The sequence below is a fragment of the Wolffia australiana genome, chromosome 6, assembly GCF_029677425.1.
Source record: "Wolffia australiana isolate 7733 chromosome 6, ASM2967742v1".
NCBI classification, from domain to species: domain Eukaryota; kingdom Viridiplantae; phylum Streptophyta; class Magnoliopsida; order Alismatales; family Araceae; genus Wolffia; species Wolffia australiana.
The window spans coordinates 12,777,505-12,838,682 of NC_135840.1; the positions used below are offsets into that span (position 1 = coordinate 12,777,505).

Sequence of the window (61,178 nt, forward strand, 5' to 3'; positions counted from 1 at the left end):
TATATGTCTGTGTCACGTGTACCGCCGCAACTTTTGACTTTGCTTTTCTTAATTTTTATCTTTTTATTTTCTTTATTCTTGGTAGCATTTATCGCAATAAAAACATCTCCTTCCTTTTCATCGGTCCATGCTGCCCCCCTTTGAAAAGAATGTCAGTGTGTTAGATAATGATTGACGCATTATAACATCACGATCCGCGATGCCATAATTGTGCTTTTTTGCAATGATTGATTGACGCATTGCAAAAGTGCGTGATTGGTCATCGAATGGCAACACGTGGCAGACGCATTCAAATATGAAAAAGGTCATAATAAATTAATTTAAAATAAAGTCTAACGCATTAAAATATAATAAATATATATTTCAGCTTAGAAAATTCATATATCTTTGAATATGTGTCCAAAAGATTTTTAAAATATATTCTGCATTGTAAAGTTAAATATTTGATAATATAATGTCGCAAAAATCAAAATATGAGACTGAAATTAGATTTAAGTCTCTTAATCTTGATAACACTTATATTTAATTATTTTAATGCATAAAACATGTACATATCTTAAAATTTAAATCCATAATTTGTGTGTTATCATGTACCTAAAAGTTGAGTCATATTGTTGCGACTTATAAGTCACTTTGGACCTTAACAGCCCAACCTTCTGATATATGATCGGAAGGGTGGTGTTTTATCTAACATCTTTTCTGTTTCATCATTTTTACAGGCCTATGATTCATCGGCAGCCACCAGAGAGGACATGGGGTCTTCCTGATGAACCAACCAGAGGTTCAGCTGTAGACGAGACAACTGATGGGGAAGCTTATCTAGCGATGGAGGGGTGCACCACAAGGAATAAGTCCAGGGGTGCAACTTAATCATAGTCGTGCTATCGTCTCATCGTATAAAGTGAATGAGCTTAAAAAATTTCTTTATCAAATGCAGGAACTTGCAGACAAGGAAACAATTCAACTTCATCAAAGACGAAGAAATATTTGCACCCAACAAAAGAAGCCCATGCAGAAGAAGGCTTTCCAACATGCTCCAATGAACTGGTCCTCCAACAAGAAAAAAGCTTGAAAAAGATGAAGTTGAAGCGAGAAAACAAGCCTCAAAATCTTACAGAAAATCTTGACAGCCACAACCATCCCAAGTATAGAAAAAACAGAGTGGCCAAGTTCAACAGTCATTAACACAATGACAACAAACAAAACCTTCAATCCAAAGAAGCCATGAAAATCTTTATTTTATTTGTTGTTGTTGTCCCCAAATCTCCTAAAACAATGTATTTTCACGCTCATATCAATGAAAATTAAAGTTTTTTTTTAAAAAGTTAATCATAGTCGTTGGGCCATTCTAATGGAGATCAGATGGCTAGGGGGTAAGCCCATCCTTCTCCACCATCATTTATCATTCCTATCAGCTGTGTAGAGGGGGCTGGTGACAAGAGGACATAAATAGATCTAACAACCCTCAAAGATCCCTTGAGTTGGGGTCCATCAGATTCAGGGTTGAGAGATGTTCTCTCTTGACCCTTTGAAGGCAATTTTATGTCCCAAAGTGAGCCATCTCTTGTTCTATGAGTGAAGACATGACAAAGATGCTTTTAGAGCGTGGAGAAAGTGTTCCCGAGGGGTGGAAATGATGGATATTATGTGGCCGTCAAGCCAATCACACTACCATCTTATTTAAGTTCATTGAATAAAATATTTACGTTCACTATTATTTTGTGGGATATTTATACTGAAGTCCATGAATACATGCAATGACTTAGTGAATTATGATGAGATCATAATACAGTGATCACTAGTCTTTAAATATGTATTCCAAATATTCCTATTCGATGGATAGTGGAGACGGACATCAAATTATCCAAATAGAATAGCACTAGCTGATCCTACTTATATGATAAGTATAACTGATCATGTGCTTATTAGTGTGGTGACACTAAGGACAGATAGTGGGTGCTCTTTGGAGAAAGAGTTCACTGAATTTATCCGTATGAATCCGTAAATGGTATTATACCTAAATGTCAATCCGGTTGATTCATGTCACGGTTGTATAAGTGTTCCACTCACCTGAGACACCAAGGACATCTCGTGAATGGACGACTACATTTTGACTACGGCTTACGAGCCTCTAACCATGGGATTCAAACAAGTCATAGCTCGGATGCAGTAAGAAGCTTTCGGTGATGATTGAGTGATCAAGATGGGATCATCCACCCTCGGTATAAGATGAGATCGACTCAAGGAGGATGATGCATAAAAAACCCTGGCTAGGGTAGTGAGGATATTGGAGAAGGAGTTGTCCAATGATCCCCATTACGCATTAGTACTAATCGAATAATAGATTAGGGTTTGATGATAAATCTTACACTAAGTCGATCGAGAGTCTTGCACGGATGATGGATTATACATATAGAGTAACTGATGATGGTAAAGGTTCCATGAGAGAGTTTGATACTACTTGGTATCTTCTAGAGTACGAGGTGTAGCTTGGCACCCCACGGGCTGAAAACTTAACCTATCGATTGGGTTCAATCGATCCTTATTTAATTAATATATATGTTGATATAATTAATTAATAAGGTTGGCCAATAAATATTATTGGGCCACTAAAATTATTACCTAGAATGATACAAGGGCCTAGAGGGTCACACACACAAGATCATAAGGGCATCGGTGGATATATTTTACTTTTTAGGGTTTTTGAGAAAAATCTTAAATGAAATATAAAGAGGGACATGTCTCTCATTTTAAGCACCCATGCAACCTAGATTTGAGAGCCCCTCCCTTTCTTCATTCTCTACATCACAACTCAACTAAAGAGAGTTGAACAAGAAGAGATGGAGATCCAATCTCCGAGTGATCGCATGGATACTTCTAGAGGCCGGACGCATGAACGGCATCAGAATGATCTCAAAGTAAGCATGTTAAGGGTGGAATAAGTTCCCCCAAAAGGTACATTTGATGTTGATTTAAAGATCGATTATGAATTGATCAACACACTTCCGCATTCATGGAAATGTGTGACGGCTCCACAATAACTCAACAAACTGGGGAAGGCATGATGGGAGTTTTGGATCACCAGGATTCAGGCCACCATAAAGGACACGATCAAGAGAAGCATACCGACATTAGGGGCTGATGATCGATGCTTCTTTCTCTTGTAATCATGAAATCAGGGTGATTCTAGTATCTTGATCTTCCTCGTGATGATATTGATATGGGAAAATAGGGAATGAACAGAGTATTGTGGTTGATTTTTGATATTTGAAATCAGAATTTTAGGATTATCTCGTTGAGGCATTTCATCAGACACTTATGGGGAATCAAGTATTTAGCACAAAATTCTCATAGTTACCTCCTGATTTTATTGTATAAAAATATTAAGAATAATAATTAAATATATTCATATGAAAGCTGCATTTTATCTCTTCTCTCTTATATATAATCTAAGTATAAATTAAAATAAATAATACTACTAGAAATACCTTATGCTAAGAATAGCACCTTAACTATTATCTCTCTTACTATCCTCCTTTATCATAATATTATAAATCAACTCCAATATTACTAATAATAAAAATAATACAAATAATAGATTTTCAAATAAAATACATTACCTCTCCCTTTTCTAGTAAAATATAGGATTACTCATTATCACTTATACATAAACGCATTTTCTCCATTACCTTAACCAAGAAATCATTGATCCAAAAAATTCACATTTTATTTGATCAATAGATTTCCAATGCTGTTGTGTTTCCATTTAATGTCTTCCACTGCAGGAATCACTTTAGCTTCTTCCAAGTCAGGGTCATAGAAACCAACAGTTTGATATTGAAGCTACCCGTTTCCGAGGTGCTGTTGTCCCCAAGCTGTCGACCATCCTAGAGATATTTTGAAAACAAATAATTACTCAATATTCAAGAACCAGTGGAGAAGTGTATGGTCATCGGTGGGGGGATATATGCCACGTCTCTCCTTTCTGGGCGCCGACGCCAGAGAAGAATCTCTCTTCCCACTTGTCCCCTCACTTAGTACCAGTTTCTATTTTCGTTCCTTTGTAATCAGGGAGCTCGATCTTTGTTTCTGTTTGACAGGGGGGCCCGCTCGCAACGCTCACTTGACTGTCTCACTCTCTTGTCAGCCAATCAGCCAATCATCTGTTGGGTTCTGTGCTTTGGTTCATCCATGGAAAAATGTGTTCCATGGGTGCGAAAGTGTGGTCGATTGATTCTCAATCGATCTATAAAATAAAATATTTGTAGTACCTTTTGGGGAACTCATTCCACCCTTGACTTTGCCGCTCCAAGATCGTTCGGAGGCCGTTCATGCGTCTGGCCTCCAGAAGTGTTCACGCGATCACTCGGCCCTTGGATCTCCACGTCCTCTTCTTCACTTCTTCTTGAGAATCTTGAAGATCTCCTCACCATGAAGACACTCTTCCTTGGATGAGTGTAGAAGAGTGTGGAGAGGGGACGGGCTCTCAAATGAGGTTTGCATGGGTGCTTAAAATGAGACACCTTTCTCTCTTTATATTTCACTTAAGGTTTTTCTCAAAAAACCCTCCAAAGAAAAATATATCTACCAATGCCCTTATGACCTTGTGCGTGTGACCCTCTAGGCCCATGTATCGTTCTAGTTAATAACTTAAATGGCCCAATAACATTTATTGACCAACCTTATTAATTAACTATATCAACTTATAGATTAATTAACTAAGGATCAATTTAACCCAATCGACATGTTAAGTTTCCAACCTGTGGGGTGCCAAGCTACACCTCGTGCTCTAGAAGATACCGAGTATTCTCGAACTCTCTCATGGAACCTTTACCGTCATTGGTTACCGTATATGTATAATGCATCATCTGCCCGAGACTCTCGAACGACTTAGAGCATGCTTTATCGTCAAACCCTAATCCATCATTCGATTAGTATTGATGCGTAACGGGGATCATTGGAGAACGCCTTCTCCAATATCCTCACTACATCGTCTTCCTCGAGTCAATCTCCTCTTATACTGAGGGCAGATGATCCCATCTTGGCCACTCAATCATCTCCGTAAGCTTCTTACTATATCCAATCCATAACTTATTTGAATTACATGATTAGAGGCTCGTATGTCATAGTCAAAATGTAGTCGTCCACTCACGAGATGTCCTTGGTGTCTCAGGTCAGTGGATCACTTATACAACCGTGACTTGAATCAACATGATTGACGTTTAGGTATAATACCATTTAGGGATTCATACGGATCAATTCAGTGAACTCTTAATCTAAAGATCACCCACTATGTGTCCTTAGTGTCGCCACAATAACAGCCACATGAACAGTTATACTTATCGAATAAGTAGGATCAACTAGTGCTATTGTATTTGGATAATTCGATGTCCGTCTCGACTATCCTCGAATAGGAATATTTAGAATACATGTTTAAAGACTGGTGATCACTTATTATGATCTCATCATAATTTACTAAGTCATTGCACGTATTCTTGGACTTCATTATAAACATCACACGAAATAATAATAAATGTAAATATTTTATTCAATGAACTTAAATATACATGGTAGTGTGATTAGCTTGACGGCCACATAATATCCATCATCAGCCTCACTCTCTTATCTGTGTACCGCGGCATGGGGTGAATAGACATCAGCTGGCTCGAGTTCCCCACCGCATCCCCCCACAGGTAGTGAGGCTTAGCCCTTCCATACAAACATATTGAAAGAGAAAATAAAGAAAAAGTCAATGACACAAGCCCGAGATCTTGACTTATTGGTAGTGGGTCTCCTCATCGACGATAATGTTCCAGCTCTCATCCATCTTGCTCTTCTCATTTTGGAGTCCCTCACGTAGTAGACTCCACTTCTTCCACTGTTCATCTCCACCGAGGAATCTGATAGATTCGAGGAAGGATCACGGGTATTTCCTCTCGGCCCTTTTTCTTTTAGTTGCATCGACAATGGCAGAGTTTGCAGAAGGAAAGGTGTCCGTCATATCTACGGAGATCTCATAGGAAGCGGTGTAGATTACTGGTTCTCCACTGTTCTCCATCTCAAATTAGGATTTCGTTCCTACAGTTTGGGCTAGGCAACTGGAAACTGTGGATTTGCCACCTTCTACCTGCCATCTCCTGCTGGAAAACATTTGTGTAAACAACGTTAGTCATAGTGGGTCGGTTCGCGCCGCCATCGCAAAACACAATTCCTACCGGACGAAGCTGCGTCCTTGAGAGAGCGACGAGAGTTGGCCGTGAGTAAAAAGTGGGTTCGGTAGATATAACCCCACTATGTCGAGAGTCTGACCTTGGGACTTGCTAATCGTCATGGAGAAGGTGAGTCGAATTGGAAACTAGAGGCGCTTGAATCGAAACAGAAGCCTCGATTGAGACGAGTATAGCGCAATCCATGGTAGGAGATGAACTTCACCTTAGAAATTTCCTTGGCTGACAATTGTGGCTTGGGGCATTGTCGAAGAAAAGTCATCCACTCGAAGCCTGGTCCTGTTGCATAGACCTTGCACGGTGTTCAAGTTTTGGAGAAGGATATCGATGATCCTGATCTTGAGTCGTAGCTTGTGGAGCGGCACTATTGCATCATCAATCGTGTTGAGGAACTTGGTTGGGTAGAGGGATTCGTTGTCGACTTTGCCAGGAGGGATTGCATCGAAGCTGAAGAACGCCATCACTTCACCTGGGAAGATGTCGAGCACCATGTTGTTGACCTTGACCACATCATCATTCAAAGGCGTCAAAATCGTCTTCGCTATCAATTGAGTTGCACCATTTTGAAAGGTACCATACAACTGGGCAATCAGCTTTGAAAGAGAGGAGACGCGCTAAATCTCAGCTAGAAGATCGACATCAGGGCCAACGCGTCCTTCTCTGATAACAAGTCAGAACTCGCTCCACGCTTGTTGGTCGAGTGAAATGCAGACGTTGGTTTGGTGGTGAAAAACAGAGCAATGGCGCCATACATCGCTTTGGTTGAAGGATGAACTGATGATCATTGAGTGTGAGCCTTTCGCTATGACTAGAAGCATTGTCTAAAGTCGCCTCCCATCACAACAACCCTGTCGCCGAAAAAAACCATTTCCAAACTGGCATCGATGCTCTTCATTACATCTCGAAATAATTGATCCAGCATCTCGTACATGAGGTGATACATCATTGGAGTTTCGTCCACAATTATCATGCTTGCTGACTCAATTTAACGGCCGATCTTGGAGTCAGTTGAGATTCCACACGTTAAGATGTGAGTGACGTGAATAAGAATCTTGAATGTCGAGTGCAGCATTCACCCTTCGTCCATAAGAAGCATCGCGATACCGCTTGTTGCAGTCGAGATGGCATTACGGCGAGAGGCCTTGATATGCGCGAGAATAGCTGAGTAGAGAAACGTCTTCCCAATGATGGAGGACCATCTCGACACCAACAACAAGGGACGTCACCAACCACACCGAGCAGCCCGAGCCAACGTCCGCAACCACGACTTCAGGTACTCGGCCTAGCAATGGTCGACAGGTTCGATATCATTTCCGTATGTTTGAATTACTTCTGAAACATTTTGGACTGGGCCAGCATGTTTGGGCCTCGTCCGTGTTATTTTCATTATGCTTGTAATGTTCGTTAAGGGGGAGTCTCGTCAAGTGACAATCTTCCCCTCGTTTCGGCCCACTTTGGCATCCTCCCTACCCTATATAAAGGGACGGTATACCCAAGGAGTCACTTGGAGTTTATTAAAGTTGAAAATGGGTTTTCCTCAATCGGCTCTCGCCACCTCCTGTTGGGAGTTATCTTTACCATTTTCTATTGTAGATCATGGGGAGAGTCTCGCCGTAACATCGCTTCCCTCCACGACATCAACATTCCGTGGAGGCCAACCGTCGTCACCGCCACTCTCTCCCACATTCAGATCCTTCAACGTGCCTAGCCTTCTTGAATCCCATCTCAAGAACGGCCGCACCATCCACGCTGACCTACAAGATCGAATTCCCCCCGGGTCCTTCTCGACACGCCAGCGCCCTTCTACCTTCGATAGATCCTGGTACACTTCGTCGTCCAATCAAGAAGCCATTTCTTAAAAGGTTCACTCCAAGAAACCCTCTTCTTGGTGTACCCACCGTCGCCACTGTTGTGCCGCCGCTACCGCCGACATTGCTGTCGTGGCCCTTGCCGCCTCGCGCGCCTGCCTGCCAGTGCGATTCAGGCGCCGCTTGCCCATGCGTTCATGCGCCCGGCTATCCGCGTGCACCGCGCACCCATGCGCGCGTGCACATGCGGGTGCACACACCCCATGCGTGCACACCCTTGCACGGGCACACCCCCCGCACGCACACCCCTTGCTCAAGCCAGCGCGCCCAGTTGTTGCTGTCCTTGCGCCACCCGCGCCCGTTTGCCCTCGCATCCCAAGTGCTTGCTTGCCGCCCTTCCGCGTGCTCGTCTGCTGTGCGCGCCTGAGCGACCATGCGCGCTCGCGCGACCACGCGCGGCCCACATCTGGTGCCCGTACATGACCGCTTTCCATGTGCACGTGCCTGAGTCTTGTTCGCTCTTGCATCCTCATGCACACACTCCGCACGACCCGTCACTGCTCAACTTGCCCGCTCGGCCCCGCTCGTCACCTTTAGGTCATTTGCCCTTGCGACGGTTAAGCCACGACACAGACTTCGGCTACGACCTCTCTAGGTTCCAATTGTCCCCTTTCACTAGCCGTCAAATTACCTCTTTCAGTGCTGCCTCGTATGCGTTCCGCTGCCTAGGAGCAACTCGTTGTGATAGGACTAGCCATTTATCATCGAGAGATTAAGGATTTTCTTGTGATATGTCTAATCCTAACGGTAGAGGACGTGGACGTCCTAGGGTACTTGGTACCCCCCCATTATCTAGCCGTCTAGTTAGTCTAATTGGGACGTTGGGGGTCCGACTCTAACTAGTCGAACTCTGGAAATTTAGTAGACCCTCACATTAATCAGCACTGCCTTGATACTACTCATTGGTCTTCTCACAATTATCATTTGTCATCTTATAGCATTTTACGTCATTCGATTAACTGCTGTGTTGTAATACGAGCTGTCGGATACCGGCGAAATATCGTATTACATCACCCAGAGCCTCTGGCCCATCAACAAAGAAAACCTTGGCCTTCGTAGCACGTTCTGTCGATTCAATGGCTTTGAATACTGCATCGTACAGTTTTCATTGTTCTTTGTTCAACATGCCTTGTAGGTGGTCCGCCGCGAAGATCGCATGAAGGATGTCGTTTCCTTGGCTTGGCCCCCATTCTGTGTTTCTCAGTTGGAGTTTGAGGCCTTGGGGCAATGCTGGAATGCTACGAGCGAAGATCCATTATGGTACATGGTTGACTCGAGCGCGCTCAACACTTCTTGCCGTATCGCTTCAATCACTTGCAAAGCACCGTTCACGAAACGGATGTCCTCTGACATGGCATTAAGGTACTTCTCGAGAAGCAAATATGGTTGTGAGATGTCACAATAGAGTAGCATCATCGCGAAGAGCTCGCGAACTTGACGGGGAGAAGCAACACCTAACGCTAACACAAGATCGTTGTCAAAATCTTTGTCAACTGGAGTAGACCAAGCGCTTGAGCAGCTCTTTGATACGTGTAGTAGACAACATCACGGTGCAAAAATCTTCGTAATACGTTGCACGTGGAACGTGATGAAGCATCAACTGGAGGTAGTATCGCGTAGTGTAGCGAGGGCACACGAAGTGCACCCTTTTGATACACTACAGTCGTTGATGTCGTGACCAACATCGAGTGCAGTCATTCCATGTGTAGTACAACGTGAAGTCACAGTACAATATTCGCTTGGTGATTTCGTCTTTTGGATGCTCCATGTTGTACCGCATCCACTCCATGAGGGGTGTGCCTGCCGACCTGTTCATGATGTCACTGACCAATTTGTCTTCAGCATACACCATGGATTGCATATTCTTGTGGTGAACTTGGAGGGCATACATACTTGGACACATCTTATGCATGTTGAATTCACAGATCTGCCAAAAAACCTCCAATGTAGATACGCATCGTGCATCGAGCTACTGTTGGGCTTCATCGCATGACGAAGGCTCTTGAGCTGCACCAGCGAGAGCACCATCACTTGGAGCATCCTTCGAAGCTACTCTGTCTTGAATGCAGTTTTGGCCCTTGTAGACATACTTGTATAGGTATTTCACCAACTGTTGTATGGAACAACCTAGCATAGATTTCCACGTTGATGTCGCAGTTGAACACCTTGTACAAATACTTGTTGTAGGGAACAATCCAAAAGTTGTCGATGAGATGTGAACCCTTCTGGATGACGTGCCCATCATTGTGGCACCAGTAGAGAGGGTACTCATCGTTGTTGACTTGGGGTGAGCCAATGAACTCCTTGGAAAACTTCTTGAAGCACTTTTCATCCTTCATACATAGACATCTTGAGTTTGCAGAACCGCAAGGGTCATGTATCATATGTGTCGTCACACAGCCAACAACTCTTTGTCGATGGGATCTGGTAATTCTGCACATACGATCTTGTCGATGTCTTCAGGAGTCTTCGGCTTGTACGGATCATCCAATATCCAGAGTAAGTGTGTGTGCGGGAGACCACGCTTCTGAAACTTGACGATGTACACACGACCTTTAACTTTGCCAAATATTCCCTTGTCGATGATCAAATGGAGGAACTCCTTCAGTTTCAACCGCAAAACACGATAGTACAGGTCGAATCGATCTTGCGCCTTCTGGCCAGGTAGTAGAGCTTCCCTGATCTCGGGCTAGTTCGGGTTGCAAGTCATCGTGATGAAAAAATATGGCTTTTCCATCTTTCGTACGATGGCCATGGCATCCTAGTACAGCCCTTGCATGTAGCACAGGCGGTCGGTGAAGGAAAGGGGGAGAATGACCATCCTCCCTACGAGCGCGACATCATAGTCGGTAGCAACTTGATCAACCAACCCTTGGTAGAGGCTTGCACCCAACATCGCCTGGTTGTAACGAACCCACAGTAAGCGAGATTCTTCAATCTTGGCGTAAGCATCCACAACATATTCTTGAAACAACCAGCCAGAAAGATCAAGCACTCTTGATGCATCTCGAACCATGAAATGGTAGGCATAAAACTGGTTCATTGTCACCTTGCTTCGTTCCTTCAGTTGTAGGCTCCACCTGGACTACCATACAAAAAGAGTAGCACAAAGTGGAGCAGATCATACTTCCCATTGAGCTGATTCACGAACTACAGGCCCCCACCACACTTTTGAAGAACAATGTTTCGCCTTCCATCCCCTTCATTTCCGTCTCCAAGCATAAGAACAATGACTTTAGAGCCTATGGGTTGATCATAACGACCGACGCAGACAGAAGGCTCGCTGACTCGTAGCTTGAACGCTTGGGTGGATGTGGAGTGAAGCGCTTCTTCGTTGTTCGTTTGAAACTAGTGAACAAAGGGATTGGCCACATTCAAACAGTCGTGGATCTTTTTAAGGATACTGCAATGCAGATTGGGGAAGATTGACCTTCGTCGGTCGATTTGGTAGTCTGTGTCGTAGATGTAGATTTGAGCAAAGCAGGGAGCTTGACCAACGGGGGGCAACAAAGCATTTGAGATCCGATGATAGACGCCGCCTTGGATGCAGTACGTATACACGTCGGCACGATTGTCGGGAAGCCAACAGTCAAAATTTGCACCACTGGATGTGAAACCAAAATCCGAATTGTAGGCTCAAAGAAAATTGTGATTGTGCTTCGCCTCCACCGTCGTCCCCTCTAATAGAGCAAGAAGCGGCACCGGCAGGTTGGGAAATGTCAACAACGCGACCTCACCATCCTTGGAGCATAATTGGAACACTAGGTTTTGTTGACTGGAGCCAGGTTTGCGTTCTTGTAGCCACATCTTCAATTGGCACGAAGCGCATGTTGCAGTCATACCTCTGACAGAATGTGGTCGAACATTTGCCATATTGCAGGTAGTTACAAGGAGTGTCCTCACATTGGCCGATCCTGTCGATCGATGGTATGCAATTCGCTCGGCCTGACGATTGCGCTCAGTAGGGGTGCAATCAGCGTCTAGAAGGGTACATGAATTCCTATTATTAGTAGTAGAGATATATGTTTAAAATGAAATATCCAAAATAATACATGAAGATATAATATTTCATTACTCAGACAGTAGAAGCGTAGAAGGGCATATAAAAAATATTGATTATTTTTTACGCCCATTTTCTATATTTTATTCAGAAAATATAAATATACCTTCCCATCGTACTCGCTCTTAGATAAACCTCATGAACGATATAATTAGGCACGCCGAATGTTGACTTCGGTTGTGAATGGAACACCAAAGACTAAATTCGAAAGAGAAAAATCAACGAAAGATTGGAAGTCTAAATATACAAAGTCAACGACGTCAAACCTTGGAATATCCGAAATTGTAGATCTTCAATCTGGGAGCCAACGACATCAAACCTTAGAATATTTGAAATCGCAGATGTTCAATCTGGGAGGGAAGTGAGGTCATCAGAAAGGAATTGTCAGTGCCTAGTAGAGAAGAATCGATGACAGGGAGGGAAGTGAGGTCGTCAGAAAATAAAGTGAAGGAGAGCAAATGAACGTGAGGTGTTTTTTCACAAATTTTCATTGTACACTAATTCCTTCCGCAAAACGATTTTGGTGGCAATGAAAACAGAAAACGGGTCTAACCCGTTTGATTCCTTAAAGGGGGTCTCTGGACATGTTTCTTGTCAGCCAATCAGCGTCCAGAAAGGTACCTATTAGTAGTAGTAGAGATGGGAGCACTGAAGAGTTAGGTGCATGTTTAGGGTAATTGGTTAAAATTTAGGATTTAGAGATGAAAGCAATTAGTCAATACTAAAAACATTAAAGAAAAGATTAGGTAATAGTATGAAGGAGTAGTTACATAGATGGAGAAATGGATAGAGAAGGGAAGACATGAAAAGAGATGGATAAAGAGAGATAGAGTGAGAGAGTTAGAGAGGGAGAGAAGGAAAGGGATGGGTCAGGAGAGATCAAATGCGAAAGGAAAATAAGGAGGGATAAAAACAGGAAAAATCATGGATGCAAGAGAGCGAGAGAGAGAGAGACTCAGAGAAAAGAGCAAGAGGGAGAGAGATAGAGAGAGAGAGACTCAGAGAAAAGAGCAAGAGGGAGAGATGATATGGACAATAAATGGGAAGAGAGAGAGAGAGAGAATATGACTCAAAGAAAAGTGCAAGAGGGAGAGAGGATATGGACAATCAGCGAGAAGATAGAGGGAGAGAGAGAGAGATCAGTGGGAAAATATGGAGTTAAAAAGCAGGAAGGAGCAGGGCAAAGTAGACACCCAATAGAAGTTTTTTTTAGATTAATAAGATTAATAAGAGGGTTTTTATTTGTAGAAGTTAGAGAAAGAAAAGATTGAAATTTTGAATATCCATGAAAATGTAGATAGAGAGATAGACGTAGAAAGAAAAAAAGAAAGAGAGAGAGAGACACAGATAACCACAACTCCCAGTAAAGAAAAAATGCTTTGAAGATCCATCAAAATTCTGGAGAGAAATAGAGAGAAAGTGTGAGAGAGATATAAAGAGATCAATAGCGTGGAAGAAGTGAACTAGTGGGACAATATTGGGGACTATTCATAAAAGCCTCTTAGATGATAAATAAGAAGGAACGAAATTTCGAAGACCAAAGAAAAATGTAGAGATGGCCATACAAAAAGAGATCAATTTTGAGATGTAGAGAAACATGACCAAAACATTTATATCAGACGATGAAATTCGTGAGAGGAAGAGATAATTGAATCAATTAGGGAAGGGAAGAAATTGACTAATAGAGGGCGTTATACCGGTGGATGTCCTTTTTCTGAGCGAGGAGGCATTCGAGGATGCGCTCCTTGCAGAAGACGTGTCCCTTGGGGCAGCAGAGAGGAGAGATGAAGGGCTTCAGGCAGAGGCCGCACACATCGAGGGGCTTGGTCGAGTATTTGCCGAGTCATTCCTTCTGCGTGTTGTACCTGAGCTTGTTCTTCTCATCGTACATAAAGAACGCAAGGTCATTGTTCTTTTTTGAGTGCGTCTACGGCATCTTAGAAGAAGAGTAAGAAACCGTAAACCGGCACAAAATTCAGGATTGGAGAGCAGGAAGGATACGCAGAGCGAGAAAGGATACGGGGAAAGAGGAAGGAAGGATACGCGGAGCGTGAAGGATACGCGGGCCCCCTCTTCTCACACACACTCTCTCTCTTCTCTCTCATTATCTTGTCAGCCAATCAGCGTCCAGAAGGGTACACTAATTCCTATTAGTAGTAGTAGAGATATTGATAAAAATGATGTGAATACTGATTATTCTAAAGTTGTGAGAAAACATATGATAAAATATGTGACTATCACATTTATTATAAATTTATCAAAAAACAAACAATTTAAATATGGCACAAGAAACTAGATGTTGAGATCCATGAGAAATCCCAAGAGTAGAATTCAATACATTTATCATAAGGAAACCCAAATAGTTTGTGAATTTATAATTGGAACTAATGAAATATATTTGAATGATATTTTTGGTAATATAAATTGAGTTTGATATCATATGAATATTGTTAAAGAATAAAAACTATTTTGAGAAGAATTTCACTGTTTGTCTGGGTATAAATTTTGAGATCAAAACAAGATATTTGTTCGTCAAAAAAAGCATTGTAACATTGAAGTGAGCTAGTTTATTATATTACTTTTGGGAATATTAAAACAATTGTGAACTTACCAGCCATCTCATTAATGAATTTGGGAATATCATGTCAATGATAATCTGTATCTGATTGGAATTTAGAGGTTTTCTAAGTGTAAGTCGAAGATGATTTAGACATTCCTAAAACACCATTTATAGCATATCTAAGATTACTCAAAGATGAAGAGATGAGGTTGATTTTTTATTGATTGTCACCATTAAGAAATACAATATCTACCTTATTAAATTGGCCTACTCTCTCCGAAATAATTTGGGTGATTTATCTTTGATTTCTCCATCCTAACTAATTTAGAAAATTCTCTGTGATTTCTCAACATGAGGCCTTGATTATTGTGTACTTTCTCAATAAACTATTGTTAAACATTGTTATGTGTACTTCATATAAACTCAATACTTCATTACTTCTTGTTGCAGCCAACATGGAAATGCCATTAGTCCTTTTTATGATAAAAACCAGGAAAAGCCAGTGGAATTTGTGTTACAATCTCGTGTGCAGCTTAGATTCTTTTTAACAACATCCCTTTGAGTTTTCAACTATCCTGTGGCTAAATGGATAGCAAAAGAATTATCATCAAAATCGAAGATAATAACAAGATTAGCAACTTTCATTTAATAATTCACGAATTTTGAATGTCCATTCGTAACGGTAAATTTTTAACTTTGAACTTGGATTTCGTTTTTTCGAATGATAAAAAAAAATTCCAATTTTGCTGAGACTTCACTCTAAGTCGATAGTTAAAGTTTTTCTTCTCATATTTTACTTCATTTGCCCACGAATGGAGTTCACTCTTACATACGTGTGTATTTTTTTCAGCGTGATTACATTTGCCTTAATACGTCCACATTTTTAGTTTCTTTAATTTCGTCTCATATAAGTTTATACCAGAAATAAGATTTCCAAATTTCTTTTCACCAAATAAATCTCACTATTACCTGGCACAATAAAAGGTCGCTCTAAATCCCAGATTTTTTAGTTAGTATTTAGAAACTTGTCTCTTTCTATCTGGTGTATATGTTTCTAGTTCGAGGACTTTTTGGAGAACAGTAGTTTCAGATCCGTAAAATTACAAGTACCATAATAACATAACGGAATTTTGAAGACTTAATTAAGACAGCTCGATGTTTTAATTATTTTTCGGTTAGCACCAATCAAGAAATAACCTATATGTGATGTCCCCGCCCGTAAAATTGTTTTGCAACATAGGACATATATTGTTTATCCTACCTCACGACGGCCTTAATAAACTATGCAAATATCTTGAAAATTAATATTCCTTAGCATTGAGAATGATTTCATGATTGATTTTAGGTTGTGCGGTAGAACCTTGAGTTTCTTCGACTTTTCAGCGTATAGATTTGAAACGTAGGGATGCTCTACTTGAGTTATCGGAATACCCCAAACACTGGCTCATTTCTTGGATTATTTGGGCTTTTGATTAGACAGCTTTAAAGTTTACACTATTTATTTCTAACTTGGTTCGGCTGGCAAATCCCAGTTGGGTTTTTTCAAATTATCAGGGATTTTTCAAGTTTTAGACACATTTCTGAAATTACTTTAGAGTTTGCTTTGGACACATTTCTAGGATTATTTTGGCTTTTGATTATGCAGTTTTGAGTCTCATCGACTTTGCAACGTATAGATTTGACACGTAGGAATGCTCTTCTTCACCCCTCGGAATGCCCCCAAACACTTGATCATTAGAAGCTTCTTTTGTAGAATTCGAATTCATACAATACAATTAAAGTACTTCAGACGTTTTTCTTGTATTTATGAATTAAGTACAGTGAGCTAGTCGTAAATTTGATTTCTTGGATTATTTGGGTTTTTGATTAGACAGTAGTAACATTTATAATATTTATTTCTTTGAGGGCTTGGTTGGCAAATCCCTGCCGGGTTTTTCAGGTTTTGGACACATTTCTGAAATTACTTTAGAGTTTGCTTCGGACAGATTCTAGGATTATTATGGCTTTTGGTTAGACAGTTATAGAGTTTACAATATTTATTTCTAACATGGCGTGAATGGCAAATCCCAGTTGGGTTTCTTCAAGTATCTGGGATTTTTAAGTTTTGTAATATAATTCTGAAATTACTGCAGAGTTTGCTTGCCGATGTGATTTCAAGAATACTTAATGTTGCATCTATAGCCCAGCCCCTACATGTCATTGCTTGGTCACAGGAGACTCTTTTTAAATACAAATAAATTCCCATTTACATCTCTCTTTAATCACAGTGACCTTAACATGGATCTATCTACACATCTAGTGGCAATATCCTTCATTTATAGTGTATGACGTGAAAAATAGATTTTGTACTTAATGATTGAGATCCTTGTCCACCTGATCCGAGACGTGCATGGAGCAAAACGACGTTACCGACTTACCGGCATAAAAATTTGACCTGCCGAGTTGACGTTTCACATCAGCATAACACGTCAACCGCCAAAAGCGCCACCTTTCTCTCCTATCCTATCGCTCTTTCTCTCTCTACGTCTATTGGCTTTTCCATGCGCTCTTAAATTAAATCTCACTATCGTTCCTTGCTTCGGCAACAGAAGAGACCCTACACCTCTTAATACCCATTTTGTATTAAACGGGGCCGAGAGAGAGAGTGAGAGAGAAAGAGGGAATAAGAGAGAAAGAGAGAGATGGAGGAAAGGGAAGAGAGAGGGAATAAGGGAGAAAGAGAGAGATGAAGGGGAGAGAGAGGGAATTAAGGGAGAAAGAGAGAGATATGAAGGAGAGAGAGAGGGAATCAAGGGAGAAAGAGAGAAATGGAGGAAAGGAAGGAGAGAGGGAATAATGGAGAAAGAGAGAGATGGAGGAAAGGGGAGCGAGAGAGGGAATACGGGAGAAAGAGAGAGATGGAGGAAAGGAGAGAGGGAATAGGGGAGAAAGAGAGAGAGGGAGGAAAGGAGAGAGAGGGAATAAGGGAGAAAGAGAGAGATGGAGGAAAGGAGAGCGAGAGAGGGAATAGGGGAGAAAGAGAGAGATGGAGGAAAGGAGAGAGAGGGAATAAGGGAGAAAGAGAGAGATGGAGGAAAGGAGAGCGAGAGAGGGAATAGGGGAGAAAGAGAGAGATGGAGGAAAGGAGAGAGAGGGAATAAGGGAGAAAGAGAGAGATGGAGGAAAGAGAGAGATGGAGGAAAGGAGAGAGAAAAGGAATAATGGAGAAAGAGAGGGATGGAGGAAAGGGGAAAGAGATAGAAAGAGAGAGAGAGAGGAAAGGAGAAAGAGAGAGACGGAGGAAAGGGGAGAGAGATAGAAAGAGAGAGAGAGAGTGAGAGGAAAGGGAGAAAGAGAAAGATGAAGGAAAGGAGAAAGAGAGAGAGATGGAGGAAAGCTGGAAAGGGGAGAGAGAGGGAGGGAATAAGGGAGGGAGAGAGAGAGGGAGTAAGAGAGAAAGAGAGAGAGAGAGAGAGAGAGAGAGAGACATAAGGAGTTGGTCTTTAATTTCCAAATGCAAAGTGTTTATTGTCATTTATTATTACCTATCAGTTGAACCATAACTAGTGCTTTACTCATGACTTAGGATTAGACTAAACAGGATTAGGAATGAGGGCCAGTCCTTGGATCACACGTAAGATTGAACTGTCTGAGAGATTGAGCAAACTCTTACCTATTGGGTCAAACGATCAACCAACTTCCATAGTTTCAGGTATGTTCTATCTTATGATCATTAATGCATCCATCGTTAAAACTCCAACGCATGAAAATTCTTCAGCTTTCATCTTGAAGGTTCTTACAAAAAAACTATGTACCCAATGAACTTCTATCTTTTTCGTAGAAATAGAGACAGATAGAGAGAGCATCAGCCGATCAGCACAGGAATGTAAACTTCTCACCGAAACTTGTTAAAGGAGAGAAAGGAAGATCTAATCACTCTGCTGGAAGAAGAACCGCGATAATCTAAAAAAAATCCCATCTTTTCTTCCACATCTATTAATCATATAACAACTTTGAAGAAACCTTAAAATGGTCATTATAATACTTGAACGGTGACAGATATAGAGACAGAGACTTGCTATAACCCGATGAGCTTCTGTCTCATTCACAAAGAGAGAGAAAGAGCATCAGATTATCAACACAGTAGATAGATCTCGCTTCTTACAGAAACTTGTCACAAAGATAAAAAAGAAATAAAACAAGGCCAAGTCAAGCCCTCTGCTGAAGCTTACGAGAGAAGAACTCAGCGTGTGGAACAACTTCCTCCAACATGCCATCCCCGCCGCCGTAGAACCTCTCGTGAGAGCTCATCTCAGGCAACGGCGGAAGAGAATACTGATAATCCGAGACGCGATAGCCCGAGAAAGGCTCTTCCTCCTCCTCCTCGCCGCCGTTAACGGCGGGTCTCCGTAGTACCGTGGCCGGAGACTCAGGGAAGAAGCCCTGAATGATGTCTTCGAGAAGGCCGGAATACTCCTGAGAAGGGAATATGCTAGCGGAGTCTGGGGGGGGAGAGGCGACGGGGGGAGGGGGAGGGATAGCGCAGGAGGAGATAAGGTTGCGGAGGAGGAGAGCGTTGAAGGTTTGAGGGGGGAGAGGGGGAGGCGGAGGAGGAGTTAGCGGGGGAGAAGGGTAGAGGAAGTTGGTGCGAGCGCGCAGGCCTCGCATGGCTCGCGCGGCGATGTCGTAGGCGCAGGCGGCTTGCTCCGCCGTGTCGAATGTGCCCAGCCAGCGTCGCTCCTTTGAGAGAGGGTCTCTTATTTCCGCCGCGTAGCGCCCCCACGGGCGGCGTCTTACGCCTCGGTATCTCATCGCGGCGCCTGGCACGCTGCCGTTGGCCGTTCTCTTCGCTCTCCGCCCCGCCTCTCCTCCCTCCTCCATGGGTTTTGGCTCTTCTTCTTCTTCGTGGAGAATTAGCGGTGTTGGGAGGGAGAGAGAGATGGTGAGAGTTGGAGAGCGAGGGGGAGTTGCGGGGGAGAGGGAGAGTGGGTGTGAACGAGAGAGGGAGGACTGAGAAGGGGATAGAGAGTTGCTGGGGATTTATAGGAGAGTGTGGGAGGGCGTGTTAGTGGGTAGTTGGGGGAGAGATTGAAGTGTACTCTCTCTCTCTCTCTCTATAAGTCTTATTCTCTCTCTCTCTCTATCAGTCTTATTCTCGTTCTCTCTCACTCTCTCTCTTTCTATCAGTCTTACTTTCTCTCTCTCACTCTCTCTCTTTCTATCAGTCTTATTCTCTCTCTCTCTCCTTCACTCTCTCTCTTTCTATCAGTCTTATTCTCTCTCTCACTCTCTCTCTTTCTATCAGTGTTATTCTCTCTCTCTCACTCTCTCTCTTTCTATCAGTGTTATTCTCTCTCTCACACTCTCTCTCTTTCTATCAGTGTTATTCTCTCTCTCTCACTCTCTCTTTCTATCAGTGTTATTCTCTCTCTCTCACTCTCTCTTTCTATCAGTCTCTCACTCTCTCTCTCTCTCTCTACAGTCTAATTCTTCTATGTTTCTCTCTCTCTTTCTCTCAGTCTTATTCTCTCTTTCTCACACACACACTCTCTCTCTCTTTCTTTCGAACAATCTTATTCTCTCTCGAGTTATCTCAGGAAGAGCCCGGGAGGGATTGAGTGTGCATTTGATCGAGAAATTCCGAGGGGGATTTTTAACGGCGAATCATCTCCCGTTATTCATGGCGATCCTTCCGATCATTTCATATTAACTGCCCTCTGTTCTCTCTCTAGAGAGAGAGAGAGAGAGAGAAAGAGGAAGAGAGAGAAGGAGATGGAGAGTAAGAGAGACGAGGAGAGGAGGCTGCCCTTTCGGTTCTCCACTGATTCACCCATCTCATCATTGATTTTCATCATTAAATGGGGATCCGAAGAGGTACTCTATAGCCTTGGGGAAGAGCAAGTGAGGTGGCAGAGAGAGAAAGAAGAGAGAGAAACGATGGGTTTTTTTCTGATATTTTCCATGCAGATTGCCCTACCCGTCCAGGCTATATCGGTGCAATACATATCAGTTTTTAAACGCTTCGGTATGGCTGCCGAACCGGAGTTATGGGAGAGTATGGCTGCGCATCCTTAGAGAGAGAAAGAGAGAAAATGAGAGAGAGACAGAGAAAGAGAGAGAAAGAAGATGAAGGGTCTCCGAGCCCATCAACTTAAGCTCCATTAAAGCGGTGTATTTACGCTAAAGACAAGCTGGCTTCAGCCGCGTGACTACGTCTCTGGAGCTGAGTTGACTTTTAATTCTGGTTTTAGAGAGAGAAAGAGAAAGTAAGAGATTAGGGTTTCTTACAGAGATGGCAGACGCCAACAATTTTCCGAGAGTAAATGATGCGCAGGTTGAAGCGGGATGAGATAGATAGTGTTTCCGCTTCCGCCTGAGCAGTCGATGTTGCAGGAGGACAAGATAAAAGAGAGAGAAATTAGAGAGAGAAAGAAGAGAGTCTAAGGCTTGTCTCTTGTGCGGAAAAAACCAGAGAGTTCCATCTCAGCCGTGCATGAGTATCATTCTGCATGATTACACTGGCAAGTGTTCAGAAACTGTTCCCCCGTGTCTTTGCCAGTTTATTCTCCCCTTTCTCTTTCTAACGAACACATCTTCATTTCTTTCCTCTCTCTCTCTAGAATATCTTAGGTTATCGTTTCTCTCTCCTACTAGAAGCAGAAGGAGAAGAAGACTCTCCACTCTCCAATAGTTTTCCCCTTCTCTCTCTCTCTATGGGTCTGTGTTGCCTGCGCCAAGATTTCTTGGGTCTGCACTGGTCTGCGCAGCTTGTTATAAGGCATTAACTTCGGAGGAAGCATGCATGGTTTTAGGGTTTGGAAACCAAGGATTTGTCACGTGGACTTGTCCCATCTAGGGTTTCAAGCTCTTAGGCTCAGCCTACGTGGTCTCTTCTCTTGCACCCCACCCCACCTGGCAAGAGATAGATAAAAACTCACTTCTAATCTCTTATTTCTATTCAAGTTGTGGAATGCCATTAATCCTTGCATTAATCTCTTGCACCCAACCTGGTAAGAGAAACAAAGGAAGAGAGAGAATATTTGTGTTTGTAGTTAATCCTTATCTGCATTAATATTGTAGAATGCCTTCATGAAGGTAACTTAACCTTATGCGTCTAATGAATTAAAAGTACTGGGTAACAATGGAATCTCCTATTTCTACTCAAGTTGTAAAATGGCATTAATCCTTGCATTAATCTCTTGCACCCAACCTGGTAAGAGAAACAATGGAAGAGAGAGAGAATATTTGTGTGTAGTTAATCCTTATATGCATTAATATTGAAGAATGCCTTCATGAAGGTAAGTTAACCTTATGCGTCTAATGAATTAAAAGTACTGGGTACTATTACAGTCCAGCGAAAAATGTTATTGGATGAATCTATATTGCTTTTAAATTTTGAAAGATTTCTTGAAGATATTTTGTGAACAATGAATCGTGATTGAAGGCATGAATGTTTAAGACATAAAGCCTATATGTTTTAAATAATAGTTTAAATTCGCCTAGCCTGGTCCCTATTCCCTTTGAGTCTGTCTGCCGTATTGTTCGACAAATTATCTCTATTAGAATTTTAAAATTATGCTGCTGATACAAATCTGCTCGTTCCTGTCATACCTTGATCCAACAGATGTTCAATTCACCTGGAACTTGGATATTTAGGCAATTTTCTCAACGATTATCTGATTAAATAGTTTTGTGAAGTACATTGCTTGTTTTATATCTCCTTGTTTTTCAACAAGTTGACGTCTGACGTTTTTAATTGCACAAAGTAAAATAGTCGGAAATAATTCCTATAGTTATTTTACCATAATTCATCGATGCAATCAAACCAAGAATATGGAGGATACATAACATGCAAGGTTGCAATTTAATTGCACGATAAATAACGATAAAGCTCAAGCCATCCAATATTTTATGTTTGCATGAAAGATTGTCTTTCAAGTTCATGGTTTATTAAAGCTCCGAAAGATTCAAAGTGATTTTCAACATTCTTCCATGATCACGGCAATATTATGCTAATGTCATTCTAAGATGCTGATGTTTTATGTTCCCCCATCCAACATTCATTGTATATCGATAATCGACTAATGTCAGTGATCTTCAACATTATTGGACTGTACTTTTTTCACTCCTATTGAGGAGTCCCATGAAACATGAATGTCTGATAATAACATCAACTTCTAAGAACTTTTAATGTGAAACCCATATTTCTGAGATAAGATAATAATTCCAAAAATAAATTGTCTAACATCGAATTATGAGCTCGATGACAAATACCTTTAGTATCGTTTAATGGCTTGTTTTTTACTGATAATCCTCCTTCAGTTACAGAAAAAATCACATTTGAACTAGTCTCTCACATTTTAGACAACTGCTGCTGGAAAAGAAGACTTCCTCTTGTCTCTCACACTACATTATCTCTCTTCCTCTTTCTCTACTTGGGAAAAATGCGGTCAAGAGTTTTTTTACAGTTTTTTTGACTGCAGGTAAAGGTTTCTCCAACTCTTCGTGGAATTATAATATCTCTCTCTCTCTCTGCGGTATCTTCTTTTATCTCTCCGTATGACGCGGCAAAGATATTACTGCTGCCAAGACAAAAGAGGATAGAACTTCGCAAATGGTATTGAGGGAGAATACACGACAGGAAAGAAAGATCTGTCTTCTGTACAAGTGGAAAGAAGACAAGCTTTTATATAGATGACGAGAGAGCAACAAAAGGACAACAGAGAAAGTTGCAAACTATCCCAAGTCGGCAAAGAGCGAGAAACAAGGGGAGACTCCAGGAATTGCTTCTTCTTCTTCTTCCTTGTTCATGTTATTGCTCTTGTTCTTTTTTTCACTTGTCCCCCACAAACCCACAAAGGAGCAAACACCCAGCGTACGACATGCGGGCCGCTACCTCTGCAAGAGAAGGTTAGAGAGAGAGAGAGAGAAAGTTTGATGTTACAGTGGGATGTTGATAGAGAGAGAAACAAGAGTAGTAAATTCTCTCAGTAGATGAACAGGGAGATGAAAGCTGGTTTATTTCTCGGCCTCTTCATGCCGGTGTCCGTACACATTCTCTCTCTCTCTCTCTTGCTCTCTCTCTTCGTTGGGAACTCGCGAGGATCGGGGTCACGTTTTATCTAGAAGCTTGATTCTCTCTCCACTCCACTTCGAAGGACCAACCTCCCTGATCAGATGACTGTCTAATCAGCCCCCTCCGTAAGAGCGAGAGAAAAACAGAGAGAAATATAGAGATAGAGAGAGAGAGAGAGAAAGAGAGATAGAGATATAGAGAGAGAGAGATGGAGAGTTAAAAAGAGAGAGATAGAGAGAGAGAGAGAGAGAGAGAGAGAGAGAGAGAGAGAGAAAGAGAAAACTTGAGAGAGGGAGAGAGAGAAAGAGAAAACTTGAGAGAGGGAGAGAGAGAAAGAGAAAACTTGAGGGAGGGAGAGAGAGAAAGAGAGAGGGAGAGAGAGAGAGAGAGCTTTCTCTTCGCTCTCCCATCATCTTAAGAACTGAGGGGAGCCGACAACGTCAGGCGGATCGTCGGAGCTGGTCTCCTGCTTGGTGCTACATTGATACTGAGAGCAGCTGTCCAACCCATTTTCAGAAGTGTAACCATTTAATGTCCTGCGCGCTTTAAGATTACTCTCACTCTCGCTCTCGCTCTCCAATATCAGCGTAGGCTAGCATCATAGCATGTCCCTGGGACCAACTTCCTTCTTCTCGTTAAACCGCATGGAATCTAACTATCACCCACGATCCTCGCTTGGACACTATTCAATTTGTTTTATTTGATCTTCGGTCCAGTCTCTTTTAATTTTGGGTACACTTAGTGTTCGGTAGAGGCACAGTAAACGTAAAAGTTGATATTAATCGTACCGTCTGCGAAGTCGATAATCTTTGGGATAACTTCGTCTTCATTGTAAAAGTGCTCTTCCTGTTTCTCTTAAGGATTAATGATGGTGTTCTCTTCCTTCTTTTATTAGGGTTGAGGCTTCATTTAATTGCCCAATGGGCAGCTCACGCAAGATCAGCCGTTTGTGATTAGTAATCATGCCAATAATTTGATCAAAATCGCACCTTACAATTACAGGCAAAAACTGGGCAATAATATTGGCTTCATAATCCATCTTTAATGTATCTTGAAAACGCAGTGCCGTGTAATCCATCTTTATATTTCTAATGTTCATATCTGGCATTTACATCGGCCATCAAAAGATATAAGTTTCATGTAATTTTTTTTTAAAAAAGTTTCATGTAATTTATGATCACCATTATGGCGAGACCCATTATATCATGTTACACATCATGTCTATTTATCTCTATCCTTCATTTATATCTCTGTCTCTGTCTCAAAATCTTTGTACCAGTCTCTATCTCTGTCGCTCTCTCTGCATCTGATCTTCATCTACATCGCTAGCTCTATCTCTATCGCAATATTTCATCTCTATCTCTTCCCTTTTAGCTGGCTCTACTGCTGTACATATCTCTTGTCTATTTATTCTCTATGTCTCCTTATATATACACCTATATAAAATATCTGTCTCTGTCGCGGGCTTAATATCCATCGCAGTTTCATTCTCTAGGTCAACCTGCATAAATTACATGCATGCATGTTTGCTTTCTCTGAAATTCTCATGTTTTGTTCAGGTGAGATATGATATTAAGAAAGCAATATTGAGTAAAACAATACAGACAGAAATAAGAAGATACAGTAACAGAGACGAGAACAGAGTTTTGAAATCAAATCATAGGGCGAGATTTTGGTTGGGAAAAAGTCTGAAGGACGTATTCATCTCACAATCTCTATCCATCTCTATATCCATCTTCGACTATAAATATGGGCATACGTGAACAGGGAAATTGGAAGATAGACAGGACGATAGAGATTATAGTCAAGATTATTGAAAGAACTATACGCAGATTTTGATTAAAATAAGAGATGGGTTGAAGGTAGAGCAAGATAGTGAGGATACGGCAGAAAGAAGTGAAAAATGAATGTTGGGAGAAATTGAGAAGATGGGAAGATAGAAAATTCAGTAGTCGAGATAGAACGGTATCAGAAATGAGGTTAGAAAGATGATCATAAATTGATAGAGAGAGAGGACAAGTGAGAAACACAGAAATAGAGCGAAGATGAGTCTTCGTTAGAGGGAGAAGAGAATAAAAATGTAGGAGACCGAGAGAGTAATGTAAAACTACCGTAATTCGACCCATTTCTTGACAGGAATCCAGGATAATTCCATTTAATAAACTTCTAATCGGTACCTTTTCATTTCTATCTTCTTTTAAAATTCTAAAATTTTAAAATAAAATAATAAGGTTATTCTGACCTACCCGTTATTTTCTGCAAGAAGTATATCGAATAGTTGGTGCTGAATTACCTGAAAATTTGATGTTCATCAGAATCTTTGCCTTGAATTCCTGTGAAATGAACTTTTATGATTACATCGGTAATAATCCGGCAAAAGTGAGAGTGGAGAAAGAGTGGCGGCGGGGAAGACGGAGGCGTGTCGGGGTTTGAGCGAACAATGCAGGATCTGTCACAGATTCACCTACGATTGTGGGCAGATGAAAAGAAAACGAGTTAACGAGATAAAAAACGCAACGACGGGCTTGAATCCTCTCTCCCTGTCTGATTGTCGCTCTACCTCTATATGTCTCTGTAATTCTCTCTCTGTCTCTATCTATCTCTCTAATTTTCTCTCCATCTTTATCCATCTCTCTAATTCAGTCTCTGTCTCTATCGTTAGTTTTCTCTCAATCTCTCTCTCTCTCTCTCTCCCTCTCTAATTCTGCCTATCTCTACCAATCTACCGTAAGTTTCCTCTCTCTATATATATTTATCTCTCTATAATTCTGCCTCTCTATCGCTACTTCTCTTGATCTCTACTTTCTCTCTCATTCTGTGTCTCTTTCTATCTCTTTCTCTCTAATTCTCTCTCTGTCCCTTTTCATCTCTATCTATCCCTCTAATTCCTCCCTCTCTCTGTCCCTTTCTATCTCTGTCCCTCTAATTCTCTCTCTCTCTCTCACTGTTTCTTTCTATCTCTATCTATCCCTCTAATTCTCTCTGTCTCTTTCTATCTCAATCTATCCCTCTAATTCTCTCTCAGTCTCATTCTATCTCAATCTATCCCTCTAATTCTCTCTCAGTCTCTTTCTATCTCTATCTATCCCTCTAATTCTCTCTCTGTCTCTTTCTATCTCAATCTATCCCTCTAATTCTCTATCTATCCCTCTAATTCTCTCTCTGTCTCTTTCTATCTCTATCTATCCCTCTAATTCTCTCTCTGTCTCTTTCTATCTCAATCTATCCCTCTAATTCTCTCTCTGTCTCTTTCTATCTCAATCTACCCCTCTAATTCTTTCTCTCTCTGTCTCTTTCTATCTCAATCTATCCCTCTAATTCTCTGTCTCTTTCTATTTCAATCACCCTATAATTCTCTCTGGCTCTTTCTTTCTCTAATTCTCCCTTCGCCTCAGTCGTTAATTCTCTCTGTCTCTACCTCTAATTCTCTCTTTGTCTCTATCTCTCTAATTCTCTCTCTATCTGCATCCCTCGCTCTATCTATATCTCTATCTATTTCTCCTAATCCATTCTTTGTCTCTATCGCTGATTCTCTCACTATCTCTATCAATTCTCTCTCTATCTCTATAATTCTCTCTCTAAATCTAACAGCATAGCCAAAGAGACAGCAGGATGGCTGCTCCTGGCCTAGTTGGGTAGCTTCTGCTCCTCGTTCAATCCCCAACGCTACTCTTGTCCCTCTCCTACTTGCAAAAGCCTGCACCACCGGTCCCGCCTCTCTTTCTCTCTCTAATAGGTTCTCTCTCTTATGGTTTCGTGAAGGGAACGCCGATCGATAAGATGTGGAATCGCTCGTGCGGCGCGTCAGAAAGTGATCGCTGGGCTCGCCTTCATGGATGGATGCTTCGACGGCTTCCTCCCTTCCTTTGCATGCTGTCATAATTAGGGTTAAGAGACTCTCTCTCTCTCTCTCTCTCTCTCTCTCTCTCTCTCTCTCTCTCTCTCCCTCTCTATCCCACCCTCTCTCTCTCTATGCCTCTCTCTCTGTCTCTCTCTTTCTTTCTCTCTGTCTATCCCTCTCTGTCTCCCTCTTTCTTTCTCTCTCTCTATCCCTCTTTCTCTGTCTCTCCCTTTCTTTCTCTTTCCTTTCCTTTTTCTCTCTTCTCTCTTTCTCTCTCTCCCACTCTGTTCTCTCCTTTCTCTTTCTCCCTCTCTTCTCTCTTTCTCTCTCTCCGTCTCTGTTCTCTCTTTTTCCCTTTCTTTCTATTTCTCCCTATCTTCTCTCTTTCTATCTTTCTCTCTCTCCATCTCTGTTCTCTCTTCTTCTCTCTCTTTCTCTTTCTCTTTCTCCTTCTCTTCTCTCTTTCTCTCTTTCTCTCTCTCCATCTCTGATCTCTCTTTTTCTCTCATTCTCTCTCTCACTCTCTGTTCTCTCTTCTTCTCTTTCTCCCTCTCTCTTTCTCTCTCTTTCATCCCTTCCTCTCTCTCACTCTTTTTCATCTCTTTTTCTCTATCTCTCCCACTCACTCTTCATCTCTCTCCCGTTTTCTAGCTTTCTCTCTCTAGATTGTACATACCCAGAGAAACACGGTTAAGGGAGAACTTTCTCTGGGCCCGTAGAATCTAGAGGAGCAGCCCCAATAGCTTTTGTCCTATCTACATCTCTCTCTCATAAGCTTTCTTTGAGGTTTATTTGAAATGATGAAGGATAAAAGTTCTAACAGTTTTATGGATCTATAGAAACAAGAGAGAGAGAGAGAGATTGAGGACAAGTGCCTACCTATTTCTCTCTCTACTACCTCTGATAAATACCAGTTTCATCTTCAAGTGAAACCCAAGAAAAACTTGGAGAGGAGAACGCGCCGGACACCACCAGAAGTGCATCTCCTTGTACTGAGAGATCGGGATGCATCTCTCTCTCTCTCTCTCTCTCTCTCTCTCTCTCTCTCTCTCTCTCTCTCTCTCTCTCTCTCTCTCTCTCTCTCTCTCTCTCTCTCTCTCTCTCTCTATCTCTCTATCTCTAACTCTCTCTATCTCTCTATATATATCTCTATCTCTCTCTACCTCTCTATATATATCTCTTTCTCTCTCTCTCTCTATCTCTAACTCTCTCTATCTCTCTCTCTCTCTATGTATATCTCTATCACTATCTATATCTCTATCTCTATCTATCTCTATCTCTCTATCTATCTATATCTCTATCTCTATCTCCATCTCTATCTATCTCTCTATCTCTCTATCTCTATCTCTATCTCCATCTCTATCTATCTCTCTCTATCTCTATCTACCTCTCTATCTATCTCTATCTCTACCCATCTATCTATCTATCTGTATCTCCACCCATCTATCTATCTATCCATCTATCTATCCACCTATCTATCTATCTCTATCTCTATCTCTATCTCTATCTCTACCCATCTATCTATCTATCTTTATCTCTACCCATCTATCTATCTATCCATCTATCTATCTCTATCTCTATCTCTACCCATCTATCTATCTATCCATCTATCTATTTATCTATCTCTATCTCTACCCATCTATCTATCTATCCATCTATCTATTTATCTATCTCTATCTCTATCTCTATCTCTATCTCTATCTCTATCTCTATCTCTATCTCTACCCATCTATCTATCTATCTATCTATTTATCTATCTCTATCTCTATCTCTATCTCTACCCATCTATCTATCTATCTATCTATCTATCTATCTATCTATCCATCTATCTATCTATCTCTACCCATCTATCTATCTATCTATCTCTATCTCTACCCATCTATCTATCTATCTATCCATCCATCTATCTCTATCTCTATCTCTAACCATCTATCTATCTCGATCAGTTCTCGTTTCAACTTCAGGTGAATCCAAGAAAAGCTAGAGTTAGAAGGAGAAAATACCAAGTGCCCACTTGAGTGAGGTTCTTAGGTAGAGAGAGATTCATTTTAGCTTCAACTCAACGTGAACCCAAAGAAGAGAAAGATCAAGAGCTAGAGAAATAAGGCCGAATTGCACCATTTCTCCCCATCTCTGTCTTCCTTACGGTTATCACTCGCAACTTCGCGATAACCCCAAGAAGAGCTAAGATTCAGAGAGAGAACAGGCCGAATGCAACATGAGCTGTGTTTTGTGGAAGAGGGAGATTATTTCTTTCCTTGTCCTTTTATTGTTACACTTCTTAGAAAAGTCTAATAAGAGCTAGAGCTAGAAGGAGAAAATGCCAAATACACCATAACGTTTTTTAGGGTTACAAAGAGGCTCCCTCATTCGCTTAGTTCGAACTGCAAGTTAACCCAGGAGGAGCTAGAGCTAGAGAGAGAATATCAAATACAACTAGGATACTGTTAATCTCCCTTTCTCTCCTCTTTCTGGATCATTATCGACTGAATTTCAGATTTACGTCTCTCTCTCCGTCTCTCTTCTGAATATTCTTTGAAGTGCGCCTGGAAAGAGCCGGAGCTAAATCTAAAAAAATAGGTGTAGAAAACTAGTATAAACCCAGAACAAAGCTCATCTTCTCTCTCTCTCTCTCTCTCTCTCTCTCTCTCTCTCTCTCTCTCTCTCTCTCTCTCTCTCCCTCTCCCCCTCCCTCTCTCTCTCCCTTGCTCCCCTCAATCTCTCTCACACCCTCTCTCTATCTCTCTCTCTTACTCTCTGTCTTGCTCCCTCTCTCTATCTCTGTCTTACTCTGTCTTGCTCCCTCTCTCTCTTACTCTCTATCTCTCTCTTACTCTGTCTCGCTCTCTCTCTCTCTCTCTTACTCTCTGTCTTGCTCCCTCTCTCTATCTCTGTCTTACTCTCTCTCTTACTCTCTGTCTTGCTCCCTCTCTCTATCTCTGTCTTACTCTCTGTCTTGCTCCCTCTCGATATCTCTGTCTTACTCTCTCTCTTACTCTCTGTCTTGCTCCCTCTCTCTATCTCTGTCTTACTCTCTGTCTTGCTCCCTCTCGATATCTCTCTCTCTTACTCTCTGTCTTGCTCCCTCTCGATATCTCTCTCTTACTCTCTGTCTTGCTCCCTCTCGATATCTCTCTCTTACTCTCTGTTTTGCCCCCTCTCTATCTCTCTCTTACTCTCTGTCTTGCTCCCTCTCGATATCTCTCTCTCTTACTCTCTGTCTTGCTCCCTCTCTATCTCTCTCTTACTCTCTGTCTTGCCCCCTCTCGATATCTCTCTCTCTTACTCTCTGTCTTGCTCCCTCTCTATCTCTCTCTTACTCTCTGTCTTGCCCCCTCTCGATATCTCTGTCTTGCTCCCTCTCTATCTCTCTCTTACTCTCTGTCTTGCCCCCTCTCGATATCTCTCTCTCTTACTCTCTGTCTTGCTCCCTCTCTCTCTCTCTCTCTTACTCTGTCTTGCTCCCTCTCTCTATCTCTCTCTTACTCTCTGTCTTGCTCTCTCTCTCTATCTTACTCCCTCTCTATCTCTCTCTCTCTCTCTTAATCTGTCTTGCTCCCTCTTTCTATCTCTCTCTCTCTTACTCTATCTTGCTCCCTCTTTCTATCTCTCTCTCTTACTCTGACTTGCTCTCTCAATCTCTCTCTCTTACTCTCTGTCTTGATCCCTCTCGATCTCTCTTTCTTACTCTCTGTCTTGCTCCCTCTCTATCTCTCTCTTACTCTGTCTTGCTCCCTCTATCTCTCTTACTCTGTCTTGCACCCTCTCTATCTCTCTTACTCTGTCTTGCTCCCTCTCTATCTCTCTCTCCCTCTCTATGCGCATTTATCCAAAGAAGCAGCAAATCATGGAATGACAAATTTCCTAATCATAAAAGCCTTGATTTCCCAAAAATACCACCAATTCAAACAGAAAAAGTCACCAACCTTGATCATCAAAAATCTTGATGGCCAGGGATGTGAGCATGATGATGATAATGATGATAATAATAATAATAATTAGGAAGAGAGGATTTCAGCAACCTCTCTCCTGGCAGTCTCCACCAGCGCACACAAGAACTTTGTTAGATCGCAACAGCGCGGATCCGTAAGAGCAGCGTGGGCTAAAAATGGCATTTTTCTCAAGGACCGCCCACTCAAACCCTAGAAAATTTTAAGCGAAGAAAGTCAATTTCTAATTAAAAATATTCTAAAATCAGGGCAGAATGACGATTGACGGAACAGGACGGAGGAAACGGGGCAGAATGGCATTTCAGTAAGTCATCCGTCACAGTCTGCAGTTTCAAATTCTACTTGAAACTATGGAATGATTGACAGAATATTTCAAAGAATTGCGGCGGAACGGCATTTCAGTAAGTCATCCGTCACAGTCTGCAGTTTCAAATTCTACTTGAAACTTTGGAATGATTGACAGAATAGTTTGAAGAATTGCGGCGGAACAGCATTTCCATAAGTCATCCGTCACAGTTTGCAGTTTCAAATTCTACTTGAAACTCCAGACTGGTTGACGGAATAGCTTGGAGGAATTGGGGCGGAATGGCATTTCGGCCAGTCATCCGTCACAGTCTGCAGTTATAAATTCTACTTGAAAATGCGGAATGACTGACTGGATAGTTTGGACGAATTGGGGCTGAATGGCATTTCGGTCAGTCATCTGTCACAGTTTGCATTTTCAAATTTTACTTGAAAATCCAGAACGGTTGACAGAATAGTTCAGAAGAAATAGGGAGAAACGGCATTTCAGTCAGTCATCCATCACAGTCTGCATTTTCAAATTCTATTTGAAAATCTGGAACGGTTGCCGGAATAATTAGGAAAAAATTGGCCGGAACACTGTTTCGATCAGTCATCCATCACAGTCTGCATTTTGAAATTCTACTTGAAAATCGAGAACGATTGACAGTTAGCGGACTGACAGAAAAGTGCAAACGAATTGGGGCAGACAGCATTTCAATCAGTCATCCGTCATAGTCCGCAATTTCAAGTCCCACTTGAAAATCCAGAACAGATGACGGTTGACGGAAAAGTGCGGAGGAATTACGACTGAACCGCATAACAGTCAGTTATCTTTCGTAGTCTCCAATTTCAGATTCTACTTGAATTCCCAAACGATTGACGGATGACAGAATATTAAGAATATCCGTCATCCATCATGGTCTGCAGTTTTCTCCTGTTTATAATCTAAAGGGCTGGTCGAGATGGGATGGGACGGGAACTGTAGAAAAATCTAGAATAAAACATCAACCTAGTAGAAAAAAAAATCTAGAATAAACCTAGTAGAAAACCAGATGGTGGAATGAACAAAGCAGAAGGAATGAAGGCTTTCGTTTTGTTCCCATTCCAAAGTCGTGACAGATGACTGATGACGGTAAGTTATGTTAAGTTAATTAAAAAAATACGGAATAATTGACAACAGTCCTTAATCAAATTTAATTTTTTATAAAATAATTTTCAAAATTATAAATTATTAGCTCACCTCGCAGTCTTTTGCTACTTGGAGCAGTGACCTGGCCATGATGTCAGCAGGCCGTTGACTTTGGGAAGGCGTTTCCCTTGAAACCGTGAAACTGGGAAGCGTGAAGTCATCTCCACATTCCTGACATGGAAATAAAGACGATCAGATCATAAACCCTAACCCTAGCCCAAAATTGGTTAGGTGGGTACCTGAGAAGGAACTATGACTCGGGCACGAATAAGTTCTTGGACACAGGACCGGAGAATCTCATAACGGGCCGGAAGCGGGGGCGGACCAACATAGGCCTTTATGTCAGCCCGATCGACGAAGGCAATATCTAGAAAAATAATTAACTAAATGAAGCCAAAGGAAACTTATTTTTATTTTAATCTGAATCAACAGCTCACCGATTGCTGTCGTTATGTTGGAGGTTGTCAGGATTACTACATTAGGAAATGACTTCAACCTGTCCATCTGGGTGAGCAATGCATTGACAACCTATTTTTGGAAATTAGAAAAAAAAAATTATCTCAGATGTATGTATCTTGGAAATAAAGCGGAAAGGGAGAAACAGAAGCAGTAAAAAAACTTGACCCGGATCGAGTCTGAGGGTTCTGAACCGGAAAGAGCTGCTTTTCTTGCTGCAGCAAGGCTTTCTACTTCATCTGCATGGGAGAAGTGGGCATATCGTGAGGCTACTGCGTACGCCTTGTGGGCCAATACTTATCACAAGTTGGGGCGCGTGATGGAGGACAGAGTAAGTACGGAATGAGAGAGGGATTTCAGTCAGTCATCCATCACAGAGTCTGCAGTTTTGTTTGTTTCTGGCCGCAGGGTTGGAGGGAATTGATGACTGAATGTACAGAGTGAATAACAGAAGCCACAGTGGCTTTTGTTCCATTCCAGTTCCAAAGTCAGGACAGATGACTGATGACGATAAGGGATGGATCTTCATCTGTCTATGAGCCTTAATAGCCACTGTTTGAGGACAATGACAAAAAGTTTGACATCGTCATAGTTATCGCCATCGTCTGCAGCTTGAGTGACGGTGACTATTTTATCATCATCCCCGCAGACCAATGATGATGACAATTTTATCAATCTCTAGTCATCATTGGTTAACAAAAGGACAATGACAATAAACCGATCAGGATGACAAATGATGGGTTGTGGATAATGACAGTGATGATGAAGAATGATCAGGATGATTTTGTCTCGTCATCATCATCATTTTCATTGTCATGACGAGGACAAACAAAAAATGATGCATATGATGAAAAGTCATCATTGTCATCTGATGGTGAAGACTAGTGATAGGAGCGTTCATGACAGCGTCAAAAATTTGGACAACCTCCTGACAGCTATTGCAGAATGGTGAAAGGTGGAGGAATGTAGGAAGAAGGAAGACATAATGAGGAAGAAGGGCAAAGTTTCTGCAGTAATTAGGTAAATTTTTAAAATACTCACCAATTAAAACGAAAACCAGGCAACTTTCTTCTTCGACCATTTCATGGATTTTTTGGAAAAGTTTTGCAACCTGTGTGCAGACTATGTAATCGTTAGTGTGACCAAGATGGCCAACAACACGTCGAATTACTGTAGAGTTTTCACAAAGATAAGGAGAGATGAAAATGGAAAAAACTAGAGGAATTTGAAAATTTTTGCAAAAACATGCGCATATCAGCAGACTGTCTGATTGGTATTGACTCAGAAAAGGCCAGCGGTACGCGTTGAACTGGGACAGAATTTGTTCGAAGATAAAAGAGGTGAAAGTGGAAAAGAGTTAGAAAAATATGGAAAAATATATAAAAAATGGCTTTATCTGCGTAGAATTAGAGACTTTACACAGATAAAGAGAGGAATATGTGGGAAAATTAGATAAATACATATTTTTTATAAAAATATGGCCATTTTAGCAGACTATTTATCCTTACAGCCACCAAGGCCAACAGCACAGGGTTGGATTAGAAAAGTATTTGTTCGTTAATAAGAGAGATGAAGGTAAAAACAAAATTAGAAAAATAAAGTTAGTTTTATAAAAATTTGGCCATAACCACAGACTGTGTACGGTAAGTTTTATAAAAATATGGTCAGATAAGTAGACGGACAAGGCCAACAGCAGAATTAAAGCATGAAAATTATGAATTAAACCAGAATTCGTCCACAAAAATAATAGACAAGAAAGAGGGAAACAATCAGAAAAAGGGAAAGTTTATAAAAATACGGTCATACCAACTTCCCACTTTCAGAAAACCATTTGCTGAATAAGGAGTGGGCATTAACTTCCACTAACTGGCACTGAGTGAACCTGGGATCAGTGCACCAAAAAAAATGAAATTAAAAAACAGGACTTGGTGGCAGATGAATTGGGACAACAAAAAATGATTGCTTACGGCATTCCACCTGGATTTGAAACGGATAGAAAGCTTCTGGGATAGTGCTTTGCATAAGGATGTTTTTCCCGTCCCTGGAGGGCCATGTAGCAGAATAATACTGCAAAGTTTAGCAGAAACAGTAACTAATAGCAGAAAAATTATTGCAATGAAAATGTTTCAATTTTTACCCTGCGAGGGAGAAGGGACATTATAGTCATTTAGACGTCTGAGACTTCACTCTATAGCTAGAATTTATAACTGAAAAGAGAGAGAGGAGCTCTCTACTGGAAGTGTTCACTGGCCCTCTCCTTCTAATGAGTTGTCCAAGGAGGAGTGGCAGACGGTGACTAATTCAGCATTGTCATCCATTATGGTCATTGCATCGTCTACTCGTCTCTGTCTAGGATTGGTTGGATGATTGGAAATGATACTGAGGAGTTGTCATCAACAGATGGATGATATGGCACTGACAGCTATTGATAACCGGATGATGATAACATGATTAAAAATGCTCCATCTTAGATTGGAACCCCAAGGTTGAGGATGATAAAGATGATTCATCATCAAGATGATGGCTTTTGGAAACCCGATGATGGGGATGATTCATTGCATCGTCCACTTGGTAACCGAAGCCTACACCCTGGAATCTTCCATCCAGCATCTTTCTATCTTGATATCCACATCTCTGTTTCCTCATCTCCCGTTCATCCCTTTTCACAATCCAAGATTCATCCAAGATCCTAACAGTTTCTATGATCATTCCTCTTAGCAATCGTATGTAGCTAAAATATATAATAGATGAATTTCGCATTCTAACAAAAACGATCTGATGGCACCCTGAAAAATGAATGACGAATCATTAGGAGAAAACATTTGTAAGTGACATCACTCACCGGTTCCAGGAAACCAGACAAGGGTTAACGCCTCTCTCAGAGAACAACAATGCACTCGCTGCGTATCGTAGCAATCGTCGCTTGAGGCCAGTTTCATAAACTAAACTGTCAAAAAAGGTTGTATTCATAAATACATTGAGTGGAGGAATATGAAGGAGAAACTAAAGTTACTCACCTCTCCCACAGACCGTCAAACTCTTTTGCAGGAAGCATCCATTCGTTGAAGCTAGCAAGGTCATCCTCCCCACTCAATTCTTCCCCAGGACCCTCTTCACAGAGCTTCAATGAAATTACATGAAGCAAAAATATAAGGGAAGAGAAGACTTCCGCTCAAACATAAAGGAAAAAGTTTCTTTGATAAAACTATATTGGAATAGGTAGTCCTGATTAAAGAGTTCGTATTTAATTAATTCAACATGAACTGGGATAGAAATGGGAATAGATGGAAGTAGATGGATAAAAAAACACGGAAATGGATTAGTAGATGACTGAACGGGAACAAGTGGATACTAATCAACGGAATGGATAGAACTCTGGAGTGCTACTCTGCCCAACAACAAGCGATGACTTTCTCAGACATTATTCATAAAATATTATATAACTATAGATGCAAAATTTAACCGGCATATTATATTTTTCTGTACATGGATTCATCCTTCATCGATAATCTTTTTTGTCCAGTCCTCCTTTTTCTTCTTTTATAATGGTGCTCACCAGAGATCTGATGTTAAATGGCCTTTGCCATTTAATGACTGATGGGTTCTTTTGATGATTTAATAAAGGAGGTATTATTTAAAGCTTCTCTGGCGAGTATGGGGAGAACCAATGGTCCACAAAGACCAAGAGATTCCATTACTAAACGAGATAATGATATTCCTCCTTTTTCAACTAACAGAAAGTAATGATGCAAAGATAAAATAATTTAGGCTTCATAGATAAGTAAGAAATTCCCAGGGTGAGAATGATGGATTAGACAAATACATCACAAATTTGTGAGTTAGCATCGTGTTTTTGAGCGGTGACTATGATTATCATCCCACATCATAGCACCATAGCATATTCATGATTCCAAAACAGACCCCAAAGTTCCAGAACATAGCATCTAAGATCCAAACACATGGGATGGTTTTATAGAGTCATCAGGATAAGGTCCCTAAGAAACAAGATGGTGTGCTTTTAGTTATGCTATCCTTACCTTACCGACTGGGTTAAGTTCAAACACAATACAGAATAAGCTTTGTATGTAAGCCATACAATGCAATGATTAAAGTGTGACTTTTATATCCCTTCTAACGAACAATGGTTTCTTCGCCCAATCTGAGAACTCTGGGGCTGAAAAATCAAATTAACTCGATTGCTTTCAAAAGCCTATGTAAAAAAATTAAATTTAATGTATAAGGTACGTGGTATCCCATTGCTTGACGTATGACAAAGAAAGATGGTCCACAGGATTATCGAACATAAAGGCTACCTGGTAAACATGAACAACAGGTTTAACTTGCCAAAATAAGAGCACTTTGTGGTTGTGCTCGCACTCATCTGCATGAAGTGAATTCAAATTTTTTAAATATCATATGAATCCTTCGTTATAGAACGGAATGAAGAGTAATCAACTAGATAAGACTGAAAGCTAATACTTTCTTAATCACCTGGGTCACAAATTTGAATTTTATTCACATTCTCCGTTAGAAATTTATCTTCAGCAGGCACTGGAATGGACCCGGCAGAATAACTCAAACTTCTCTTCTCCAACATCCTTCAAAGATAAAAGTGAGTTAACAAATATAGAATTCTGCTATAAGAGTTATTCTCATATTTTAAATTCCGTTGGAACAGGAACGCAAAAAAAACATAAGACCCCTGTGAACTCAGACGCAAGTCACGCACGATTATCCATGGCAAATAAAAGGAGAGAAGACAGAGAGATTGTGACATGAATCCAACAAAAAATATAACATGTAGGGGTCAGATAGAAAGATCAGTACAATTTCCTTCCATCAAAAGAGAAGCTCAAATCTTTATTGACTGAGTGATCCAATTCACCGTCACACGACTCCAAAACCAAGAGTTCAAGCGGGAAACCCAAACCCAATGGTGAAGAAGTCAACGCCAATTTATAAAGAACCAGGATCACAAATTAAAACGGAAACATGAAGAAATGCGGAAATAGAGGTAAAATTAGGCAAAAAAAATATCCTTGAACCAATCTTCTGCGCCAAATGCTAGATTAAAGGCAGAACACTACAAGCCTACAACCTCTGAAATTCAATAAAACCCTAAAAATCAACAGATGAATTTTCAAATCTGTAAGATCAGGAGAAGCTTACCTTTCCACAGCGGACTTAACATCCTCTTCCCTGGCCGTACTAGAGGATGTCATGCACACCTCCACTGGAAGCAAGGCACCGAAACTAAACGTCAAAAAGACGAAATACAAAAAAAGATAAAATGCTAAACCCCATCTCTGAATTAACTACTTCATTCATGAATTCAAATGTAATATCAAGACATCACCACTACAGGCCATTTCCACATGGTAAAGGGGCAAAAGAGAGGAGTGATCTGTCAAAACAGATCGACTCACCAGAGACGAGGATCTTCTCATCATCCAATGCAGGAGAGGCAACCTGATCTGTCAAAACAGAGTCTTGTTCTCCGTTTGCCGCATGTTCTACAGAAATCTCCATGGAAGAATTCATCGCCTTCTCCGATCCGAGTTCGATTTCGTCTCCGAGAGCGCGAACGAAAACAGAAAGATTTGAAAATCGTCAACTAAAGCCTTTTTCCCGCGTGTGCTCCTGCTTTATTCGAGGATAAATACTTAATACTTAAATATAACTTCACATTTTACTATAATATTAGACTGCCATATAAATTCATAAGTAAAACTTATATTGAATCCCCTTCCCACTTATGCTCCAGCTCTATTCTACCTTATATTTTAACTTGGAAATAAGATCCCATGTACTGTGAAACTATATGACATTATTTCCTTTGGACATTATTTCCATGCAAGTTTGTGCTTTGGGCAGATATTTGCAATTCCTACAAAGAAATACGTTTCATGAATCAAAAAATTACTGGGTATCTTGAAAATAGTCAACAATCTTAGGCAATTATGGATCACAAAAAATGTGGCACAGTTTATCAAATATATTGATATTAATCGGAACCACTTTCATGACTTTTTTTATTTTTTGGATTTTGGGTCTATCGATGAGCAGAAACGATTCGTGCAATGAATTTTTTTTTTCAATGAAATTAAAGTAAATTGAGACGAACCTTTAAAATGATAAAACCCAAGTTGAATCTGTTGTCGGATTGATTCATTGATTATCTTCGAACTGCATGGCCATCCAACCTCCGGATGAATCCACATAGTCCTAGGCACGACAAATCTCCTCGTCAACATCTCAAACAACACCATCAAAGATTTGAGATAATCTTTTCACCATTCCAATCATAGAGCAGGTGGAAGGACCTTGTATGCGTATTCTCAAAATGGGTATATTCTAATAATGGGAATTTGTTATTTTATAGTTAAATGTGATTTTTTCATAAAACCCCTACTCTTACCACCTTATCTGAGTGCCTTCCTACACCCATGTACTACTCTACTTCATAATCCCAATCACTCTTTATTATCTTACCCAATTAATTAAATATTAATAACATATAAATATATATTAATCAATCACCAACCGGTTTAACCCTAACTATAGGTTGAGTCACCAATATAAGAGGTGCCAAGCTACATCATGTGTTCTAGAGGGTATAAGGGAGTTTACTAACACCTTCATGCAAAATTCCACGTTATTAGTTAAAGTTTTCAAATAATCATTTTTCTACATGACACTCTTTGGATGACTTCGAGCATGGTGAACTATCAAAACTTGATTGGTGAACCCTGTAAGGACTCAAGCATTAATAAATCATTAGATAATTATTTCTCTATATTTCCACTACATCATCCTAGTATTTCACTATTTCACCTTCTTGGAGATTGTATCCTCTTATATTGATGGTATATGACCCCATATTGACCACTCAGTCATCTCCATATACTCATTGATGCATACAAGCTAAAACTGTTTGGAATCCCATAATTATTGAGATGTAGGTTTTTCATAGTCAAATTACAACGCCTATCCATAAGATACCCTTGGTGTCTCAGGTCAAATGAAAATTTGAACATAATTCATATGAATCAACATGATTGATAGTTAGGTATGAAACCATTGTGGGATTCATTTGGATCAAGTCATCAGTACTCTTTCCCTAAATTGCATAATGTATCTCTCTTTGGTGTCTCCGTACTAGTTGTTATTGATGGATATTATGTGGACGTCAACCCAATCACACCACCATGTTTATTTAAGTTAATTGAATAAAATATTTACGTACATTATTATTCTGGTATGATGTTTATAATGAAACCCATGAAAACGTGAAATGACACAACAAATTATGGTGAGATCGTAATACAATGATCACTAGTCTTTAAACATGTGTTCCAAATATTCCTATTCAATGGATAGTCTAGACGGATAGAATAGCACTAGCTGATCCTACTTATATGATAAGTATAGCTGATCTCATGGCTATTAGTGTGACGATATTAAGGACAGTTAGTGTGTTCTTTGGAGGAAGAGCTCATTGAATTGATCCATACGAATCCATGAATGCTATTATACATAAACGTCAATCAGCTCTAATTCATGTCATGGTTGTATAAGTGATCCACTTACCTGAGACACCAAGGACATCTCGTGAATGGACGTCTACATTTTGACAAGGACTTACGAGCCTCCAAGCATGGGATTCAAATAAGTCAAACCTCGGATGTAGTAAGAAGCTTACAAAGATGATTGAGTGGTAAGACGGTATCGTCGCCCTCGGTATAAGAGGAGATTGACTCAAGGAAGATGATGCAGAAAAATCCCTAGAGAAGGCGCTCTCTAGTGATCCCCGTTACGCATTAGTACTAATCGAATGACGGATTAAGGTTTGACAATAAATTATACCTTAAGTCATTCGAGATTCTCGCGTGGATGATGGATTATACATATATGGTAACCGATGACAGTAAAGGTTCCATGAGAGAGTTCAACACTACTCGGTATCTTCCAGAGCACGAGGTGTAGCTTGGCACCCTACGGCCTGGAAACATAACCTATCGATTGTGTTAAATCAATCCTTATTTAATTAATCTATATGTTCATATTGTTAATTAAGGTTGGTGAATAATTATTTTTGGGCCACTAAATTTGTTAACTAGAATGATACATGGGCCTAGAGGAACACACACATAAGGTCATAAGGCCAGTGGTGGATATATTTTACTTTTAGAGTTTTTGAGAAAAAACTTCAAGTGAAATGAGAAGAGGGGAAGGGCTCTCACTTCAAGCACCCATGCAAGCCAGATTTGAGAGTCCCTCCCTTTCTCCACTCTATTCTCCACTCATCCAAGGAGAGTGTCTTCATGGTGAGAATATGGAGATCCAAGTGCCATTATAGAAGATCATTCTAGAAGAAGACATGGAGTCATTAACTAGACTGATACATGAGCCTAGAGGGTCACACGCAAATGGTCTTTTGGATGTCTGAAGTATACTAAATTTTTTGGTGTTTTTATGAAAAATACCCACGTAGTATGAACAGGGGAAGGCCCTAAACAAAATTCACCCAAGCCAGAATTGTTCAGGGGCCTTTACCCTTCTTCTCCCTTCTCCCCACACCCTCTCTACATGCCCGATGCGATTGGAACAGCGTAACGATGATGGTGGAGGTAGAACGGGGCTCATTAGTGAGAAGGAGGAGATTCAACGTGCTGAGGATCGCGTTGATATGTCTAGAGGCTGCACACTTGGGTAGCTCGACTCGTCTTACACTGGAATCCAAGAAATCACGGATGCGATCCGTGTAAAGGTACTTCGTTTAATGATTTTAATGATGTCGTTCGATTTTGTAAAAGTCTTCCACTGCGGATCATTTCCATTTGTTCATCCAGATCTAGGCCTCTAAAACCCAACACGAGTTCCCCAAAAGGTACATTCAATGTATGATTTTAAAGATCGATTATGAATCGATCAACATGCTTCTGCATCCATGGAAATGTGTTTTCCATGGACGAACCAAGACACCGAACCCAACAGTTACGAGACTAGTCAAGTGCATCATATGGACAAGTGCAAATGTTCTCACAAATAGGAATATTTAGAATATCTCGTTAAAAATAAGTGATCACAATATTATGATCTCGTCATAATTCATCAGTCATGACATATATATTATTGAACTTCATTATAAACATCCCACATGAATAATATGAATAGTATTTATTTGAATGAATTAAACAAGATATGGGAATGCAACTACCATGTAGGCTACATAATCTTATAATTATTGATCAAAAGAAAAACAAATTCTTAAGGTTGCTTTAGTGTGAGATGATAATCTGCCTAAAAAATAACCTGTGATGGTGGGGTCCATTACGTCTTTTTAATTATTTTCAAACTAAATATTCAATATTTTTTTATCAACAAATATAGTTTGAAGACTTATGCAATAAAAATTGTAGTAGGCCAGGTATTTTTATACAGTTTAAGGATAGTCCTTTAGGTATTTTCTTATCTCAGAGTTTCTTCAACACAACCCCAAATCAATAATATATGATACCTAACCCTCAATCTTGTGAAGAAGGATGATTACAACCCATCTGACCACCACACCACAAGAAAACTTCCCTAGTAAGCCATATTCTCATGTTCAGCTAATCAAGATTCCACAAATGGAGATGACATGAGTTACTAGTTTATCCCTTTATCATTTGGGAGAATATTCAGATTTTTTTGAGCAGGCTAGTAAAAAAAATGAGATAAACAAATTCTCAACTTAATTAATAACTTAAAAATCCCCATCGATTCCTCGGTTAAATATGAATTCAATATTGTAAATATGAATAGTCTGTCTAACATGATATGTAAAACTTGTCAATTCAATATATTCTAAATCAATATAATTATAAAATTGATTGCGATCAATCTTCAATAAAAAAATCTGGATTTATGGTCAAAAGGGTCATGATCAATCCACCCTGATTTAATTAGATACAAGTTCTATAACTTCCGTCTATCTCAAATCCTTTATCTTTGTTTTCTTCCAAAAATCAAGTCAGCTCAGTTAATACAAATAGGGTTCATGTTAAATATCATGGAAATACATAGTGAATGAATATATTTTATCCAAATTAATTTCAAACAGATTAAGATAAAATGATCTCCAATTATATTTAAGTTACTTTTAAACTTATATCTATTTAATTACAATGATAAGCTGTGCAACATTTTTTCAATTTTCATCAAGTTTTTGACTTTCTAGTTGATCGATCCCAATTCTAATACCAAATATTTCAATATCCTTTCAATTCAATTACACAAAAATTTTCTCCAAAAACTTCCTATGTGAATATATTTATTATTTCTATTCACTTATCACAATTTATTATTCTCAAAAGCAATATATGTGTGTGTGCGTGTGTGTTCACAAGTGAGGAAGCAGGCCTCTTAAATTTCACCTTTGTAAAGTTTTAGGTTTTATTATTTATTTCAATTATGTAAGTTCTTAATCTATATGGATACTAATGTCTCTTGGCCCAAAATTCACCAGAAAATAGCACCAAAACATTATCAGCAAGAATAATGCAATCACCGTAATTATTTATTTATTTTCATGGCTTCCTTCTTTGTTTTTATCTTCCAACAAGTTTAGGTGATATTAAATAAAATGTGAATCAATAGCAAATGTTACAAATATAGATATCAATAACTAAAATGAATCAAATATTTTTAAGATTTAATATCCATTGAGGTCTCTGAAATAAAATTTATAGTATATTTTTGTATATATTTGTGTGTGTATTTCCTACACAAAATAATCAGAATATTTTCAAGGACATCTAAGAAATTCTCTATGATGTATGTTTATTTTCCCCTAATCTCATGTAGATTTCCATCTTCATGGAAACTTTTCTGTTCACTTACTCATGGTTGTGATGAGAACAAAATTATTTTCATTGTTGTTTAACTTATACTTGAAAAACAATATTTGACTGATTTTTTAATTAATATCTCAAATATAGAGAAATTGGAGTGAAATAGGTTATAAACGATAAAGAGGAAACTGTAGAGGATGTACAGAAATGCATGGCTGCTCTCTAAAAATTGGGCTGGTGGGAAGACAATTGATGACCTAGTGGATAGCTATGCACCATTCACAACTCAGTAAAAAGCAGATGTAAAGTGGATGGTCAGAGTGACAGGTATTAAATTTCCAATGCACAAAAAATATGGGAAGCAGATATAGATTTTGAGGATTCTTGAGAAAAGAATGAAGGAAATATTTTTTTTCTAAGGGTTTTTAGGGAAGAATTTTTAGTTTTTTCAGGATCAAGAACCTGAAGAGTATCTGAATGTTTTCCCAAGACCAAAAGGACTACTAGTGACGGAAGTAATCATAATCATGAAATACCATTAGATTAATTAATACTTCAGCCAGAAATATCAACCTGGATCCTAGAACAAGTTTTTTCCTTGTGGAAATCCTTTGATATGGAAAACTCAAGATGAGAGAGAGAAATTAGAATAATATTTACCCAAGAGGTCCAAGCACAAAATTTTCCTTCTCTGTTTTCATAATTTCTTGTCATGTGATTACTCATTGGCTGAACCTCAGGAGGTTGAATTTTGTGTCCCCCCTCTAATAAGAAATTTGAGGTTAGTGACCTGAGTGTCTTATTCCTATAGTGGCCTCCTTAAACCCCCAACATGCTCTATATAGCTCCTTCTTCAAGCTGAACTCCGATTAAATCATTTAAAATAATTCTGAAATTGTACGCTCAATTTTCGAGGGACATAATAATATAAAATATTTATCTTTAATATAACTTGTTGAGCTATATGAATTGAAGCATGGTCAGTCATAAAATTAAATATAGTTGATCATGAAAAAAATTGCATTATAAAATTATTATATACCACAACATGACCTGTGCTTCTCAATTTTTTGTCCTTGACCTTTTAGTTTTTTATAATCAGATAGAGAGAACCATCTGATTTCTCCATGAATGTGCATTCTGATCAGTATACTTCAATTATTAACTAACAAAAAGGCGTCATAATATTATTGCAATCTTAAATTACATAAAAATTTTTCAAAACCTAATTTAGGTGTTACGCATTACTTGGACTTGCATGTTCTTAGTGTAATTTATTACTGATACTCGTGGGGGTACATTTTGGTCGGAGCATATTCTATGGTGAATTTCACAAAATTTCCTCACATATTTATCTTTTAACTTAAAGAAATAGTTCATCAAAGTAATTTGAAGTCATATGGTGAGGAAATCATTTTTAGTAATTTTCGAATTTTATGCAAGACTTACTTGCACAAATTTGGTTTTTTGTAAATAAATTTATTATCATTGACATGGATTTGGAATAGATTTTTTCCTTTGGCATCTTTTTATATTGAGGGTAGCATCAACATTAATATCATACACATGATAACTAACTAAATGTTTCATACAAACCGAAAGGAATTTTTTAATCCATAAAGAGTTCTATTCAAACATAAATGGTTGTTTCACAAAGGCCTCTTCATAAATTTCAACATTTAAAAATCACTTGGAAGAATATAATAATAGTGGAACTCAAAAAATTCATATTTCATCAAATGGTATTGTCATTTTTTATTCCCTTGATTTGGGAAAACCCCTTTCACTTTTATATCCAAATTTGAATGATCTCTTTTCCATTTTTTTTCTTGAATATATATTCAGAAAAAATTTTATTATTGTCATTTGATTTGGGTACGAGCTCACATACTATATATATATATATATATTTTTTTTTAAAGATCATGATGCAAGACATTTGCCCAATACAAACCCATCAGTGTCATCCAATTTTTTTTGCTAGCTTTACTTGCAATCGGAATGACACATCTATTAATTTCTATTTGTGAACCTAGTCCAATTGAATAGTGTTTCTAGGAGTTCCAATGTTTGCCACACAATCACTCATCTCATTGATTCGTGTCTGCAAATGATTTTGCATATTTTAAAACCTCAAAAGTTTCATAATGGATAACTTGTGTCCAGCTGAATCGTATAACATCATTTTCTATTTTTTATTCGACAATATCATTCTGACCTTGAACTCAACATTTTAACCACTAAAATCCACAAAATTCACGTAAACGTATTGTTTTGATATCCTAGACACCTAATTATATCAAGTATGATATATACAATGGAATTATTCATCGGCAAGTGAATCACACATTTCAAGTTGTCTTGAGAATTCATTATTTTAGGCATATTTTTAAAATATATGTGGCCTGAAAGCCAATCATACATTTGACATATTTTTAAATATTCAATAATATAATATGGATGTTTAAAATAGTGTTTAAAGACTACTTATCTCCATATTTATTATCTCATCATTATTCATTTAGTCATTGCATGCATTTGTGGACTTCAATTATAACCATCGCACGTGCATTGTAATGATATCATGACACTGAAATATCTGGATAGAATGACATTATCTAGTCCCGTTCATACGATGCGTGTAGCTTATCCTGTTGTTGTTGGTACGGAGACATTAGGGACATATAGTAGGTGCTCTTTTGGGGAAAGAGTTCACTGAATTGATTTGTATGAATCCTTCAATTATAGTTAGTTTGAATCCTTGAATGGTTTATACCTATGGACAGACAAGTTGATTCATGTCACTGTTTTATTAATGGTCCTTAGACCTGAGAAAGCAAAGACGACTTGTGGACATACATTTGTGATTTGGCTATGACATACAAGCCTTTAATGAAGGGATTCCTAAGTGTCCTAGCTCATTGGTAGCAATAAAACCACGTAGTTGGTCGTGTGATCTTGACGGGATCTTTTTCCCTTTGTATTAGAGGAGGCTCACTCAAGGAAGATAATTCAGTTTAATCCTTGGCCAGGGTAGTGTTAATATTAGAGAAGGCATTCTTCAATGGTTTTGTTGAGCCTTATCGCTAAATAGGATGACCAATTAGGGTTTGAAAATTAGCAATACCCTAATTTATTAGGGTAACTCGCGCAGACGAGGGATTATACATGCATGGTAACTGAAGATGGTAAAGGTTGCATTAGGGATTTTGGCATACTCCTTTTATCTTATAGGGCATGAGATATAGCTTGGCAGCCCACGGGCCAACAACTTAAGCAATAGACTGGTTTAGATCAATCCTTGATTAATTTCTATGTGATATAGTTAATTAATACTGTTTGCCAGATAAATGTTATTTGGGAATTGAAACTATTAACTAAATTGATGCACATGTATAGATGGTTACATGCACAGTATTTTTGAATGTTGGTAGATATTAATTGTTCCTACAGATGGGGACTTAGTAAAATTTTCCTCGGGGCTTTAATGAACATTTCCCCTTATATAGTAAAATGGAGTGGGGCACCCTCATTTGATACTCTTGAGAGTCAGTTTGAGTGCCCCCCTCTTTCTCTTCTTCCGCTTCCCTAAGTGTTGCTTCAAGTGGGATTAGATGGAGAGGCAAATTTATTTCTAGGCCTAGAGTTAATGTAAAGAAGAACTGATCCAACACTTTGAAGATCATGTGTATACGTCTAGAGGGGGGAAATTTAAATGGTTTGAAGATGCTCACTTGAGGAGCCGAGAAATAGCAGATTTGATCCATGCAAAGGTGATGTTTTTGGTTTTCCTATAGTCTTGATTTTCAGATCAATTTTGATTGATATTCTTTTGTACAATAGAGTTTGGATATTTTCTACCAAAGCCTATAAATTCCCAACAACATATTCATGAATATATAGTAGTGATTAATGAATTATGCTGCTATCATACATTGGTGATCCCTAAACTTTAAATCTATATATTAATACTCATATTCATAGGATAGTTGGTTGACAAGGACATTGAATATACAGATATAATACCATTATCTGTTGTGAATCAAATGATGAGCATTGTTGATCATGTAACCATCAGTACAAATCAACTAAGGAGATATAGTGAAACCTATAAATTTTTATACACAATCATCAACCAGGTTAGTTCATGTCAAATTTGTGCAAGTAGTCCTTAGACTGAGAGACCAATGACATGTGAATTGATAGTTGTGTTCTTACTATGGCCTATAAATCTATAATGACAATATTATAAACAAGCTTAAAAAATCTATGAAAAATCTGTGAAGATTATTGTGCATCAATAATAATTAGGATTATGAATTAGTGTTTGACAGTTTACTGTACTCTTACTTAGATGAAGGATTACACATACATGTCAACTGATGACAAAAAGGTTCAATGAAAGGATTGATAAACCCATCGTATCATCTACAACACACACCGTAGTTTGGCACCTTGTCAGTTATCAGCTAAACCAATCAATAAGGTTAAATCAATGTGAAAATTTATTGATATATTAATTAATATAATCAAATATACTACCTAATAAAGTGTTATTGGGAATTAACTAGACTGTTACATAGGCATACATGCTCACACACATAAGGTTCATTCTCCACAAGAGGAAATATTTAAATTTGAGAGGGTTTGAATAAAAATGTCCAATTATCACAAAAGGATAAAAGTCCCCCAAAAATTAAACATTCATGTCTTTCTTTTTCAGACACTTGTGCTTGTAATGGCTCATTCAAAAAACCAAAAGGATAGTGTATTTGGTTCCACCCGAGGTGATTTAATCATCACCTTTTTTGCCTTGTTATAAATGTTTTCATTTATAACAAAATGGTCCCAAAATGATACAATTTTCAAAACACAGAATCCAAGACTATGTATCTAAGTATCCTACTTCAATATTGGATTGATAAAACTTTATTAAAGTCTATCTATCTACGTGTAGGATGCCACATTTAAGCCCCAAAATGGTCCAAATAATTTCATATTACTCATTCATTAATGATATAAACTCTTTTATATATTGAGGATACTTAAGATATCACTTATTTTTTCCTGATTTCAGTGCTTAAGAATATTCATATACTATGTTCCTCAAGGATATGTGATTTGAAAAAATGTCATACTCTTCCTTCAATTACATTTTATGGGGCAGCAGGCTCTACAAATTGATGGAAAATATCTTACTCTTCACTAAATTCAGTGACGGATCTGTTTTTAACTTCATCTCCATGATCAACTATGATGAACTTTATTTATCATTTGAATGCATTAAAATTATATAAAAGCTAATAATTCTTAGTATATAAAATTTTAGGCCACTAAAAATATTGTGTGGTTTGAAATAATTTTTTGTAGAGATTACTAATAATTTCATAATCATTCATTAGGGGGAGGGGAATACGAACAAATGTGAAGTAAGCTTTGTCCTTACAATAGATTCAGTAAGACTCTCAGAATTATTGTGATTATAGTTTTCATGTTTGAGCAGAAAATAGTACATAGATAACTTACAATCTCTTAGTGATCCAAATTATATTTTTTATCAATCATAATCATCACATTTTAACTTTTATAAGCTATAGTACTTAGTAAAAAAATATTTCTATTTTTTCCTCATCTCTCATTTATTACATTTTTGGAGAGAATAAAGCCTAGTTTCTCTACCTCAAGCTTGGTGTGACGATGGATGGGGCCATTAACATGCTGTGATTGCAATGGAGATGATTTTCTGAAGGCCTCACATTGACTTTCTAAAAAAAATCATAATTAAGTCTAAAGTATTTCACAATTGACTATGTTGAAGAATTACATCTTGACTAATGTTTCCCGGCATGGATGTCGATGTTAATTGTTGTATAAGTATGTATTTCAATATCAAAAGCCTCAACGAGGAAAAGAATATCTGCCACATAGTGTTTGCCCGTCCCGATACCAGTACCGGATGCGGTATCGGGACGGATGCTGAACCGGATACCAGAACTTGATTTTCCGGTATCCGTTTTTTCCGATATCCGGATACCGGAAATCGGTATCAGATATCGGTTGCTACAGTGCCGATATCCGATACCGGTATCCGTCCGATACCGGCATCCGTCTCCCGTCTCACGGGGTCAGATGATGGTACCGGATATTGGATGCCGATATCGGTTTTCGATTTCCGCATCGAATTTCATACGTTATGAATTTTCCTCTGTCTCTCTTCTCTTTTTTCAAAGGCGGACAATGGCGAGCAACGGCGAGGGGCGGGGAGTGGACGGCGGTGTCGGCGGACGAAGGCAGCGGTGGAGTCGACCCTAGAGAGGTATGGGTTTCTTGATCTCTCTGTGAATGTCTAGCATTTCAATCTGATTCCTATTATTTCCCCATTCGAAGGTCACCGGAGAGCTCATTTTCAACCTTCTGTGAATCGGTGAAGTTGAAACGGAGAAGAACGATCGACCAATCAGCCCTGTTCCCAGAGTTAACAGCGTGGAGGTAAAATTCCTTCATTTAGTGTTGAATTTCTAAGCAATCCTCATGAATTTTGTTGAATTTCAAGGTCTGAAAATGTGTCTATTTTTCATTATTGTTCATCTTGTATGCAAATGCAAATTTCAACGTCTCCCTCTCTCCATTTCTCCCTCCCTACCTCTCTCCATTTCTTTCCATTTCTCCCTCTCTCTCACTCACTCAATTTCTCCCTCCCTCTCCATTTCTCCCACTCTCTCCATTTCTCCCTCCCTCTATCTGTTTCCATTTTTCCCTCTCTCTCTCTCTCTCTCTCTCTCTCCGTTTCTCACTCTCTCTCGATTTCTCCTTCCCTCTCTCTCTTTCGATTTCTCCCTCTCTATCTCTCTCTCCATTTCTCTCTCCCTCTCCATTTCTCCCTCCATCCATCTCTTTCCATTTCTCCCTCTCTATCTCACTCAATTTCTCCCTCCCTCTCTCCCTCTCTCTTTCCATTTCTCCCCCTTTCTTTCCATTTCTCTCTCTCTCTCTCTCTCACTTATTTTTCTCCCTCCCTCTCTCCCTCTCTCTTTTTGCATTTCTCCCCTCTCTTTCCATTTCTCTCTCTCTATCTCTCACTCAATTTCTCCCTCCCTCTCCATTTCTCCCTCTCTCTCCCTTTCTCCCTCTCTCTCTCACTCAATTCCTCCCTCCCTCTCCATTTCCCTCTCTCTCTCTCCCTCTACATTTCTCCCTTCCTCTCTTTCTCTCTCATTCCATTTCTCCCTCTCCCTTTCCTTTCCCCCCCCCTCTCTTTCTCCCTCATTCCATTTCTCCCTCTCCCAGGGTCACCCTCTCCAATTCTCCCTCTCTCTCGCTCACCCAATTTTTCCCTCCCTCTCCATTTCTCCCTCTCTCTCACTAAACTTCTCCGTCTCTCTCCATTTCTCCCTCCCTCTCCATTTCTCCCTCCCTCTCCATTTCTCCCTCTCTCTCACTAAATTTCTCCGTCTCTCTCCATTTCTAGCTCCCTCTCCATTTCTCCCTCCCTCTCATTCTTTCCATTTCTCCCTGTCTCTCTCACTCGATTTCTCCCTCCCTCTCCATTTCTCCTTCTCTCTATCCATTTCTTCCTCCCTCTCTCCCTCTCCATTTCTCCTTCCCTCTCCATTTCTCCCTCTCTCTCCATTTCTCCCTCCCTCTCCATTTCTCCGTCTCCCTCCCTCCCTCCCTCTCCATTTCTCCCTCTCTCTCATTTCTGCCTCTCTCTATCCATTTCTTCCTCCCTCTCTCCCTCTCCATTTTTCCCTCTCTCTCATTTCCGCCTCTCTCTATCCATTTCTTCCTCCCTCTCTCCCTCTCCAATTCTCCTCTCTCCATTTCTCCCTCTCCCTCCATTTCTCCCTCCCTCTCCATTTCTCCCTCCCTCGCATTCTTTCCATTTCTCCCTCTATCTCTCTCTCTGTCCATTTCCCCCCCCCTTTTCCATTTCCCCCCCTCCCCCTCACTCAATTTCTCCCTCTCTCTCCATTTCTACCTCCCTCTCCATTTCTCCCTCGCTCCCATTCTTGCCATTTCTCCCTCTCTCTCTCTCTCCATTTCTCCCTCCCTCCCTCTCCATTTTTCCCTCTCTCCCTCTCTTTCCATTTCTCCTTCTCTCTCCATTTCGATCTCCCTCTCCATTTCTACCTCTCCCTCTCACTCGATTTCTCCCTCCCTCCCTCCCTCTCCATTTTTCCCTCTCTCTCATTTCTGCCTCGCTCTATCCATTTCTTCCTCCCTCCCTCTCCATTTCTCCTTCTCTCTCCATTTCTCCTTCTCTCTCCATTTCTCCCTCTCTCTCCATTTCTACCTCCCTCTCCATTTCTCCCTCCCTCCCATTCTTTCCATTTCTCCATCTCTCTCCATTTCTCCTTCTCTCTCCATTTCTCCCTCTCTCTCCCTTTCTACCTCCCTCTCCATTTCTCCCTCCCTCCCATTCTTTCCATTTCTCCCTCTCCCTCTCACTCGATTTCTTCCTCCCTCCCTCCCTCTCCATTTTTCCCTCTCTCTCATTTCTGCCTCTCTCTATCCTTTTCTTCTTCCCCCCCCCCCCCTCCCTCCCTCCTTCTCTCTTCTTTCTCCCTCACTCAATTTCTCCTTCTCTCTCACTCAATTTTCTTCTTCTCTTTCCATTTCTCCCTCTCTCTCCATTTCTCCCTCCCTCTCCATTTCTCTCTCTCATTCAATTTCTCCCTCTCTCTCAATTTCTCCCTCCCTCTCCATTTCTGCCTCTCTCTATCCATTTCTCCCTCCGTCTCCATTTCTCCCTCCCTCCCTCTCCTTCTTTCCCTTTCTCCCTCTCTATCTCATTCAATTTCTCCCCCCCCCTCCATTTCTGCCTCTCTCTATCCATTTCTCCCTCCCTCCCTCTCATTCATTCCATTCATCCCTCTCTCTCTCACTCAATTTATCATTCTCTCTCACTCACTTTCTCCTTCCCTCTCTCACTCAATTTCTCCCTCCATCTCCATTTCTCCCTTCCCTCTCCATTTCTCCCTTCCCTCTCCATTTCTCCTTTCCCGTCTCACCTCATTCTCATGCTCCGTGACTCAATAAGACTTTCTTGAATATCTATCGTTCTTCCTTCTACCTGTACATTCCATTATCCAAATTTTCACTGGCTCATAAAATGTCGTATTCAGTGCACCCGTTACGCAATTCATAGCGTAAATCACAGTTTGGCATCATGTGATGCCGTTATGTTGACCTTTTGCTTACAAAATTATGACACCAGAAACATGAACCCAACCGGAGGCAATGACCCAGCCCAGGAAAGAGCTGGGTCAGGAGCCGTAGGTCTCGAACGTACGGAGGTGGGAACTTCTCATGCTGTATAGAGTCAACCTCGTTCGAATGTTCCCTCATCATTGACTACTTCGAAATGATGGAAGATGGATACTATACATGTTTACAGTGCCGGGAGTTGAACCTGCACGGTAGGAGGAAACCCATTAAGAGGCAAGCCGACAAAAGCACAAATGTATTTTGGCGTCACTTCAAATCCTGCCATCCAGCTCGTCATGCCGAACTGAAGGGCGAAGTCCCTGAAGAACGTGGTCAGACACGCATCACTGACAGAATGCAGAGCAAACAATAGGGAGAGCCTAACTGACGGGGGCCGATTAAAGGGCACACTCCAGATGAGACGAAGAACTTCATTGCACGATTCACATGCCTGACAGATTCACCGTGGAGCATTGTTGACAACGTCGCCTTCAAGGATATGTGGCGTTACGCGACGCTTGCCGACTTGGATCCTCCAAGTGCGAAAGTCATAAAGAGGTGGACCATCCAAATGCACGGCCAAATGAAACTTGGTGTGAGGAAGCTTTGGGAGACTGTGGCCCGAGTGTCACTCACCGTAGACGCGTGGACTGCGGAGAACGAGACCGGATCTCTAGGCATCACCGTCCACTGGGTGGATGACACATGGACGTACAGAGAGCGGGTTCTTGCCATCCGGGAAATCGTCGCCAAGCACGACGGGGAGAACATGGCGTCCATTGTTCTCCAAGCACTAGATGAGTTCTGTCTACGGACGAAGGTCAGAACTCAGCTTGTTGCTCATTTTATTAGTTGAACTTATTACTTTACATGTCTAACATAATTATGCAGGTCTACGCCGTTACTACCGACAATGCCACGGCGAATAAGAGGATGTTGGCTTTAATGGCGAGAAAGTTGAAGAGCGTAAACCCGACGTTTACCGCCAGGAGGCACGTCCCATGTGTCTCACACATTCTGAATATTGTCGTGAAAGCGGCGTTAAAAAGTTTCAGTATTCCTTCGGTCCAAGATGTGGAACCCGAAGAAGGCGATGTGACGAGGACCGCAGATCAGTACGACAACGACCACGACAATGATCTCGGTGATGTATACTCAGTGTCTGATGATAGTGAGGGACCACGCACGCCATTATGTTTGGGTGATGCAGTTGCAAAGCTACGCACCCTAGTGCGGAGTATTCGGAGCTCTGTGCAGCAAAGAGAAATCTACACCCAGGCCTGTGAAGATGACCCCGCAGTCGGGGACTCCAACATGGTTGTCTTAGACTGTCCAACCCGATGGAACAGCACGTACACTATGTTGGCGACCGCCGTGAAGAAGCGTGATGTACTTGACGAAGTCTCGACGGCTTTTGGCCGGAAGGCGACGTCATCGAAGCTGTCGAAGGACGAGTGGGAATTGGTCAAACAGTTATGCCGCATCCTTGGCCGCTTTGCCGTATCGACTAATCATGTTTGCAAGACAGTGACGCCGACAATCTGCGATGTCCTATATCTCATAAACGGCCTCAAGGTTCACATGGAGGAAGAGGTCCAGCAAATCGAATACGGCACATTTTTCACATCCGTTCGATGCTTGCACGAAGGAGATCGTTCGAACATGGCACAAGCGTGTAGAGCGATGCTTTCCAAGCTTGCACAGTACGCGGAGATATTGTGGGCGAATGAGGCGATCACGGCCGCAGCATTGATGGATCCAATCCACAATGGGGAAATGCTCCGCCCGGGGGTCCGAGAGGCGACCATCGCATACGTACGGTCATTGTTGCCCGGTGACTGGTCGAGCCGTGGACCGAGAGTGGCCGCTGGGGAGGGGCAGCGAGGAGGTGAAGAGTTGGACGAGTGGCTTAGCACCACTATGCACCACGTGAAACTGGCACCGGTGACAACGCGGTCGGCCTGGGATGAGTTCAACCAGTTCCTTGCGGAGACTATGCCAAATGAGGGTGTGTTCACTCCATTATCTTGGTGGGCCACGACGGGGGCGAAGCGTTTCCCCTTGCATGCGACCGTCGCGAGGGACCTATTATCCGTATGTGCGACGAGCGCCCCTACCGAGCGCATGTTCTCAGTTGGCAATGCTATTGTCACGTACAAGCGATCACGTCTGTCGCCAATAAGCATTGAAACACTAATCACTATGAAGTGTTGGGTCCGTGCGGACAACAAACGTTGGTACAATGATGTTGAGCTAGATGAGGATGCTGACGACGACGAAGATGGTGTGGTCGCATGTGCTTGAGGTACACATCACATAACTGAACTAGATCTTCTTATTTATACGTAATTATCGTTACTTATCACTTATCTTATACAACGCAGGTGATGATCAATTGAGCACAAATCTCTGACAGAGCCGTTAGGACTATGCCTTTTTGATAGGGCCACAGTCATAGCATACGTGTGAATTTTGCTAGAATTCTTGAATTAACCACGTGTATGGTTTCTTTTGAATTTATTCAAATTTTGATACATTTTCCAAATATGTAATTGAATATCCCTAGATTACTACGACGATTCCGTTGAATGCATAATATTAAATTTTATATCAACTTGAATAGACACTTTCAGTTCTTGTTACAAGGTTATATCCGGCATCACTATATTCCGCCAACTGTCCAATTAATAATCTTAGTATCAATAAAAAAAATTAATCCCTGTAATTAAATATACTGCCAAGAAATATACTTACTCTTCTAGTATATTTATTCACTACATTACACATTTCTATTCTCTTAAAAAAAACAATTCTACAACAATCTTGTTATGGTTCTACGTATTCTCGTAATACCACTACTTGTTATGTCAGATTAACTACCTAGTAGCATTAGTTGTTAGGTCATATTAACATTATTACTTAATCCACTAACTATAAAACACATTTTTGTTTTCCTAAAATAACAATATATTTCTTTCTTAATACCACTGGTTGTTATGTAAGATTAAATCTATTGTTATTTTTATTCACTATATTAGCAACTTTATTTACTCAAAATGACTACATATTAATTACCTAGTAGCATTAGTTGTTAGGTCATATTAACATTATTACTTAATTCACTAACTATAAAACACAAATTTGTTTTCCCAAAATAACATTATATTTATTTCTTAATACCACTAGTTGTTATGTAAGTTTAAATCTACTGTTATTTTTTTTTCTATATTTGCAACTTTATTTACTCAAAATGACTATATATTAATTACCTAGTAGCATTAGTTGTTAGGTCATATAAACATTATTATTTCATTTACTAACTATAAAACGCAATATATTTCCTTCAAATAACATTTAATTTATTGTTATTTTTATTAGCTATATTAGGCAACTCTACCCTCGTTATCATGATAATTTAAACTTACTAACTTACATAATTATGGCCCGCGGGGTGGCGAAGATGAGATTTAACTGAAAAATGGCTGGGGAGAATATATACTCTCACGGAAATTGGAATTTTCCGATATGGGATTGCAGACAACTGAACAAAAATTGCTGGATATCGGAAACCGATATCCAGCATCCGAGATCCACCTCGTCCCTCCCCCTCCGATATCCGGTACCGATATCCGTCTAACCCCTGATAGACGGATATCGCCCGATATCCGATATCCGGAACCGTCCCACTTTTTCCCGGATATCGGATATCGGTTGTCCGATACCGGATATCGGACGGATATCGGGACGGCGAACACTACTGCCACAATTGATATCCATGGATAAGATGTTGGCATCTAATATCATACTCAGATATCAGTATATTGCAACCAATATTTGATGTCAGCATTTGCTGGCATATTGGGGGTTGGATTTTGATATCAGATATCAAAACTGAGTTTCAAATATCAGACTAAAATATTGGATATGTAATATACATATAAAATTATGATATAAGGTATAGTTTATAATGAGATTTTTATTTATATAATATTGAATCCATTGTGGTGACAACATAGAATTTGTTGAGGAACAATCAAGGGAAACAAGGAGAGAGTGTATCAAGGAGTAGAGAAGGGTGGTCAGGGATGGCGAGTTGGAGGAGGCATTAAGAGGCAAAGTAGGTAAGGGTGATGGAAGGGGGCCAAAAGGGGGTGCCCAAGGGGGAGAGGAAGAAGGGGGTAAGGAGGGGTGGAAGGCGATTAGACATGGGATTGATGTGACTTCACGCCTCCCCCTCTCTCCCTATATTGATATCCAAAAATGATATATGATATCAGCATCCATTGCCATTCACAAGGCGGCAATATCCATCCAGATATCTGATATCTAAGAGGAAAAGTATTGTTATAAGCTATACTTTTATCACAATGGCAAAAACTTCAATCATAACATGGTATCAGAGCCAAGATTGCAAGTGTAAATCCTAACAGCACTATCCTGTCTGAGAGGAGAGGTAGCGAGATTGCTATCATATATCACTTTGAGCACAATTGTAGGCCCTTGAAAATCAACAAACTGATGATATTTCATTACCGCAAATTATATTTTCTTAAATAAGATTACCGTATTTTTTTACCACACGCATGATCTGGCAGTAGACGAGACAGTAAGATGACACAACTACGATGGAGTTGGAGCTTCAAAATGTAGTAGCCCAATCTTGGCATGGATTTCTCTCAACTTTTATAACCAAGTGTAAAAAATGCATAGTTGACCAAAAATGTATCAATACCTTCAACCATATGTTATTTCATAATGTTATCCAACATAACATCTACATTCTAACACCCAGTTGTCATTCCCTTTCCATCAAAGCAGGACATATACAACCAAAGCATCCGGGTTTCTCTCAATTTTCTACAACCAAGACCAAATAAAGTGCATAGTTGGCAAAGAAACTCTCTACACCTTGAGACACAGTTTATTCACAATTTTATCCAACATAACACCTATACTTTAGCATTAGGGTTTCTCTCAATTTTTGCAATCAAGCACCAAATAAAGTGCTCAGTTGACAAAAAATATCTCAGCACCTTGAGTCACATTTTATTTCACAATTTTATCAACATAACACCTACACTTTAACACCCATTTATCATTCTATTTCTTTCAAACTATCTGGGTTCCTCTCAATTTCTACATCCAAGTACCAAATAAAGTGCACAATTGACAAAACATATTCCAGCACATTGAGTCACAATTTATTTCACAATTTTTATCAACGTAACACCTACATTTATTCACCCATTTATCATTTTATTTCTTTCAAACTATCCGGGTTCCTCTCAATTTCTACATTCAAGTACCAAATAAAGTGCACAGTTGACCAAAAATCTCTCAGCTCCATGAATCACAGTTTATTTCACAATTTTATCCAAACATAACACCTACTTTTAAAACCCATTTATCATTCTATTTCATTCAAACTATCCGGGTTCCTCTCAATTTCTACATTCAAGTACCAAATAAAGTGCACAGTTGACCAAAAATCTCTCAGCTCCATGAATCACAGTTTATTTCACAATTTTATCCAAACATAACACCTACTTTTAAAACCCATTTCCCATTCAAAGTGGGACAGATACTAACAAAGCATCCTGTTCTCTCAATTTTCACAATTAAGTACAAAAGATGCACACTTTATTTCATAATTTTATCCAACACAACACCCACATTTTAAACAGTCCACTTCATATATAAAATCCCGTGGGAGGCGTCCAGGGAACAGCTGGATCGGCCGTCTACGGGCGCAACCGCAGGGTTGGACGTACCCGGATATTTATTTATTTCGTAATTAAATATCTTAATTATATATATGAAGTTATACTTAATTTATTTCTTAATTAAGTACAAAATATAAGAACACCGTATATTTTGCCATTAAAAAAAAAACACTTGCATTTTAATTTTTAAACACCCATTTATCATTCATTCTCTTTCCTTCAAAGCACCAAGCCTATCATCTCTCCACCACGAACAAGCAGGGATGAGCTGGCGGAGCGAAGCGGCGGCGGCGGCGGCGGCGGCGGCGGCCGAATTGGATATGCTCAAGGCGGTGGCGCACGCCTGGCACGCGCACGCCGACAACGCCGGCGCCGCCGACGAGTTCGACGTGGCCGCCGCCGTCGCCGCCAGACGCGGCGCCGCGACCCGCCGGCGGCCGTCGCGATTCATGGTGGAGGCGGCGGCGGCGGCGGCGGCGGCGGAGAAGTATAACCGGCAGTGGGACTTCGGGCAGTCGCTGTGGGACTCGTACGAGATCGTCGCGCTGACCAGGAGGCTGGACACCGCCCTGGCGGCGGAGGACCGGACCGCCTTGGACGGCGGCGCCGTCCGCCGCCGGCTCAAGCGGGAGAGCAACAGAAGCCTCCGTAGTCTCCTCCGCCGCTCCTCCGACGATTCCGACGACGCCTCCGTACGCTGACGTGGACGCCGCCGTCAACAACGGCCGCGCCGCCGCTCGCCTCTCTCTCGACTATTCGTCATCCGTCACTTATCGTCATCCATTCATCCTGTACTTACCGTCATCCGTTATAAGTCTCTCACTATCATCTGTAAATCCTTAACTCACAGTCATTCGTCATCCGTCGTCTGTCATCCTTAACTTACAGTTATCCGTTGTCTCGTCATCCGTTAGCTGTCATTTATCGTCATCCGTTACCCGCCACTTACCGTCACCTGTTATCCTTAACTTATAGTCATCCGTCATCCTTGACTTACTGTCATCTGTTATCCTTAACTTACAGTCATCCGTCATCCTTGACTTACCCTTATCCGTTATCCTTAACTTACAGTCATCCGTCATCCCTTGACTTACTGTAATCCGATGTCTGTCATTTACCGTCATCTGTCATCCTTAACTTGCAGTCATCTGTCATCCTTGACTTACAGTTATCCGTTGTCTGTCACTTACCGTCATCTGTTATCCTTAACTTATAGTCATCCGTCATCCTTGACTTACCGTTATCCGTTATCCTTAACTTACAGTCATCTGTCATCCTTAACTTACAGTTATCCGTTGTCTATCACTTACCATCATCTGTTATCCTTAACTTACAGTCATCCGTCATCCTTGACTTACCGTTATCCATCGTCCCTCACTTACCATCATCTGTTATCCTCAACTTACCGTTATCCGTTTTCTTTCACTTGCCATCATCTGTTATCCTTAACTTACAGTCATCTGTCATCCTTGACTTACCATTATCTGTTAACTTACAGTCATCTGCCATCCTTAACTTACAGTTATCCGTTGTCTGTCACTTACCCTCATCTGTTGTCCTTAACTTATAGTCATCTGTCATCCTTGATTTAGCATTCTTTGTTAACTTACAGTCATCCGTCATCCTTGACTTACCATTATCTGTGGTCCATCACTCACCGTCATCTGTTATCCTTAACTTACAGTCATCCGTCATCCTTGATTTAGCATTCTCTGTTTACTTACAGTCATCCGTCATCCTTGACTTACAATTATACGTGGTCCATCACTTACCGTCATCTGTTATCCTTAACTTACAGTCATCTGTCATCCTTGACTTACCATTATCTGTTATCCTTAACTTACAGTCATCTGCCATCCTTAACTTACAATTATCCGTTGTCTGTCACTTACCGTCATCTGTTATCCTTAACTTACAGTCAT

The 61,178-nt window shown here is 40.3% G+C and overlaps 4 protein-coding genes across 4 annotated transcripts; 1 reads left to right on the plus strand and 3 right to left on the minus strand.

The window, feature by feature from the left end:
• Positions 1-6,433: 6,433 nt before the first annotated feature.
• Positions 6,434-7,197, minus strand: LOC144704969 (uncharacterized). The gene is made up of 2 exons (XM_078577551.1): positions 7,059-7,197; positions 6,434-6,768 (listed from the first exon to the last, which is right to left on the minus strand). Exons 1-2 carry the CDS (start codon positions 7,195-7,197, stop codon positions 6,434-6,436), a joined length of 474 nt encoding a protein of 157 aa, XP_078433677.1.
• Positions 7,198-18,706: 11,509 nt separating this feature from the next.
• Positions 18,707-19,692, minus strand: LOC144704492 (uncharacterized). The gene has a single exon (XM_078576932.1). The coding sequence runs from the start codon at positions 19,573-19,575 to the stop codon at positions 18,904-18,906; it is 672 nt and encodes a 223-aa protein (XP_078433058.1). The 5' UTR covers positions 19,576-19,692; the 3' UTR covers positions 18,707-18,903.
• Positions 19,693-31,471: 11,779 nt separating this feature from the next.
• Positions 31,472-39,105, minus strand: LOC144704911 (pachytene checkpoint-like protein). The gene is made up of 14 exons (XM_078577495.1): positions 38,918-39,105; positions 38,661-38,724; positions 37,983-38,089; positions 37,805-37,872; positions 36,509-36,612; positions 36,334-36,438; positions 35,469-35,558; positions 35,298-35,373; positions 34,533-34,602; positions 33,660-33,730; positions 33,473-33,563; positions 33,275-33,402; positions 33,087-33,206; positions 31,472-31,753 (listed from the first exon to the last, which is right to left on the minus strand). Exons 1-14 carry the CDS (start codon positions 39,030-39,032, stop codon positions 31,610-31,612), a joined length of 1,353 nt encoding a protein of 450 aa, XP_078433621.1. The 5' UTR covers positions 39,033-39,105; the 3' UTR covers positions 31,472-31,609.
• A 20,387-nt stretch (positions 39,106-59,492) lies between these two features.
• LOC144704710 (uncharacterized) lies at positions 59,493-60,118 on the plus strand. Its single transcript, XM_078577229.1, has one exon. The coding sequence runs from the start codon at positions 59,520-59,522 to the stop codon at positions 59,955-59,957; it is 438 nt and encodes a 145-aa protein (XP_078433355.1). The 5' UTR covers positions 59,493-59,519; the 3' UTR covers positions 59,958-60,118.
• The last annotated feature ends 1,060 nt before the right edge of the window (positions 60,119-61,178 follow it).

Coding starts and splice junctions, on each gene's coding strand:
- LOC144704969 (XM_078577551.1), bottom strand. CDS start 7,197: ATGATAATTGTGGACGAAACTCCAATGATGTATCACCTCATGTACGAG. Junction 6,769..7,058: donor CAGGGTTGTTGTGATGGGAG/GCGACTTTAGAC, acceptor CTCAATTGATAG/CGAAGACGATTTTGACGCCT.
- LOC144704492 (XM_078576932.1), bottom strand. CDS start 19,575: ATGGAGGAGGGAGGAGAGGCGGGGCGGAGAGCGAAGAGAACGGCCAAC.
- LOC144704911 (XM_078577495.1), bottom strand. CDS start 39,032: ATGAATTCTTCCATGGAGATTTCTGTAGAACATGCGGCAAACGGAGAA. Junction 35,559..36,333: donor TGTCTGGTTTCCTGGAACCG/GTGAGTGATGTC, acceptor TAAACTTTGCAG/TATTATTCTGCTACATGGCC. Junction 33,403..33,472: donor CAACATAACGACAGCAATCG/GTGAGCTGTTGA, acceptor TTATTTTTCTAG/ATATTGCCTTCGTCGATCGG.
- LOC144704710 (XM_078577229.1), top strand. CDS start 59,520: ATGAGCTGGCGGAGCGAAGCGGCGGCGGCGGCGGCGGCGGCGGCGGCC.